Source organism: Chelon labrosus (assembly GCF_963514085.1).
Source record: "Chelon labrosus genome assembly, chromosome: 17".
Classification (NCBI taxonomy): Eukaryota; Metazoa; Chordata; class Actinopteri; order Mugiliformes; family Mugilidae; genus Chelon; species Chelon labrosus.
Genome location: NC_140350.1, coordinates 3,198,326 through 3,267,208, shown reverse-complemented (window position 1 = coordinate 3,267,208; position 68,883 = coordinate 3,198,326). Strand labels below are relative to the sequence as shown.

At 40.7% G+C, this 68,883-nt stretch overlaps 9 protein-coding genes across 16 annotated transcripts in view; 5 read left to right on the top strand and 4 right to left on the bottom strand.

Annotated features, from left to right (window-relative positions):
- The window catches only part of slc12a9 (solute carrier family 12 member 9), an 11,311-nt gene extending 5,885 nt beyond the window's left edge, over positions 1-5,426 (top strand). For all 6 annotated transcript variants that reach the window (XM_084564852.1, XM_084564850.1, XM_084564851.1 and 3 more), the window contains 8 exons: positions 271-382; positions 467-624; positions 704-786; positions 872-996; positions 1,514-1,706; positions 1,795-1,969; positions 2,894-3,040; positions 3,137-5,426. In XM_084564852.1, the coding sequence (XP_084420978.1) occupies positions 271-382; positions 467-624; positions 704-786; positions 872-996; positions 1,514-1,706; positions 1,795-1,969; positions 2,894-3,040; positions 3,137-3,969 (1,826 nt within the window). In that variant the 3' untranslated portion in view covers positions 3,970-5,426. The remainder of the gene's footprint in view (positions 1-270; positions 383-466; positions 625-703; positions 787-871; positions 997-1,513; positions 1,707-1,794; positions 1,970-2,893; positions 3,041-3,136) is intronic.
- A 1,103-nt stretch (positions 5,427-6,529) lies between these two features.
- hsd20b2 (hydroxysteroid (20-beta) dehydrogenase 2) lies at positions 6,530-13,131 on the bottom strand. The gene is made up of 11 exons (XM_084565538.1): positions 11,013-13,131; positions 9,654-9,700; positions 9,459-9,534; positions 9,248-9,358; positions 8,632-8,699; positions 8,486-8,530; positions 8,317-8,351; positions 8,140-8,221; positions 7,965-8,030; positions 7,058-7,207; positions 6,530-6,974 (listed from the first exon to the last, which is right to left on the bottom strand). Exons 1-11 carry the CDS (start codon positions 11,161-11,163, stop codon positions 6,840-6,842), a joined length of 966 nt encoding a protein of 321 aa, XP_084421664.1. The 5' UTR covers positions 11,164-13,131; the 3' UTR covers positions 6,530-6,839.
- A 4,342-nt stretch (positions 13,132-17,473) lies between these two features.
- On the top strand, positions 17,474-25,544 carry gucy2d (guanylate cyclase 2D, retinal). Its single transcript, XM_084565372.1, has 18 exons — positions 17,474-18,506; positions 18,620-18,921; positions 19,041-19,413; positions 19,525-19,609; positions 19,705-19,822; positions 19,945-20,064; positions 20,177-20,257; positions 20,438-20,614; positions 20,699-20,855; positions 20,949-21,098; positions 21,309-21,457; positions 21,536-21,699; positions 22,574-22,766; positions 23,183-23,357; positions 23,869-23,967; positions 24,992-25,086; positions 25,189-25,271; positions 25,440-25,544. Exons 1-18 carry the CDS (start codon positions 17,642-17,644, stop codon positions 25,522-25,524), a joined length of 3,471 nt encoding a protein of 1,156 aa, XP_084421498.1. The 5' UTR covers positions 17,474-17,641; the 3' UTR covers positions 25,525-25,544.
- Positions 25,545-29,390: 3,846 nt separating this feature from the next.
- On the top strand, positions 29,391-35,127 carry LOC311502125 (insulin receptor substrate 1-B; the record flags this gene model as incomplete). Its single annotated transcript, XM_084564259.1, has 2 exons — positions 29,391-30,531; positions 31,943-35,127. The coding sequence occupies exons 1-2, from the start codon at positions 30,183-30,185 to the stop codon at positions 35,125-35,127; spliced, it is 3,534 nt and encodes a 1,177-aa protein (XP_084420385.1). The 5' UTR covers positions 29,391-30,182.
- Positions 35,128-43,188: 8,061 nt separating this feature from the next.
- Positions 43,189-48,743, top strand: slc25a15b (solute carrier family 25 member 15b). 2 transcript variants are annotated; one of them, XM_084565137.1, is made up of 7 exons: positions 43,189-43,642; positions 44,553-44,642; positions 45,399-45,657; positions 45,759-45,896; positions 46,743-46,918; positions 47,249-47,407; positions 47,494-48,743. In XM_084565137.1, the coding sequence occupies exons 2-7, from the start codon at positions 44,588-44,590 to the stop codon at positions 47,613-47,615; spliced, it is 909 nt and encodes a 302-aa protein (XP_084421263.1). In that variant the 5' UTR covers positions 43,189-43,642; positions 44,553-44,587; the 3' UTR covers positions 47,616-48,743. The 2 variants fall into 2 exon arrangements, with proteins under 2 accessions (XP_084421263.1, XP_084421264.1); XM_084565138.1 differs by lacking the exon at positions 43,189-43,642 and having other exon boundaries at positions 44,384-44,642.
- Positions 48,744-48,852: 109 nt separating this feature from the next.
- On the bottom strand, positions 48,853-51,202 carry tm4sf21a (transmembrane 4 L six family member 21a). The gene is made up of 4 exons (XM_084565142.1): positions 51,000-51,202; positions 50,222-50,287; positions 49,472-49,605; positions 48,853-49,398 (listed from the first exon to the last, which is right to left on the bottom strand). Exons 1-4 carry the CDS (start codon positions 51,174-51,176, stop codon positions 49,170-49,172), a joined length of 606 nt encoding a protein of 201 aa, XP_084421268.1. The 5' UTR covers positions 51,177-51,202; the 3' UTR covers positions 48,853-49,169.
- A 986-nt stretch (positions 51,203-52,188) lies between these two features.
- LOC311502769 (transmembrane 4 L6 family member 4-like) lies at positions 52,189-56,322 on the bottom strand. 2 transcript variants are annotated; one of them, XM_084565140.1, is made up of 6 exons: positions 55,722-56,322; positions 54,038-54,285; positions 53,712-53,777; positions 52,859-52,992; positions 52,590-52,776; positions 52,189-52,496 (listed from the first exon to the last, which is right to left on the bottom strand). In XM_084565140.1, exons 2-6 carry the CDS (start codon positions 54,212-54,214, stop codon positions 52,488-52,490), a joined length of 573 nt encoding a protein of 190 aa, XP_084421266.1. In that variant the 5' UTR covers positions 54,215-54,285; positions 55,722-56,322; the 3' UTR covers positions 52,189-52,487. The 2 variants fall into 2 exon arrangements, with proteins under 2 accessions (XP_084421266.1, XP_084421267.1); XM_084565141.1 differs by lacking the exon at positions 55,722-56,322 and having other exon boundaries at positions 54,038-54,840.
- Positions 55,312-58,643, top strand: LOC311502768 (mannose-P-dolichol utilization defect 1 protein-like; the record flags this gene model as incomplete). Its single annotated transcript, XM_084565139.1, has 7 exons — positions 55,312-55,448; positions 55,638-55,703; positions 56,482-56,614; positions 56,970-57,055; positions 58,122-58,237; positions 58,313-58,423; positions 58,521-58,643. The coding sequence occupies exons 1-7, from the start codon at positions 55,358-55,360 to the stop codon at positions 58,641-58,643; spliced, it is 726 nt and encodes a 241-aa protein (XP_084421265.1). The 5' UTR covers positions 55,312-55,357.
- A 1,452-nt stretch (positions 58,644-60,095) lies between these two features.
- slc25a35 (solute carrier family 25 member 35) lies at positions 60,096-65,985 on the bottom strand (the record flags this gene model as incomplete). Its single annotated transcript, XM_084565578.1, has 5 exons — positions 60,096-63,264; positions 63,773-63,907; positions 65,183-65,335; positions 65,412-65,477; positions 65,614-65,985. The coding sequence occupies 5 exons, from the start codon at positions 65,983-65,985 to the stop codon at positions 63,094-63,096; spliced, it is 897 nt and encodes a 298-aa protein (XP_084421704.1). The 3' UTR covers positions 60,096-63,093.
- Positions 65,986-68,883: the final 2,898 nt, after the last annotated feature.

The following is a 68,883-nucleotide window of genomic DNA, read 5'->3' as shown; positions in this document are numbered from 1 at the left end:
CCCCTAATGTTTAAGTTCCAATCATTTAGCTATCCTACTTCTCTACTTTTATTCTGGTAAGATTTAAAAAGCAGAACTTTCATTTACAGTGAGCGTTTTTTCCACTGTGGAATTTTACTTTTAACTTGTGTGTCAAAAGAGCTAAAAGATCTTTACGACCGTAGATGCCATAGTTCAGTTTAGAGCACATCCGAACCTTTACATGCTGTAGTAATCTATGCACAAACATGCACACTCTAATGTTTGCTCTTCCTCCACACGTCCCTGAAGGCGAGCTGAAGACTCCCAGTGTTTCCATCCCTAAAGGCACCATCGTAGCCGTCTGTTACACTTTCACCATCTACGTCCTTCTCTTCCTCCTGGCCAGCGCCACCTGTGACCGGTCTGGAAATGGCTTTATTCATATATTAATGAGAGTTTGACATTAAAATAGTACATGTATAGTGATTTACCTGTTTTTCCATAGGACCCTGTTGATTCAGGATTATGGCTTCTTCCAGAGGATCAACATCTGGCCCCCTTTTGTTACTGTCGGGATATTCTGCGCCTCTCTGTCAGCTGCAATGTGCGCTATGATCGGAGCTTCCCGCATCCTCCACGCTCTTGCGCTGGATCACCTCTTTGGTGAGGTTTGATGCTTTCACTCTGCCTTCATTGTGTATTGAGTCATTTTCTAAGAGGCCTTTTTTTTTTTTCCTCACAGGTTTGCCGTTAGCCCCAGCTGCCATCACATCAAGCTCTGGGAATCCGTGGGTGGCAGTACTGTACACCTGGGGCCTGGCACAGGTGACTTCCTGCAATGCACAGTTATGTATTTTTAAAAATACGCCTGCCTTCCTAACCTGTTGTTTGTGGTGTGCTTGTGTTTCAGTGTGTAGTTTTCGCAGGGCAGCTCAATGCTGTAGCAGGTGTGGTGACTGTGTTCTACCTGCTTGCCTACGCTGCAGTCGACTTGGCCTGTTTGGCTCTTGAGTGGGCGTCAGCACCAAATTTCAGGTAATACAATAGCATTCAAAATAAGGAAACTGTGCGAAACTGGCTTTATGTCGGTGGTGAGTAGACATTGGAATTATAGTTTTCTACAGCTTGTAACAGGATCCAACAGTGCAGCCAAGTTAACAGAATAGAGAACTGAAGATGGCTTTTCTTAGCTTCACATGATCATGAGTTGATTTGAAGAGTTTATCTTTGGAAATCTTACAGACTTCACCATCTTGGACATATTATGGATCAAATGGGTTCAGTTAAAGATTCTGTTGTTGGTTGCAAGACTCTAGATATCACATTTCAAATAAGCTTTTAAACTTTCAGGCCCTAAATCTAAGGAAAGGATGGTGCCGTTAAAAAAAAATCTACTATTGCTCACTGACATTTGACATTTTTTTTAGTACAGGCTATAATAGTGACATGTATTACTGGCACAGCATCTTATAGTTAAGCTTGGATTTTTATTGCCTCTCTCTGCTTCTGTTTTTCATGTGGCCTCATTTTCTCGTCTCTGTGTGTTTAACAGACCGACCTTTCAGCTCTTCTCCTGGCACACCTGCCTGCTGGGGATTCTGAGCTGTGTGGTCATGATGTTCGTCATTAACCCCGTATACTCCTCGGGCAGCATAGTCCTCCTGCTGCTGCTGCTACTTTTCCTCCACTACAGATCACCCACCAGCAGCTGGGGCTACATAAGCCAGGCTCTCATTTTCCACCAGGTATCTGGACACCCTGAGACAAAAATAAAAATGAACATGCCTTACAGTTTGTCAACGGTAACATTTTTCTTTGTGCGCGCTGGTTTAGGTGCGAAAGTATCTTCTGATGCTGGACGTGAGGAAAGAGCATGTGAAGTTCTGGAGGCCGCAGGTGTTGTTAATGGTGGCCAACCCTCGCTCCTGCTGCCAGTTAATCCTGTTTGTAAACCAGCTGAAGAAGGGAGGACTATATGTGTTGGGTCACGTGCAGCTGGGAGATCTGGGTAATGCTCAGTGGGTGGTCTGTTATGGCCATCTGCTGCTACAGTATTGAATTATTCTTATCTTTGAATCATTTTCCTTTGTGGTTTCACCCATTACTGAAATGGAACTCTCAACATAGTCAGCTTTCATCCACTGCGGAAAACGTTCAATCACTGTCATGTTGTGATTCTTCTTTACTCTAAAATAACACACTCTATATCAGTTTTGCATTGAAAATATACCAAATTTGGTCTAATAAATATTGTAAGCAGGGAATAAAAGTATACTGTGCATGGCTGAACTTATATACCAGTTCTGACGGGCCACTGGTACCATCATACCATTGTGGGCTTCACTTTCCATCTGCTGCTGCTGCTTCTGTATTATTAATAGGTTTTGTCCTTACCATGGTAGCACCAGATCTGAAAATGTTGACCAGGTATCATTTTTGTAATTGATGAATATCTAACTCCTTGTTTACTTGCCTAAAACTGATCACTTGTCATTTCCAAAATGAGAATACATGTCGTGGTGTGTTGCACTTGAAAGACCCAAAAAGAAACTTTCTTAAATATTCATTTACAAATTCATAGTCTGCCAGTCTTCCACCTAGTGGTCATTAGGATGCATTGCAACGTTTTAAAATAATGAAACTCCATTATTTACTTCTAGTGGTGGAACATAACTAAATGCATTTCCTTTAAGTACTGTACTTAAATACAACTTTACTAGAGAGGGATTTCATTTATACAGCTTTATTCTTATATAGTTACTGATTGCATTTCACAATAGAATGAATTAAAATAAAAAAACACACATAAAATCCATAGTTTTACCCAGGACTTTGCAACATCTAGTCCTCTTCCAGTCCAAAAAATGTTTTGTATGTTTTTTGTATTATTCAAGTCTGAAAAAAGTTTATCTGTGTCTTTCCTGTGTTTTAGACACCCTTCCGTCAGACCCAGTCCAGCAGCAGTACAACTTCTGGCTGAGTCTCGTTGATAAACTGGGAGTGAAGGCCTTTGTAGACCTGACTCTCTCTCACTCTGTCAGACAGGGAACACAGCACCTGCTGCGCATCACAGGCCTAGGTAAACCGTATTCCTCTTCGCCTTACCATGTCCACATTAAGTGCATCTGTACTTGGTGAATCTTGAGGGTTCTGATTTTCAGTATATCTCTTCAAGGTGGCATGAAGCCCAACACACTGATTTTAGGATTCTATGACAGCTGCACTCCCGAGGATTTCTTCCTGCAAGATTCTGCCTTCTGTGACTCATCAGTGGGACGAAGCAGTGAAGGTGAATATAATTTTGGAGTTGACCTGCCTTCATTGCAGGCCCATTTCCCCCCTGTCCGACATGTTGAGAGCCCCCGTTGGCTGTCGCCAGAAGAGTACGTTGGGATAATTTCAGACGCCATTAAAATGAACAAGAACGTGTGCCTTGGCCGATATTTCTTCCAGTTAGAGGGAGAAGGTAAAGATAGTAAGATTGACGGCTCAGAACGGACCATAGACGTGTGGCCTCTCAACCTCCTCCAGCCGGGCAGCCGTGATTACGAGGACGTTTGCAGCCTCTTTCTGCTTCAGATGGCGTGTGTGCTCAATATGTCCAGCAAATGGCGCCACGCGAGAATGAGGATCTTCCTGAACGTGGAGACCGAGTCCAGCGACCAGGGCTGGGTGGTAAATGAGGAGACCTTTCGAGAGTTGCTGAGGAAGCTGAGGATCAGGGCGTCGATAAAGATTGTGCCGTGGGACTCTGTGGTGCAGCACCACACTGCGTCGGACTCCCCAGAGCCGTCAGGAGTACTGTCCGAGGACTTCTTGTCCGCAGTGAACTGCATGTTGATGGAACACAGCTCACAATCTGCTGTCCGCTTCCTGTATTTACCTCGCCCCCCTGCTCATCACAGCCACTCGCAGCGGTATGTGGCTCAGCTGGAAGCAGTTACCAATGGTTTAGGGCCAACGCTCCTGATTCATGGTGTCACCCCAGTCACATACACTGATCTGTGAGCATGTGTAGTCATTAGGTTCATTCATGTTGCAGCGTTTTGTGTCTTATCCGTTGACTTGAATGTAAGTATCAACTAATTAACACATAATTCCATGAAAAGTGAATGCTAGTTTGTACTATTCATTATACTTTCACCCACTGCAGCTTCATTGAAGCTTAGAAAAGAACTACATTCGAGTTTGTTTTACCAGCTGCAGCTTTACACTTTCCTCTGTACTGCAGATTGCTGTGCTCCGAAAGGCGTCGAGTTGTCGATGAAAGTGATTTTTGCATCTAAATAGGATATTTTCCTATTTTTATATACTTGAACTGGCTTTGTAATTGAGCCAAGAAATAAGGGAGTATTAACGTTATGTCAAGGCAACCTCCATGCCTGACTTGTCTGATTTTCACAGACGTAAAACCAGTACAGGTTGTCAAGGTCACTGAATATCAAAATGTCTACATATCATGTCAGGGATCAGATTTTGATGTGGAATCAATTCTCCTGTTCCTAAATGGTATCGTGTCACTGCATAATAATTGTTGGTAATTTAACTCGTTTGTATTTTTTTGCTTTTTGCTTTTTCTTTGTCTGCTTTCTTTTCTGCTGTTTGGTGGACCGAGTGATCCAAAGGCTTCTGACTACAACTAATTCCTAATTTTTTTTCCCGTGCACTTATGCGAACATGTTGCCTTTTCTGCTGTTAAAATTGTATCTTCATTCTACACAAAGGGAACTGTGTATTTGACCTTAGACTGAGGAGCAGCATTTGTTTGTTGCTGTTGTTTTTTTGTGGATTTTTGTGCTTTACAGGTCAACATACACCAAAGAGAGTTATAGTCATAGTTACTGTGGAGGTGCTAAACAAAGCATCATAAGCCAGTCTCAGTCAGGATGACGATATGGACGAGGTTAAGACACTTGGGCAAGTCGTCACATTGTTTATATGCTATTTAACTGACCAAATTTACCAACCATGTAACGTATCGTCACTGGCCTCCCACCATGTTTTGTTTGCTGTCACTGAATGAGAGTCTTGCACAACTTGGCTGGGTCAGTGCTTGATGAGAATGCTTTAAAGGACCAATGTACACTAATGGACGGTACTGTACACAAAAATGCCACATGCACTGGGTTTTGCTATCTTACAACTGTTACATTGTAAATTCGTTCTGAAAGATGTATTTAAACTATTGAATAAATGAATAAAAACAGATTGTAGAGTTAATTATATTCTTTTGTAGAGTTAACTGTCAGAATTGAGTGTTTGTGAATGAACTCTGTAAGTGTCAGTGCAACACATTTAACTCTTCTTTTCTAAGATGAGTTCTGAACCGGGATATGACACCTGAGGTGTTCATTTATTAGCTCTGCCCATTTATTACACCCGCACCTAGACAGTCATTCGGAGAACTAGCGACTGATCTTCATTGATGAGAAAACATTTTTTGGTAAGTAAATGTGATTCACTTGATGTATAATGTTATGTTTGATGCAGCTAATGCTAACATTTGATTTCTTCAGCGATGCTAAAGTCAGTAAATGCTAATTCATGTACATTTTTAACATAAGTAGGCTATTGCACGTTTTTTTTTTCTAGATAAAGAAAAACAGCCAAAACACAGGACAAAACATAGAAGGTGCTAAGTGTGTGTGCTGTTTTGTGTGGGTGAGTGTTCATTCTGAAGGGGAGTATATGTATGAGAGACTCAATAAAAAATGAGTAAAAACAAAAATAAAATGCAGTACAGGTAAACAAAGAGGGGAGGAGATGACAAGAAGTCATTGCTACCTTATTGGGATCTTATTTGGGATCTTTTCATCTTCCCCAGTAAAATATTCATAAAACTGATAGAGACCATGAAGACAGCGAGTGGTACCACTCTCTGCCCAACTTAGACCCGTCAGTAAAGTTAGCTTTACAACCTTTGCAACTTTACTACACCGCTGCAGGCTGCTGTATCGTGGTACTGCTGTGTCTCATACACCCTGTCATTAATTTGCAATATTTCCCACCTGTTTGAGCTGTGTGTACAGACCACAAACATATCTACACATGTCTACATATCTTAATGTAATATTATATTTGTATTACCAATATCTCTTCTACGACATGAATAACTAACACTGTTCTCTGTTTATCTTATCCAAAATTCCTCACAAAAACCTGCTCCTGGTATTTCTCTTAATAAATGGGTAAAAGTCCATGAAGTCCATAGTCATTTGACTATATTTCTCTTTCAATTCCACCTTTTTATCTGTGTTTGTATGTGTTGCTTTAAGTAGGAACTCTAATATGATAATATGTCAATCTTGCATGGAGACTGGAGGCAGTTGAACCCAACACAGGAGCTACAGGACCCATTCTGTCTAATTTTTCCTGATGTTTGGGAACGAAGTATCTGACAAGTTTGATGTGAAGTGGCCTTTAATGTCTTGTTCCTAACAGTTATATGATTTAAATGTATTTTAAAGTGAAAATAAATGCTTTAGGCTTAACATGGCTTCTTTATTTCATCATAGTTTATTTTACATATAATATATGACTGAAAACAATATTTTCACCATACAGTGTATACCTGTGATAGTTAAAAACTGACACTATGAGGAAGTTGATATCTAACACTACAAGTGTATGGTTAGTGTTGAGAAGTGTTAAATTTTAGCTATAAAAAGAGTCAACCATAACACGTTGGGAGTGTTAACATACCAACACTTCAAAAAGAGTAAAATGAACACTGTGGTGTTGATTTGGGTATACTGATTTAGCTGTGTACAGCAGTATGTCTGTATGGTGTAGCATTCTGTGATAATACACTTAAGTGAAGATAAAACCCTTTTAGAATAGTACATTTCAATATCTGTACACATGTAGGCAAAAGGCTACTACTTCTTTTCACTGAGCCTCTCTGTTTCATTTTCTGTGCTCCTTCCACTAATTTTTTGAAGGTTTCGTAGTTTGCTGATCAAGAATGTCGACATCCGAAGCCAGTCCGGCAAAAGTACAGCGAGAGCCACGTCCTGCAGGATGTTGAGAAAGAGAAATGTTTAGATATTTCGCAGATGATAACTCATGTGCGATTATACACAGTCATGCCTCTGACCTGGAGCGCGTGGGACAGACAGCCGCTGGTGTAGATAGAGTGACCCACGGTGTTCAAAGCCTCGCGGGCAAACGACGAAGCACTCTTCACAAAACAGTTGACCTTTAGGTTGTGCGTCATGTTGGTGGACACCATGAAGGGGGCCACGCACTGGGGAAACATTAACTGATGTTGGACAGGAGGAACTTCCATTTACACAATGAAACAGGTATGAAACAAAAACACCAGAGAGGCCGAGTAACTCTGGGGCTAGCGCAACAGTCCAAATTAAGAAGAAAAAGAAATGAGGACACTACCCTGAGTCAGAGGGTCCAACAGGGGGCAAAGGTTCATTTTATAAGCTGCTTGTTTGCTCAGCCAATAAAAAAGCAGAGTGACCTCAAATATAGGCATTTTGTTTGTTTGCAGATTGATATGTGGTATCACTTTGTACAAACTTCTCTTTTGTGCTGGATATTAACACCTATGTAAACTTTCCTCATGTAAATAGTCAGACTTCAATGGCCATGTTTCTCTTTATTTTTACCCTCTTAAAACTGTATCCTTCCAATCACCTCCACGGTGTACTTTCATTACAGTTAACCTCTCCTTCCTCTCCGTCACTCTGTACTAAGATCAGGTTAGTGTATGGCAGTGTCTATCTATGATATAAAGATCAAATATATTGCTTTATTTTGTGTAATCTGTAATCTTTATTTCTAAAGGTAGTCAGCTTCAGTGTTTTCATTTACAGTTATTTTCATGCCAACATGTTGACCTGAATTAACATATTTTTGTTCAAAAGCTCCACACATACTCAGACGAAATATTTCAAAAAAGTAAAGTTGGCTTGACTCATGAGAATCACTTGGCTTCCACAATTTTAGCCATAAATGAACATCAGCTTCTGAACTGTTGCATACTTTACCTGCACGGTAACTCCCTTTGACTTGTACTCCGCATGCAGACACTGAGAGAAATATGTTACAAAAATCTGAAATAAAGAGGGAAACAAGAAGATGGGGAAGTGAGCAAGTGAATGTGAGAGACTGATCTGCTCAGGGCGCGTTCGAGCGAATGTATATGACAGAATGAATAAGTACCTTGGTGGAAGAATAAAGAGCCAACAAAGGCTGTGGACGGACGCCCACTTCAGATGATATATTGATGATCAACCCTATCCCTCTGGGGAAAGGAGGATTTGGACAAACATCTATAAATCATCCCATACTCTCATTTTCTCATAACCAGTGTAAACATTTGAATTTATGCTCCATTACCTTTCAACCATGTGTGGAAGAACCAGTCTGGTCATCTGAGTTAAGATGATATATATATAAAAAAACATGAACAATCTGTGTTTTATGTACAACAATAGCCTGTAAAAACTGCAGCAGATGTGAATGCATCATTACAAACACAGTCATATGGTTAAAGTAGATGTCTTACCTGAGGGACAGACAGCACGTTGCAGTTGATCACCTGAGTGATTTTCTGGTCAGAAAAAAAACACATGATAAATCAGACCAACTCTAACAGCCTGAATCTGCCAGAATGGTTTGTAATCAGAAAAACATTTAATACGCCAAACCTACTTGTTCAGCATCTGGTGTTTCCAGGAAATAGGAAAAATGATCAGTATAGTTCATTCCCACATTGTTAACTGTAGGTTGCAAAGACACAAGGAAGAAGCACTGTTAAAGAGCACCCTCACTCTCAGATCTTAAACTGACAAATCTGGTCTGCTGTCCTTCCACTATGCAGCCATTCAATGTCAACATTTTACAGTACACTTTACTTTGGGAAACACATTTCCTGGAGGAGCCGTGGATTTTGAAGAAGAGTTTAATATTTTGGGAAATACACATTTTATAGTTTCTTGCCAGGAGCAAGAAAGATAAGAAGACTGTTAGGTCAGTAAGCTTAGCTAAGCATAAAGACCTGAAATAATGGGAAAAGCTAGCCTGGCTAAAACTTGAAGGCGACTGGAGACCTGGTCATAAGTACACTCTCTTTCTATGCTCATTCAGTGCTAAATTAAGATTAATTCCTGGTAGCAGCTTTATGTTGTACTGTAGACAGATTGGTCTTTAACTATTTTAAAAAATAGGCTCTCTACTCTGATTATATCCCATATTTTTCTGATTTCATAAAGCATCTAAATAATTTCCCATTGCTTTTTCTCTGCTCTAAAAAGTGCGGTCCCATTACCCAGAATTCCAATTTCGAGGCCTCGCAGATCCTCAGCTATACCAGGGTAGATGGTGTAGCCGTCTGTGAAGTCCACTTGGACGGTGCGAGTCTTTCGCCCATACTCGTCCTCTAAAGTAGACAAAGAATATTTTGGGATTATTTCTTATCTATAGTTGTACAAATGTGAACACAAATTCAGATCACCAGCATTATATTTAATTTCACTCACCAATCTGTCTGGCTACCATCTGAAGCTTGTCCTTAGACCTGCTAATCAAAACTATATCCAGGCCTCTTCGTGCCAGCTAGAAGGTGAAATGCAGACAGACAGGTGTAATTACTGTCTTAACCTCACAATCTGACTCTGAACTTGGACACTGAATTTGGACCAAGAATTTGTTGTAGAAGGAAACTGGAGACTCACCTCCATGGCATAAGCTTTACCGATACCAGACGTGGCACCAGTGACCACTGCACAAAGATCACGCACAGAAATCAATATTACACTCATTTTAGTACTACTTAAACATGCATACTGTGTATATACTGTATATACAGATGTATAGATATACACCAATCAGGCATAACATTATGACCACCTTCCTAATATTGTATGGGTCTCCTTGTACCTCCAAAACAGCTGTGACTCATCAGAAAATGGACACGGTCCTTCTGAGGGTGTCCTGTGGTGTCTGGCAACAGAATATTGTTAGTGGGGGCCTTTGGGTCCTATGGGTGGAGGGGAGGGGCCTCTGTGGATCATCCCACAGACACTTGATCAGTTTGGGATCTAGTGAATTTGGAGGCCAGGTCAACACCTTGTGCTGTTCTTCATGTTTTTTGAGTTGTTCCTAAAGCACAACTTGTGCGTTTTTGTGTGTGTGTCTGTGCCAGGCTGCATCCTGCTGGGGATGGCTGCTGCCATCAAGGAGTGTCATTGCTATGTGGTGGGGGTGCCTGGTCTGGTCTAGGTGGGTGCTACATGTCTAAGTAACAGCCACATGAATGCCAGCATTGTTACAAGATGGTCAATGTTATTCACTTCACCTGTCAGTGGTTTTAATGTTATGGCTGATTGGTGTATATTTGTATATTTTTTATAATATATTAAAATCATGATGTGAATTCATAATGTGGATGTTGTGGTCCAAAACACTGTGCTCTCCTGATGGGGAAAACATCTAAAACATCTACATATAAGAATGACATAAGCTAATTAAACTACATAATTAAAATATGAGTCCAGCTATATCTAGTATCAAATTGACTGTCTTTATCACCAGTATATCTTTTTTCTTAAAACATTAGTTAAACCTCTGATAGACTGCACATTTGCATTCACATACCACAATCTTAATTTCAAACTAACTGTATTGCCAAAACCCTCCAGTATTAAACTAAAGCCAACTGTTGGCTAAGAAGGCTGGATTCAGGTCCAGAAGTAAAGTGCTCATTTGTCAAGGTGTAAAGTTTAGCTTTATGGTTTGGGAGAAAAGATGCAGATTGGAGATGAAAGGATGACTGAGATGTTTACAGACAATGAGGCGGAAAAGCCCTATCAAGGCGGAATGTGAACACCATATCATGTTCATCAAGCTGGCTGCAGCGTGCAGCTACTGTTGGACGTTAATATCAAAGGAAACTGAAAATATATAACCTGTGGAGGATCTAGACAAATGAACACATATTCGCAAACACTGCTACAAACTCTGTTAGCGTTTTGTCTTGCTATAAAGATAACCTGTGCAACAACATGAACTGTACTGTATGTAGTTTTTTTTACCTGCCCATTGTCCATATTTCCTTAAATCCACGTGCCAGAGCTCTGATAAAAAGTACTCTCTGAATCCACACCAGCATCCCCATGTGAATTTCAGCAGGAAGAAAATGACAATAAATCCTCCAACAATGGTCAGTGCATCAGTGAATGACATTGTGCAGCAGAGTTCCTCAGCACAAATGTCTAGAAGCTGGTTTATCCTAATTTTATAGTAGAGGAAATGAAATCATTTTATGTACTGTGCTCCTCCCACATTGCTCCACCCCTCACTGTGTGTTGTTGTCATGAGAATGAACTGGCAGACGATAAACACCCCCGGACCCCCATGATGCCACTTATCCTTTAAAAGGTCTCTGCAGACTGAATTGTGAGCCCAGGGTAGTTTCCTGTTTGAAGATTGCCCCTAGTTTTGAAGCCTATGCTTTAATACACCCTGGGAGTATCGAAATACGTGTGCGGCTGTGGTGCTTTCATCCCAAAAGCTGCTGACAGAAAAGAAACATGCTCAGTAGCTTGCATAATGGATGCATAGATTAATTAAAACAAGTTCACCTTAAATGGAATCTGGGAGACTCACAAGAGACTGGATTAAAAAAAAAAAAAGGAATAGTGGCAATTAAAGCAGCAGATGCAGACAGATCTGTACACATAATATAATGTCATTCAAATTATACCACTTGATAGTGACTGTCATTAAATCCTCTAACTTCATGCTCCCTTTGTAAAGAGTTTTAATTTGTAGCCTCTAAGCCCAAGTTGACAATCTACAATTAAACAGCTGTTTATACAAGTTGTATAGTGCTCTCCAAGATGAGCGACTTGGTGTGTAAAATTGGTAACGTGCTCCTTTAGTACGTTGTCGGAGCGAGCATTCAGAAAAATATCCTGTCCCCACTGTGCATGTGGTGCATGCATCTAATCACAAAAGCCCAAAACAAAACAATGACTCATGAGCTGGCTGCAGTACAGTACAGTACTGTATTGCTGATGGATGATAATTCTCTGCTGCAGTTACAGTCCAACACTTTTTCATGTGAGCAGAGACAGTCCTACCCATTCATGTAAAACTAACGTATGTACGTTGCTAAACTGATAACGCCCTTGATTAAATGAGATATCGTTCTTCATAGATGTCATACATACCAGTACAGTCATGTGATCCAAGTCATGGGAAACAGCTGCTTATCAAAAGATAAACTGCATTTCTGATAAACTATCCAGGCATTGTGGTTGAGAGGAAATGTTGTCAAAGCTGAGGTAAGACAAACTATGTCTTAAAGTTAAACCTTTATGGTCTTTGTTGTAGGATTACCCATGAATAAATGTTAATTGTGTGTTTATAGTTGTAGTGTGCTTACAGAGTGTTTTGTAGCATAGCATCTCCTTTTTCTAACAGACAAATATGATCACAGGGGGCCATGTCAAGCTGGGGTGAAGAGATAACTTGTTTTAAAGTGAGTGCTCTATCACTTTATTAGATGCCACAATACTGACTGTTATATACAGGATGTCATATACTCCTGTTTGAAGGCCTTGTTTTGGAGTACGGATTGTGCACAAGTGTCAGTCCATCATCTATAACCACTGATCTCATAGAGAGCAAGACAGAGCTGAAACAGACTGTTCCACTTACAGCCAGTTTAACATGAATGTCTTTACACTGCGGGAGGAAGTTAGAGAACCTGGAGAAAACCCACACAGAACATGTCCCCAGGTGACCAGCAGGTTCAAACCGAGGACCTTCTCGCTGTTAAAGTGCTACCCACCTCACCACCGTGCTGCCCTAAACATGTGACAATACATTTAATTCTAGTTTAATTCTAGTTTCTAGTGATTATTGGACATAAACATTTAGATGTTTTGCTAGATGTCTTTTGTCAACTTGGGAAAACATCTACCACCACTAGAGGGGGCTGTAGTAAGCTGCCAGGCCACAGCTGGATCTGGACTTGTCAACATGTCAGTAGAACAATGAATGACATTTCTTATACATACTCATCCTTAATCCGTATTTAAATGTGATTAGGTTGAAGCAAAACATCATCAACAGCAAACATAGCAGAAGTGTTTTAGTTAGTGTTATTTCTTTACTCAGGCAGTATATGCATGATATCTCAGTGTCCTGTATTAATATTTGCTGATTTAAGTGTACATTTTAGATTTTGAATTAGTTTTATAAGTGAATCTTTTATTGTTTCTTATCATTACTTATGAGATCATTGTGGGTGCAAACGTCTTCGTCACTTCCTGCCTGCATTTCTCTGACCCTAACACTAGTGTTAGCTGGCGTTTCCAGACAGTCACAGCATGATTTATTTTTAATCAGCCAACACCCATTTTAAGTACAGTCACGCTCAAAAATACTTTTCAGAAAGGTTTCCCTGCTTCCTTATGACGCTCAGGTCCTGGAAAACCAAGTTATGTCACTGTGGAGGGCTGCCAAATTAGTTGTCCTGATCAATCAAGGGAGGAGGCAAACGTCTTAGCTTCTCTACCGCTCCTCCCACAGGATTTTCTCAGCATCTGATTATTTAACTTTGACAAATAGTTTCACTGGAGAAAGTAAATAGTTGTGGTGAGAGATTTCACATATAAATTGCAGTTCCTCAATCACACTGCAGTTTTGCTAGTCATGTGACCTAGCATGTGCCACTATTGTACTATCTGATAAAGAAAGACAAGCTGTGTTTTAAAGAACAAACAAATCCAAAAGTACTTTTGTAGTCCTTTATGCACTTTAAATGGCCTGGATTATATTTAATACATCTGAACAGTCAATCTAATTCAATAGATATATAACCTTGGTAGTCATGTAAGTTAAAAATATATAACTTGAAGAGCTAAAAATAATAAACAAATTACAGGTCAGAAGAGCTGGTGCACTCCTGTCAGTCCTGTGCAATATTGCTGCCTCTGCAGTAGGCCAATCTTGTTCTTGGCCAAGTGTCTGACCTTGCTGCGGAGTGATCTCTGTCAGTACTGTTAGCCATGCCACTAAGAGGCTTGCAAACAGCAGATCAAAGGCACAGCCTCACCTGACTAATCTGATTACTTCGGCATGGCTCCTATCAATGTGCAAGGCAGGGCAAATAAGAACAAACATAGCCTCACACTTACATATGTAAGAGAACACCTTGATACTTGTTAATCTGATAAGAGGTCACTGGAGCTATGCGTGTTAGCATAGTTTGTGAGCATCTTTTTTTTGAAACGCCGTTTCGTAAAGGAGGAGTTTCCCTTATTCTCAAGGCTTAGCAGCTGTAGTGCTACAGTGAACTGTGCAGGCTGCCAGGTCAAAGGAGCAACAGCAGACCCTCGATGGCTTACCACAGATAATATAGAAGATATTTTTACCCCCCTGCTGCAGCTCATACAGTTTGTCTTTCTTATAATTGCTCCCACATGCATATACATTATTGCTAACATGTCCAGATTATGTATGGACAAATGATGTGAGGAAACTGAACCTGTTAAGGACAGATAGTCAAAGGATTAACAAATATTTACCATAATTATCTTCTGTTTTTAACAGGTTATTGAAGGAATAACTGCTGCTGTACACCAAACTGTACATGGATAAATGATAACTCAAAAGACCCATTTTACTGGCATATGTGCTACATTTGCCAGAGGACTAAGGAAAAGAACATGAGTAAAGGTCTCAGAAGGATTTGCAGCAGCAAGGTTGGATAAGGATACAGCAGGCTCCACTGTTGCACCATAGGCTCCAGGTGCTTCCGTGCACTTCTGTTATTTAAAACAGCACGAGGCAGCGAAGATTGTGGGCTGGAAGAGAAATTGTACGATTTAATGCAAAGTTCAAAATTTGTGAAATGTCCCTAATGTTTCACAAAACGCCTCATACACTTCAACCCTTCAAAATCAATAATGAGTTCCTCACATAATCATATAGTTTATACTATCTTATTTATAAGACCGGTATGTAAATCTGAGGAAGTTTCATGTTTACAGTTCTGTGACTTGTCATCTTGATTTCAAACAGAGAGGCAGGAGGTGGGACAGTGAATCACTCCTGTTCTTCTGAGCGCTGACTATTAAAATGACCTTTGAATTCATCAGCCCATACAAACTTCAAGGTTCAGTTGAAATTCTTCCTGCATATAACTCCGAGGCTACATCAGAACCTGCGTATACGTCTGAGCATACTCTTCAGAGGATACAGTGTTCATGAGCTCCTACTTTCACCTTCTTTCTCTTCTCCTCAACCCTCCCCCCACCCACAATCTTCCCACACTGGTATGGATTAAAAGCTAAAGTAAAAGCTAAAGAAGGTTGAGAAGTCAAAGCTTGCCAGTCCTCCCTACTCCAACCTTGTTAGCTCTACCCAGTTCTCTGCCAATCTATTTTTTACCAATCCAGACTCTGGATCAGGCTTCTTCTCACGCATTGTCCCGTTGCTCTGTGTTTTGGGGTGGGTCCCAGTCCAAGATAGGGACAACAAAATCAAGACTGACCGTCCAGAAATGTGGAGATTTTTTATTTTCAGGATTGTCTTTCATGAGCTTGAATGCAAGAGGAGATAATACAATTTTTCATTTGGATTTTTGGACCCTTGGATTACCCATGGTATATTTTCACAATAAAAGACCAAAGATAGCCACTCCTGCTGTGTACTTCAGCATTCTTAATCCACCAGGAGGTTGCAGGGTGCCATTCAGCAACAGACTCCAATACCAGCTGGGATATGTAGAAAAACTGCTCCAGGTCAGAACGGTCTTCTCTTCTGTGGGTAATACTGATGTTGTTTTCTTGACATGAATATTCGTAAAAGTAGCATTGTTCAGATCTGTTTGTAGGACAGCTTCTCCTCTAAAGGTGAGGGTTTGGAACATCAAGCGTTGTCTAATCCCTCATAGATTTAGTATGGACCAAAATAAAGTATAGTTTTGGCAATTAACATAATTTGACCCATTTTTTTTTTTTTATTATTATTTTAAGTAGCTTGCTCTAACGAGGCTAGTACATTCTAGTCAGTGCTTCTCTTAACCTTTTAGCGACTGATAAGCCAACGTCAGTATTAGCCACTTGAGAGGACTTGCTGGCTTACTTGTTACGTTTCAGTTGGCCTTTTTTTGTTGTTGTTAAAAGATAATTTTGAGACTCTACAGTCACATAGGTGTAACCGGCCTAATTTAATTTCATACATGTAACAACCTTTCAAAAATCATTCCTCGAAAAGCAACATTTTAGAACAGAACCAAAGTGTTAATTTTGTTGTATTTAAGGTCATCATTTTCAACTTTTATAACAGACTAAAGGTTTGATATTCCCTTTATTGACCTCGTATGCCTTCGACTATTCAGTCAGTAACATCCGTACTGAGCTCTATGGATAGGAGACAGAATTTTGAAATATGGTATCTTCCTACCCTTATCTCAGAGTCAGAGTGAGATTTTAAGGGAAATGACTGAACATTGATGTTACTTCTAAAATGCATAACTCAAACTCAAATTTGATTCAACAGAAATGAAGCACACCCATGCTGTGTCTATTTTAGTCAAAGCAGTAACTGGCCTCTTCAGTGAATCTGTCTTTATAAACCAATTTAGTACTGGAAGCTCAACTTCTATATACTATTCTATATATCTTTCCTTCCTGCTGCTGTTCGGCTCCATGGCGAGCACTCCTAATATGTGCAATATGTCTATTATCTGTTCTATCTCTGTCATTTCTGTATGCTGTTGCAAACTGCAATTTCCCCATTGTGGGACTATTAAAGGTTTTCTTATTCTTATTCTTATTATGACACGATTAATAGTATTAGCCGCAGTTAAAACTTTTCTAACCACTGGCATGTTCTAAGGCCTTGTGCTGGGTTGTCAGTGTTAATACCAACTGGGCACCCATTTTAAAAAGAGTATATCTGCATAAAGGGAACTGTGTTTGTGTGCTCGTTACAAACACTACTGTGAATTGCAAGGTTTAGATCACAGAAATCAACATCAGACAAAAAAAATCTTAATCTTGAGATACGTTTCGCTGCTGATACAAATTCCAATGTAGGAGGGCGATTGGAGTTAAAGAAGTGAAATAATCCATAAACTGACGGCAGAGATTGAAAGAGAACGATTGAAAAGAGAACCCAAGACCAAATAAAGACATCAAGGCCAGATATAGCTCCACGTTACTTGGCATTGGAATTAAACGCCATGACTCCTTGAGAGCTAATCAGCTTGTTACCCACATAACATTAATTCTCAAAGGAACAGCACAGGGACTCTGGGCACTGTGTCCTCAGCGAGACAGATGGATGCTGATAAGATTCAAGATCACATTCTGTCAAACATAACAGCTCAGAACGGTGTGAGTTAGGGTCAGTGATCATGTCTGTACCCAGGTGATTGAATAAGTCCTTTCTTGGCTGTGTCACTTATGGACAAACACCCACCACATTAAATGTCATGCTACAAATGTTCTAATTCTTTCTACCTTTTTTTTCTTGTTTCTCAGGGGCAGTGATGGCTTGGGCTCGTCTTGTCGCCTGTCCAGCTTTGGACTAAAGGCCTGCAAGGTGCCGAGGTAGACAGTCTCATTAACAAAGACAGTGTCACAGTATTTACCATAAACTCTAGACTTCTGTGTCTGAAGCATTTAAATAGCTGTCTAAGAAAATGACAAGTCACAGTGACTCTCGCTGTCTGCACAACCTCTCCTACCACCCACGATGGCAACACAACTCTATAAAAGTCAAGAGAAAAAGACATTTACGGACAGTAGTTACAAACAGTTTTAATGGATGCAGTCAGTTTGACTCATTATCAATATCACCATTGTCGTCGAAATCATCTAAACCACAGTTGCCGCTATCCCCCATGAAGTGCACCAGGAGCATGTGGGGGAACTGGTTTCTTTTGTCCTTACTTCTATTCTCATTTCTACCCTGTCAAACCTGGGCAACCACTTTCAAGGTGGCTCTGGTTGGTCCCTGGACGTGTGACCTCTTATACTCCAAAGCCCTCCCTGACTTGGCAGCCCGCCTCGCCACCTCCCGCATAAACAAGGACCCCTACCTAAACAAAGGCTACTGGTATGACTACACGCTAATCAATGAAGACTGCAAGTCATCTCGTGCCCTTGCTCGCTTTGGTGAGCTGGAGGGTTATGGTTCTGCTTTCCTGGGCCCAGCCAACCCAGGCTACTGCTCCGCAGCTGCTTTGTACACAAAAGAGTGGGATGTTGGAATGCTCTCCTGGAGTTGCCTCAAGCCCAACATGAAAAAAGGAAGGATGTATCCTACCTTCCTTAGGCCGCTGCCACTGTCCTCCCATGTACTTTTTACTGTGTTGCGGTACTTTCGTTGGGCCCATGTGGCCATAATCTCTGAGGACACAGACATTTGGGAAGCAACAGGGAAGGAGCTGGCCTCTTCACTGAGAGCCCTTGGCCTGCCTGTCACCCCTGTAGTGACCATGGAGAGCATCAAGGATGGACCTCGCAAGGCCCTGATGAGAATACGGGAAACAGATCGGGTCAGAGGTGAGCTGCACTTGAATAAGACCAAAAGACTTTTAATTTTGAACACATTAAAGAAACATTCACATGCTTTATTCCAAATGTAAATGAACTTTTTCCTTTTTCTTTTTCCGCAGTGGTCATCATGTGCATGCCCTCTGTCCTGATTGGTGGCCAAGCCCAGTACCAACTTCTGACTACAGCCTTGACCATGCGTATGATTGACCGTGGCTACGTGTTCATTCCCTATGACACTCTTCTGTACTCACTACCCTACAAAGATGCATCCTACTATTTGCTCGGTAATGACACCAAACTGCGGAAAGCCTATGATGGGGTTCTGACCATAACTATGGATTCTGGAGAACGAAATTTCTATGAGGCCTTTAAAGATGCTCAGGACAGCTATGAAATACGTAGCAGCACTCCACCAGAGCAGGTGAGGTCCCCTAATAAATATGTCATTCAGAGATTTAAAAACAAAGATGAAAAACTTTGAAGTAGACAAAAAACTAAGATTTTTAAACAAAAGTGTCACATTCTTGTCTCCTCTGTTAGGTTTCTCCATTCTTTGGCACCATCTATAACATGTTATACTATACAGCAATGGCTGTTGAGCAGGCCCGCGTCAGTGGAGGCCGCTGGGTAACCGGAGAGATCCTGGGCGAAAGTGAGGGTGGCTTTGAATTTGAAGGCTTCAATCAGCACTTGGGGGCTGGCAAGAATGATGAAGGCATGCAGGCTAGCTACGTAGTCCTGGACTATAGCGGCATGGGCAACTCGCTCTACTCAACTCATTCTCTTCAGGCTGCACATACAGATGGCAAGACTGGAGGCCTGAAATATCTTGGCCGTTCGATCCATTTTGCAGGCAGCACTCCCTACAAAGACTCAAGTTGCTGGTTTAGCCCGTATTTTGCCTGTACTGGAGGTGAGTGCACTGGTAGAATCTCCATATGAAAAACAACTAAGCTCATAGGATTTCTGAATGCAGTGCTTTCAAACTGTTCAAACCTTGTGTTTTTGTTTTCTCTTCCCAAAGGAATAGATTCAGTCACTTTATTCTTTCTTCTCCTTGTGTTCACTACAATGTGTGGAAGTGGACTGGGCATCTTCATTCAATTCAAGTATGGACAGCAGTTTATGAAAAGAATAAAGTCTCATCCACTTCAGTTGTGTGTGTTTTCTTCAGTATAATATGATTGTTCCTTTGCCTGTGCAGGAAAAGTGGGAGAGTTGGCTTCAGCTTTGGAGGTGGTGGTGGTGGTAATGGTGGATCATCAAAGGTAGTTCTGACCCTCGACGATCTGGTCTTCATCAATACTCAAGTCAGCAAACGGGTCAGTTCTGTCCGGAATACATACTGAGAGTATTTTGCTGTGGTTTGCAAGTATGTAATGTGTGGAAGTTGTTATCTGCTCTGATCTGACCAGTCCTCTTTGAACTGTGTGTGTGCAAGCAGAAGCTAAATGATGACAGTGTCACAAAAAGCCAGCTGGATATGAAGACGCCTCACCACTCGGTGTCGGGTCGCAGCTACTTAGCTTCCACACCAGACAGCTCGAATGTTGCTGTGTTTGAGGTGAGGGAAGACTGAAACGACACAATCAATAAACTCCTGTTCAACCTCGTGTATTTTGGATGGTATTGGCACAAAGACATACAAAGACCGTATTGTTTTGTTTACACCCCAGGGTGACTGGGTTTGGCTGAAGAAGTGTCCAAATGGATTAGTATCAAATGTCAATAGCGGAACTGAGGATTTCTTTGTCAAGGTAAATGAATGCAAGATAAACTTGTTTTACTGTCATTTGAACAACTAAATATCCACTAGAGTCAAACACAATTTATCATCTGAGAATAAAGCAAAAGCTTTGAATGCTTTTTGATCACGACAAGCACAGCACAGTGATTTTCTCAATGAAGCTTTGATGGTTTCATTGTCTTCTTCACAGCTCAGAGACATGAGGCATGAAAACCTCAACCTGTTCCTGGGGCTGTTCCTAGACTCTGGGATCTTTGGTGTGGTGACCGAACACTGTTCCAGGGGCAGTTTGGAGGATTTGCTCGGCAACGAAGAAGTGCGTCTTGACTGGATGTTCAAGTCGTCCTTGTTAATGGATTTGATCCGGGTATGAGAGGCTATATGACCTGCTGAAATTTCATTGCTTAGTATATTTTTCATTGCTGACATATTCTTTACAAACTGTCATCAGGGAATGAAGTACCTGCACAATCGTGACCTCACCCACGGGCGACTCAAGTCCCGGAACTGTGTGGTAGATGGGCGCTTTGTGCTGAAGTTGACAGATTATGCTTTCAATGACATTTTGATTGCTCAGAACGTTGACATGGGCGAGGAAAAGCCAGAGGGTGAGTACATGTGCATCCTCAGACTGATCATTTTTTGAGTTTGTTCATGAAGATTATTTTTATTAACGGCCCTGCAACTGTTTCAACAAAAAGATTTGTTCTGGACGGCTCCTGAGCTGCTGCGGAGTTCCAGTCTGAGGAGGAAGGGCACTTTCTCTGGGGATGTCTACAGTTTTGCAGTCATCGTGCAAGAGGTCATCTCTCGCTCACCACCTTACTGCATGATGGACATGCCTGCAAAGGGTTAGTGACATGCTACTAATGACCACAGACCACGTAACATGAAACTGCTCAGAGCAACTCATTGAGGAAAATCAAATTGGAGCTGAAGATGCTTTACCACAACTGCCATTTTATCAGCCATGCCATTCCCCTTTTTCAGTGGCTGCACAAAATCAGTTTGTTCTTGTATTTCCGTGTGTGTCTAACATGTCTGTGCTGGTGTGTTGACAGAGATCATCAGCAAGATCAGAGACCCTCCTCCTTTGTGTCGGCCTGTCGTGTCAGTGGACGAGGCCCCACTGGACGTGATACAGGTTATGAAACAGGCCTGGAGTGAAGAACCAGATAAGAGGCCAACCTTTGAGGAGATCTTTAAACAGGTAAAAAACTCCAACAACGCTTATTCACATGTTCTGTAACAATCTGGACACTCTTGACCCCTCTTTTTCATGTGACAGTTCAAGAGCATCACCAAGGGAAAGAAGACCAACATCATCGACTCCATGCTGCGGATGTTGGAACAGTACTCCTCCAACTTGGAGGATCTGATCAGAGAGAGGACAGAGGAGTTGGAGGTGGAGAGGCAGAAGACTGACAAGCTGGTGGCTCAGATGTTGCCCAAGTGAGTCAATTTCATTGATATTGGACAGTCAGGGTGGTGTTATGGTCCAAGCCACAGCTATAGATCATCAACACAACTATGTAATAGTACAACCAGGCTCTTTTTAAGTCCTCATGGAGGTCAAAGTTCAGAGTGTGCGTCCCGAAACTGTTAATGGTTCAGTGCTCAGATTATCTGATTGCTGCTCTCTGTCATACTGCAGTGATTTGAGGGTTTCTACAGGGATTAAACAATACTTGTCTGTGGAGGTCAAGGTGCAGCTCCACAAAAACCACAGAGAAAGTGTTAAGAGATTGTTATAAAAATCTATCCTTGAAAAAAAGAGTCATGTCTAAAACTTTTCTAGAACATTCTTGTGAAATAACTGTGAGAATCTCTGGAGTAAAAAAAAAACAATGTTTATACCAGATATTCTGTGCATTTTCCATGCATATCTAGCCAGACAGAAATATTTAACCATAAATGCAACACCCAAATGAAGCACCATATAAACTTTGCTAACAGTGTCCTTTTTATATCATTGTAATTTGTCAAGGCTTCCTTTTAAAAGGAATCAGTAATTACTTAATGTATGTCATAAACAAATTTACAGTGCTAAATGACATGTGTCAGTATGTTTAACGGGTTAGCCACAGTCCAAATAGTCATCAGAAATGTTTCCAATATGGATGATATCATCAGATTAGCATTAGATTTTAGATTAGAACAAATATGCCTCAATAAACTTAGATGTGTTCTTCATGTCACTGAAATTGACTCATCTGCCTGGTTCTTTCCTGAAAACTGAATGTGTAGCTTCTCAAGCTCCTGTGAGAAAAGCTGTTTCTGTGTCAGCACCTCAGAGCATCCTCCACTCATCATGTTCCTCCTTTAGGTCCGTGGCCCAGGCACTGAAGACGGGCAAGCCTGTCAAACCGGAGCATTTCAGCGAGGTCACGCTGTACTTCAGCGACATTGTGGGCTTCACCACCATTTCGGCTCTCAGCGAGCCTATCGAGGTGGTCGACTTACTCAATGACCTGTACACGTGCTTTGACGCTATCATTGGTCTGCATGATGTCTACAAGGTGAGTGTTGAGGGATCCAGTGTCCATCTGCAAACATAAAATGAATAGTTTTACTGGAATTCATTTTCTACATTTTTGGATTGTTTTTGATATTCATGGCGGCTTTACATAAAGCTTGACTGAGCTTTCATCCTGACAATAACAAGTGGATTTTGTTCTTTTTTTAACAATTATTTTTACATGTTGTGAAATTAGGTTAAGAGAATTATAGAAACAAACAGAACATTTAATTCCTCAAACTGGTCTAAATTGATTGATTGGTCTGGTTTCACTGTGTGTTATGTACTGTTTTTATCAGAGAATTCATGTATCATCCCTTCCTTTGAGGTGTGTAGCATGCTGAACTGCTGAGATAATGCCATCAAATTGTACATGCAGTGTACATGAGCTCAACTCTTCATTTCTGTGTCGTACAGGTGGAAACTATTGGAGACGCCTACATGGTAGCCTCAGGAGTCCCCAACAGGAACGGCAATCGCCACGCAGCTGAAATGTCCAACATGTCCCTTGACATCCTTCACTGCATTGGGACCTTCAAAATGAGGCACATGCCTGATTTAAAAGTCAGGATCCGTATCGGCCTGCATTCTGGTGAGTAACATGTTTCTCCTCTATGTGTCGTGATAAACCCTAATCATGATATAACAATTCCTTAAATTCAGTTTAGAAGACATTATGTCAAGCACATGAGTAATGGCAAGTAATTGAACACAAGCTGCTAAGGCAGGGAGGTATTTTTACTTCCTTTATCCGCGTCTAGAACTTATTCCTGGAACATGGGAAACACTATCCACTTAGTGCTGTCATCCAATTAACACACTGCATACCCTGGCTGTCTCACTGTCTTCTAAGAATTTCTTTATGTACCCACAAGTGGTGATGCACAGCTTGAATGTACTGTTTGGGCAAAATAATTGTGAGCTTTTATTCAAATTCCAAGAGACTGAATTTTCTAGAAAGGATAGGAACAAAACCTGCAATAAAACTCCACAATGTAAATGGTTAATGATCTAAGATAATACTCGGAAAGAAGTGGGTTCTTATTCAAAGCACCTGTAACCCCTCTGTGGTTTGTTTCTGTGTGTGCATGCTATGTTTGCAGGCCCAGTGGTAGCAGGAGTAGTCGGCCTTACGATGCCTCGGTACTGCCTGTTTGGAGACACTGTCAACACAGCATCTCGAATGGAGTCCACGGGGTTGCGTGAGTGTGTCATTATTTAAACAACACAATATGTCCTTTTATTGTGATTTTGAAATTGGCACAGAGGGACGGAGGACAGGTGTGTGACAGTTAGTGCGCACGCTGCCTGGGGCTAAACAGGGCTTTAAGAGAGCAGTCCTCACTAATCCTTTAAGACTATCAGCGGAATTAGAGGACACTTTGAAGTTTCAGAAGACATGTCGTCAATGACCAAGTTTGCCTGGGTTACCCTCTGCATGCTGTACAAATTAAGAATACACGTAAGCATTAACCATTAAGTATTTGTTGAAGGCTGTCAGAATGTAACTCTCATGTTTGACAGACTTCCCTGAAGGGGAACTGTAGAAAATAAAACTACCCACGTTTAAACTGGCAGTTTGGGTATCATTTACTATTTGAAATAGGAAGATTCTCAGTTATTGAGGTCATAGTATATTTAAAAACAAAGCTAAAAGAATGGCAACAGTTGGCTTGTCTACAAGACTACTCAACCAAGTACAGTTTGTCTTAACTTAACTTGTGTTAACTTTAGTTATGCACTTATGCATGTTTGGTTTGTATTTCTACCATCAGGGGAGAAACAATAAATGCGTAATCTACTGCCACCAAGTGGTTTAAACAAGTTAAAATTCCCCAAGCTTTATTACATGAATCCTATTAATATTATTATTATTGCTACTATTATTATTACAAATGTGGGAATTAGGTATTTTCTGGTTAAATATGCATATATCTACAGAAAAGATTTTTATTTTTCCAAACAGATACTGTCAGTTTATGGGCAGGCACAAATTTATAGATTGGAAATTTTTCTTTGTCTAATGAAATGTCTTGAGACATTTTAATTTTAAATGTGCATTATCTAAAAAAACAAGCTCTAATTTGCATACATTACCAACAGGCAAAATGTAGTAAAAACCCTACTGTATTTACTGCACTTACTGCCCAAACCCCAAACTTCACGGGTGCATGAAAACTATATTTGTGTGTAGTGTCTCACTTTAATTTTCCTGTATTTGCACAGCTTACAGAATCCATGTCAACCAAAGCACGGTTGATATTCTGAATAGCCTAAAGCTGGGATACAAAATCGATGTCCGAGGCATGACAGAGTTAAAGGTAAATAAAAAAAACTGACACTCTTTCATAATATACACAGAAGACATGCGATCTCTCAGATCTTTTGACAAGAGCCAATGAATGCAAAATTATTTTTCCCAGGGAAAAGGTGTTGAGAACACTTATTGGTTGGTGGGGAGGGAGGATTTCAACAAGCCTCTGCCTATTCCTCCAGACATTCAAGGGTAAGAGAATGTTTCTGTCACTCCTCCACTTACAAAAACTGTTTATAAGCAGCATAATTTTAGATTTCTGCAGAACAACTTGATGTAAATGACCTCTTTGTAGGAAAGCATGATGAGTTCTACCCTTTCCTCGTTATGGTGCATACAAGGCTGAATTTTCTGTTACAGGGGAAGCAATCATGGAATCAGTTTAGAGGAGGTACCTCCAGACAGACGGCAAAAGTTCCTGGATCGACAGAAAAAGATGAACTAGCCTGTGGTTTGTCACTGACATCCAAGATTTGTAAAGCGATATTATAACAGACAAATATAGACACGTGTGAATGAAAAGAGGAATATGCAATACAATGTCATTTGTGCTACACACAGGATGGAATGTAGAAACTGTAACTTGGGAATTCACACTTTTTTGGATTGACAGAAATCATTTCTAGACTCAAATATTTGTCATATTATCATTTACTTCGTAGGTTTAGCACATCGGTGCCACAACAAACCCAGGGCTCCAAGATAAAAAAAATTAGCCAGGCAACTGTCCCTATTGTGTCCGTGCATCAGTTGTTTTTATACCAAAACTGGATGAATACAGCGTAACATGCATACTAAGGTTGAATTACAGCTCAAAAATGTATTGGTTTAGAGAACAACAATCATTTGAGAGGGGATTATGCTGCGATGGACTGGCAACCTGTGTACCCCGCCTCTCGCCCAATGCCAGCTGGGATAGGCTCCGGCTCCAGCCCACCCCCCTACAACCCTTCACAGGACAAGCGGTTACAGAAGATGAATGAATGAATGAGGGGATTATGATGGACGTGTCTATAAAAAATATCACAGTGTCACATGTAATGAAAGGGTGCTGCATGTACTCCACGTATTTGTTCTGTACTTTGTGCTTTCTAAAGACGCTGGCACCCCAATGGTGGGAGCTAGTACTGCTGTTCATAAATTTCTAAAGTGTATCTCTGCCAGATTCACTTTAGAAGCATTAACAACAACACGTAATTAACAGATATATACATGTATAGTCAATTTTCAACTGGAAAGCCCCAGACAGGTCAGTCAGGCTTTAGAGCTCAAGTCAGGGATAGCTTTTGTGGCAGAATCCATGTTATCCATATTATCCAAAAACTATCAATATGTTGAACAAAGCATGAGGTCTGTTTATTTAATATTTCATTCATTAGTTAATAGTGGTGGTGTGTCTGACTACTGGGTCTTTTAACATGTTATTCCATGATAAGTCAGTTGATTTTACTGCTGTTTTCTAACTTACTCTTTCAGTTATCTACACACAAGAATCTGCTCTAAAATATAGTTGTTAATCCTGTTTTAATGATGAAAATACAGACTGAAAACTCACTCTGGGCCAAAGATTCTCAGAAAATTCTCTGACATCATATTGTTAATTGTCATATCCATGCGTCTCTCTCTAATGGTGATACTGCATACCGCATGCATGTGCACGTGGCTTGTTTGCGAAGCATGCTGCATGCACGTCTGAATATGCTGTGTTCAACATGATCGTAACAGGAAAGCCCCTCCTTAATACAGTAGGCCTGTTCTGCACTGATGCACAAAATGTTGGAGCTAACTGACTGAGATGATCGTCTCCAATAATGTGCTTCAGCAGAATGAACCTTTTCATGTGTATCTCCATCGTCTGCCAGCCATTAACTTCTGTTTGGGCTCCAAACGGCGGCTTAATCTGAGGGCCCACTGAGAATAAGTGTTCACCTCCCTTCCTAATTCTACGGATCATAAGGGGAAAGCATACAAATCAAAAAGGGGAGGTCTTCTAAGTCACTCCTATTTGGCTTGGTGATGTGTATATAGTGTAAATTTGTACATATTAATTAGTTTGTACCTTGCAGGGTTAGGGAGTTGTTTTTTTTCCTGCTTGGTTGCTAAACCCCCCTGACACAAAATGAGATATCAACAAAACACGAGGATTTAATCACAGTACATTCAAAAAGCAAGCAGCCACATTGTTCCCTCACTTAGCTGGCTAATTGTCTGCCACAGCACCGATACCGAAGATACAATAAGAAGACAATGCCAGGACGCGATTCTCCTCTGAAAACTGTTCCAGGCGCATTTCCTTTGCAGCTTGCTGCTGACCGCTTTGGAACGTAAACTCACGGTAGCTCAATGTATAAAGCAATAAAAATGAAGACATCTGACGACTTGATTTTCAGGTTGCTCGAGGTGTAGTTTTTAGCAGCAGTCCTGTTTATTCAAGTGTAATTAATCCCCTGAAATAAGAAGAAATGCAGCGCTCTGAATCAAGGTCTTTGATCGATATCTAAAGAACAAAAGGAGTAATTCAGTTGTATAGATAAGACCTGCTTTTCTAGATTTTTAATCTATTTGCCAAATAGATAAATATCCTCAAAGCTGACCAAATTGTTCATTTTTGAAAGTGGTCTCAATGTGTTTCTGTAAATAAATTATGGTTTTAGTGAAGCCGTGTGTCTTCTTTTGTTTTACAGCCCTGAGTGTGTTGAGTCTTAAAGTGGACAAATAAATCAAAATAGACAGCTCTGTATTTGAAGGGTAGTGTGCTCTATATACATATATAGACACATCTATAAATTGTATTGATACTTGATACTGGAAAAAATGTACGTGGAGTATCAGCTACATTAAAACAACTCTTAATCTGTGAAGAAGAAGCAGTACCTCAGTGGCTGTTACACCTCACCTCTTCAGCACAAGTCTCGGAGCCAGCGACGCTAACAAGCTTTGGGCTGGCATAACTTGCTTGGGCTGGTGTGACTCCGCTTTAGTCAGAAGTGGAACAATCCAATGAAAATTTCAGGGTGGCTTTACATAACGCAACTTCTGTGCAATACCCCACACATCGTAATCAAATTCAAGCATTTATTTGCTACTTAAGCATTTACGTTACACTGTTGAACGCAAGAAAATCCTATTTTAAAGGTGACTTTGTGAAATGTTTTCATCTTAATCTGAACAGATTCTGCACTGCTCTGCTGGCAAGAACTGTCCCTCAGGACAGAGTCAGCTAAGAAGCAAGTCTTATTCCTGCCACTAACAGGGGTTGCCATGAGGACAATTTGATCACTTTGACAGGCTGCTATGCCAGACCCTTTTTGGCACTTTGGTGGTGCAATCACACCCTTTACATTCAACCGCAGCCTGTCTTAGCTACAGTATGAGGGACTTTGTTTTGTTTTTCTCTTCTGTAAGATGGAAGACCATTGAAGCTGCGGTACATTCTGTCTCTGGGTGTGCATCATAATATAAATCAGCCCACATTAAAAACGGTTAAACATGATCATATTGCGTGCTCTGGGGAATGCTGATTTGGACATCCTGCCTCCTATAGTTTGTTACTCCAAACTGGTAAACGCATTAAACTACAACATCAGAGCAATTAACTCAACATGTTGCAGGACATGGCCTGTTTGTGAGTATATTCCACTTGTGTTCATCATCATGAATTAAATTGGATTTACTGCACTTGATTGAACCTGGGATTTCTGCAACTGATGATTCAACCAATTAGAAGCAGTGGTCGTTGAAACAATTTTATTTAGATTTAAACTGAACTAATTAAACACTAATAAACCTCTGTTTCCTACCAATGTATTTCCTATGTATATTCTTGAATATCTCAAACGGTAAAATACCCACGTATGGATTTAATGGCTGCATGACATTCGACGGCACTGCCCCCCAAAATATATTAGGCCTATAGCGGCAAAAGCCCCGACCTCTCAAACTGCACGTTCTGCAGTTGTTTTCCTCCTCTCTGTGTATACGGTCAGAGGGGTAAAAATCCGTCTGAAATGCTGAATTATTAGGCACAAACTGTCCGATCTTCCACACGACCGTGGACGAAGTGTTCCTCGGCTGAACACCGTGTTCCTCCGTGCACCTCATCAGCCCCGAAGCCCCCCTGGCATTTGACTGGCACCTCTAAGCCGGTGCCAGCCTAGCAGAAGCCGAGACAAGTCAGCAGCAGGAAGGCAGGAGGAGACCGGAAACTCACCACGTCGTCTTTCACAACAAAAGCATGTTAGAGTGTTCGCGGTACGATGACTTAAACCGTGATTTTGGTAGGTAGAAACTATTAGAGTTTATAATAGGTTATACAATTTTCTTATACTCAGATCAGTTTGTGAAAGCTGCAGGAATGGATCAACAGAATAGATTTGTCAGCTGGGCTATCTGCTGCAGTAATTTGTTTAAAATAGTTGTAAATAGAGAGTTGATTGTAACTCTGTGTCTTTTCTCTCCTTTTGATCAATGGTGATTATAAAGGCGTTTAAAATGGTTACTGATCTAAAAAACTATGGCATAGAAAGAAAGTCATTTGAGATAGTTTAGATTGGCTCCTCCTCTAATGCCCAAATATTGGAGACACTGGACGAAGCCAGGACGCATTAAACTGCTTTCTCTCCTGTTGCTCTGCCATATCAGCCCCTGGCCAGGATACGCGCTTCAAATACATAATTTGATAGGTTTTATTTTGAAAGTCTGAAGTGGAAGTTCAGTTTTTACTCCGATTGCCTGACGGTGGTGGGTATAGACTGGCTGTGGGCAACCTCAGACAGGTGGAGGAGACGTCCTCAGGCAGCAGAACTGCACCGTGGTTGGGACTTGAGGACTGGGCTGGGCTGCAGGACGAGCAGCGGTGGACGCTGTGCGCGCTCGGTGCGCGGACCCCCCTGCAGCTTCTGGATTCATACAGTATGATACCAGATCCAAAACATGGTCTGTCTGATTTTCCCATCCTGAGCCTTCGCACACATGCTGGACACTTAAATGTGGACGCGGGGAGGACCAGGGATGTAGTTGCAGTGGACAAATGAGGAGAACACATGGACTTCATTTTTTCCACTGAGATATTTGGTTTATAATATTCCTCTCCCTGCCTTGGACATGGAGAACCAAGCAGCCGAGCCGCAGAACTATGAAGATGTACAGAAAAGCGGCTATCTCCGCAAGCATAAATCAATGCACCGGCGATTCTTCGTGCTGAGGGCGGCCTCGGAGCATGGTCCTGCTCGACTTGAGTATTATGAGAACGAGAAGAAATTCCGCAGTAAATCACCTGTGCCCAAAAAAGTCCTGAACCTGGAGACTTGCTTCAACATCAACAAGCGGGCAGATTCCAAGAACAAGCACATGATAGTCCTTTATACCCGCAGCGAGAGCTTTGCCATAGCTGCAGACAGCGAGGAGGTCCAAAATGAGTGGTACCAAGCGATGCTGGACCTTCAGTGCAACTGTAAGATATGAAAAGTGTGATGTGATTTCCACTGTCTGTTTCTGCATCAGGCCTATCCTGCCGTAGGCTGTTTGTTCTCCATACACTGTTTGGCCCGGCCATTCTTGATTGTTCACTGCATATCACTGGCTCGGATTGTTTGAATATTTTTGCTGCAGGTTTTGTTTCGAGATTTAATTTCAATACACTAGTCTAAGTAACGCAATTTGGATGGTGTTTTTTTTTTTTTTTTTTAACCAAAAGGCAGGTGGATCCGACTGAACGCTATGGGCGGCATGTGCTGGGTGTTTGTGCAGCAGAGTCTCAACACGCGTTCATTTAATACACTTCTAAACTGCTGATCATTTTCTATCACCGAGATGTAATTCGATGCATTTAAATGCATTCATGTGAATTAATAATTATAGACGATCGCCTCTTCTGACTAAAATGCCGCCCGTTTCATACGACGGTGTATTTTTGCATGGCGCAGTGGGCATATAGCAACCATCCAAGGGATGCATCATACAGTAGTAGCCTATCGTGGTGCACTCCGCTGGAGCCTGTGTTTTTGTTTTTCTGCACAGCTCTGACTGCCGTTCGCCTAACCTACATTTCAGTTTCACGGTGCTGCTGGTAGGGAGGAGATGGATTCGTCAGTGCGCTCTCACTGGAAATTGCGTTTCTGTTGGTTATCCTCGTGTTTACGTTGTTATCCTTATGCTGAAGCTGAGCACCACCACCCCCCACCCACCCTCCCTGTTATCATTTGCATTTCAGTTAGTTGGGATTGACGGGCTTGCCCAGCTCTAATATGTTGATGTGGAACCTTAAACAGATGCACGTGAAAGTACAGACCCCCATTTTGTTGAGGAAGGACAGCCATAATAAAACACTGTCTTAAATCTAATTTCATGTTAGAGTGTAGCTACCTAGTAATATAGAGCTTGGAAGCCATTGATATATTAATAATGATTTCTGTGGGGTCATCTCTTATAGCCTTCCATAGATTTGTCTCATGGATGGAAGCAAATCAGTATTAATTGTTTATTGAAAATTATTGATTGTGAAGCATGAAAAAAAAAATGTATTTTAGTGTTTTACAGTTGAGCATGCTGCTTTTCTGTGGATGCATTCCATATCTCCCATGACTTAATTAATCCTGAGCTGTAGCTTAAAGGTGATGCTGATGAATTGGCTGCATCACCTGTCTGTCAGACAGATTCTTGCATGTGGCAAATCAGTTATAACAGAGAAACAACATGGTACTTATTAGTGACACCTACACTAGTTTGTTGTTTTGGCTTTGATCATTATTTGTGCAGGGTATAAAAGAAACCCATGGTTTTCACAATATTTAATCATTTAATGTTTTAATATGCATTCAATGCATTAATTGTCTTTATTTATTTATTCTTTATTGTTTTCCTAGGTAAAAGCCCTGAAGACTATGGCAGTAGTGGAGAGTGTAGCTCTCCGTCTCCTGTTCCAACCTTCAAGGAAGTCTGGCAGGTTAAGGTTTGGCCTAAAGGTCTTGGACATGCCAGGAACTTAGTTGGCATCTACCGGCTGTGCCTTACCGACAAAACAGTTAACTTTGTCAAACTCAACTCTGATGTGGCCGCCGTGGTGTTGCAGCTGATGAATGTTCGCAGGTGTGGTCATTCAGAGAATTTTTTTTTCATCGAGGTGGGACGCTCGGCAATTACTGGACCTGGAGAGTTCTGGATGCAGGTGGACGACTCCGTGGTGGCTCAGAACATGCACGAGACCCTGCTGGAGGCAATGAAGGCCCTAAGCGAGGAGTTCCGTCAGCGCAGTAAATCTCAGTCTGTGGGAACATCGTGTGGAGGTGGTACTGCTTCAAATCCTATAAGTGTTCCAAGCCGTCGTCATCACCCAAATCTGCCACCCAGCCAGGTGGGCTTCTCCAGGCGAGCACGCACAGAGACCCCCGGAACAGGGGGCAGCAGCACAAGTACTTCACCTACATCACGCCACGGATTTCCAAGGGCGCGGACAGCCAGCATTGGAGCCAGGTCTGAGGAGGGTGGAGCTAGCGCTAGAGGGACGTGGGCCAGCTCCAGTCCTAGTCTCAATGGATCCTGCTCAACAACGCCGACACTGAGGCCCAAGCCCACCCGGGCCCCAACCCCCGCTAAGATTACCCTGAGCCTTGCACGTTACACACCAAATCCTGCTCCCTCTCCTGCACCGAGTCTTTCGTCCAGCTCTGGTCATGGCTCAGAGTGTGGCCTTGTGGGGGCAGCAGTGGGAGGCATGACTATATGCTCCTACCCTCGTGTTTCTCAAAGAGTCTCTGTTTCAGGTTCTCCAAGCGACTATGGGTCCTCAGATGAGTATGGTTCCAGTCCTGGTGAACACTCGCTGCTCATACCCAGTCTGTCTGGACATCATGTACATGGAGAGGGCCCCTCCAGCTATATAGTCATGGGACAGCGTGAGGGTCTACTTGGCTCCCATCATCGCTCCAAAGGCAGGCGTATTCTGCGGCGTTCGTCCAGTCGGGAATCTGAGGCAGAACGCAGGCTACTGAGTAAGAGGGCTTCCCTGCCTTTGGCGTCCCATGAAAGACTGACTCCACACAGAAAAGATGAAGATGATGAGGATGATGAAGAATATGCCATCATGTCCCAAAGTGCAAACAGAGGGAGAGCTGATTTGCACCATGGCTCAGGGAGTCTGGCAGTCGGGGGTGGGCAGCTTGATGCAGTAGGTGAGAATAGGAAGAGGGCTGAAAAAAGCAGGGGAGAAGTGGACACTGGGGCAGCAGTGGATAGTGGCTATATGTCAATGTTGCCTGGAGTGACGTCTCCTCCTGTTTCACTCTCTCTTTCAATAGGTATGTCCGAGGCCAGTGCTAAACCTGGGGCAGATGACGAGTATATGGCCATGACTCCCAACAACAGTGTGTCCCCCCCTCAGCACATCCGTCAGCCCAGCTCTGAAGGCTACATGGTCATGTCACCTAATAGCAACAGCTCCACTGACCTGCATGGACTGGGCATGTGGGATGTGGGCAGGGCCAGCATGGAGAGCCGGGCTGCCAGTGACTACATGAACATCTCACCTGTCAGCAGCCGCTCTGCTTGCAGCACACCACCTTCCCACCCTGAGCAGCATCAACTCCAACCAAAAATGTTCAACTCCTACTTCTCCCTGCCACGAGCTTATCAGCACACTCTCTACACTCGCTTTGAGGAAGACTTAAACAAAGGAGAAGGAAAAAAAGACAGTAGTGGGCATGATAGTGCTGGAAGGGGAGGGGGAGTGGGATACAGCAAGAGAAACAAAATTGCAGTGGGCCCTGCAGGAGGCTGCCAACTCTCCATGTCTTCCTCTTCTTTCTCCTCTAGCTCAGCCAGCAGTGAAAGCCTTGAAGACAAGTCTATATCAGCAGGGAGAGGGTTAAGTTTATTAAGAACAGGAGCAGATTACAAGAGTACGGGAACATGCACAAAAGATGGGCGTCACCACCAAAAACGTGCATCAAGTAGTAAGAGTCCAAAGCAACAAAGGAGGGGTCGTCCCCTCAGCGTGTCTTCAGACATTGCTAAAGCAAACACGCTGCCCAGAGTTAAGGAAAATATGCCCCCATCGTTGTCTCAGAATGTCGGTGAGTATGTCAGCATCGTCTTCAAGGAAGACAATAAATATGATGGACGAGGACGTGCAGGGTCTGAACAACCTTTGATCCATGGCACACTCCGGCCCTTAAATCAACCACTTCTCTGCCACGATAATCCTGCTAACCTTCCCCGCAGCTTCTCTGCACCATTGTCCACCTCTGCTGAGTACGTCACCATGGATTTAGGAAAATCCTCAACACCCCTGACTCATGTTAGATCCACATTCAGCACCCCACAGGGCCCACCAGCTGTTGCCCCCAAGGCCCGACATGAGCACGGCACGTCTTCTCCTCTAGCAGCAGAGGGCAACTTGGGGTACAGAACAAAAGTGAAGATGGCAGCAATGCCAGCAGACGTCCCTACTCCATTTTTGGACAACAAAGGTTCAGAACCCAGCATTTCAGCAAGACCTGCCATCCACTCTGGTCAGCCCTTATCACTGGATCAAGAGAGAGGTTTGGGTTTTTCTCCAGTCAAGTCCTTCCAGTCTCCAGAGCAGAGCCACAGACTGGTCCGAGGTGACCAGCCGGGACGCCCAAGCCACCGTTCAGAGACATTTAACTCACCCCCCTCTCTACCACGCCACGCATCCTCTTCTACCTCCCTCTTCCCAGAGGGCAGCCAGGCAGCGAGCCATCGGCATGGTTTGGACTGCTCACTGTGGGAGAACGGACAGGCAGCTAGTTTGTCTGCCACACCTCCACCACAAGCCTCCACCTCATCTGCTGAACAAGGCCTTAACTATATTGACCTGGACTTGGCCATTAAGGAGAACCCTCAAGCTGGAGTGGAGCGCCCATCTCCCGCCTACAACATTGGAGGAAGCGCTATGGGAAGCAGTGTTGGCCCTAGCCTCAACACTTATGCCAGTATTGATTTCTATAAGTCAGAAGAATTGAGAGCACACCAGAACAGTAGAAAGGACGGTCAAGGTAAGGTCTACCTCAACTTACTGAGTGCTAAATAGAATGAAGTTGGTTACCTCTGACTATAGATTTTGATAAATAATCCGTCCTTTAGTTTTAGCAATAGGTCAAAAAAAAATCTCATGAGTTTGGTTTTCAAATGAAAAAATGTATTGCTTTTGTCCTCCTCTATTTGGCATTTTCACAATTTGTTAAATAATTGACTAATTTGTGAAAATAATCATTAGTTGCCACCCTAATTGCTTAAAAAACTTGCATACTTTTGATGTGATGTGCATTATTCACTGACAAACCTCATGTCTGGGTCTTAGTCACTCTTTTCATCTTTTACTGATGTGTACCTTGGCTTCAAGCTGGTGGGCAGCACCAAGTTTCCAGTCTGTGGGCTGTCTGTAGAGTCTCTTATTATCACAAGTGGGTGTTCAGAGAGCAGAGCCAATTGATTTGTCTGCTGGTAATGAGCCATTTCACATAAATGGAGGTTGGTAGAGAGGACAGAGCACGGGCCAGGTGTTTATGTTTAAGCGTGGGTGTGCTGCTGGCTGCAAGATTTCACATGGCGGCTTTGAGGCTTCCCTCACATTGCACAGACCACAATTATGAAATGGTTAATCTTCATTTTTACCGAATGTGCAATGAAGTTGTGCATGACAAGAAGTAAAAGCTGTAATAGGCTGTATGTCAAAATGAAAATATGCAGTGCTACATAAATATTAGTCAGTGGACTTAATGGAATAAACAACATGTCCATCGTATTTATTTAAAGAAGCTGCAACATTTTCATGATTGATTTGTCCGACGCTGGTCAGTCTCTGGTTTTACATAATTAATCCTAGTAATTGCCTCCTTATTTGAACACGATACTTTATTAATGCCTTTAACGTGCATATCAAGGAACATAAAGGCTCCGTAAATGTCTCATTCTTGTAATTTTTCACACAGAGATTCATGATTGAATGTGCATCTATTATAAGCAAAGCCACTTGTCCTGCTTTCATTAACTGCTGCCATATTCTCAACATATGAAGCGTGGATAGCAAGGGTGGTGGCTGCACTGCAGTATCTCAAACAAACAGTCCTTCTTCTCAAATGTCCAATCAACACGGACTAATAATAATATCTCAATACTCCACCTGTTTTAATTCATTTTTAATTAGACGCTGAAAGTAATTGTTTACAGCCATCTTAATAAAAAATGGAAGATGCTTATTTGTGTCCATACTTTCATTGCAGTATTACCACAGCTGCGTAGGGAGCAAAGTGTAGGGTTTCATGTGGACATGGCTGAAGACATTTCAGCTCCAGTGGTACTCATTCTTATTAGTTTACTTCCCAATCTTTGTAAATCATTAATCATTTTTTTTGTTTGTTTTTTTGATTCACTTAAAGGATTATGAGTCTTTATTAGTGAACAACATCAAAGCCTAGGCTGTTGCTAGGCTAGCACCAAAGACCTGGCTGCGGTGGTCATCATTTCACTCTTTAAAACTGTTGTAATAACCAATATCTCTATATTAATGGGTCCACTTAGGTAAAACTAATGTAGCCATCCTGCAATAATTTTCATGAAGTTAATATTTGTTAAAGTGTATGGAGTATAGTGTGTTCACCAAAAGAACACAAAGTAAAACATAAATTGTCTTAACCTGCTGGATGGTAAAACAAGAAAATTGGAAAGCACAATCTTGAAAACATACAAATTACTTTTTTAGCATGGCAGTGTACACCACACTTTGAACTACCCTTGTTTTGTCAGCACTCTTGCGTGAGCTTCCACCAAAGAGCTAACTGCGGTTGCCCGGGAAGATAATTCTTAAATGAGAAGATAATTCCCTTTTTCTGTAGATAACAAGAGAAAAAAAACACACTTTATTTTGCTGACAGGCTCAGAACACTGAGTACTTTGTGTTGTTTTAGTGGCTCACAAATAGAAGAAACTGTTCAAAATCCCAGGAACTGATAAAGGTGATGCAAAGACACAAAATATTGACATCTACAACAGTGAGCATGAGACCAATCAGAAAATCCTTTTAGAAAGATATCAAGCATCATGTGATATTTACCCAAGCGCCCTGCACGAGCTCTAGATTAAACAAAAGCAATATGCTTTAGTGAATATATAATCTCGTCCGAGCTGGTTTACCCTCTGTTACGTTTTGTGTGGGGAGACTCAAAATAGATTTGCTGGGAGTTATCACGTAAACTAAATATACACCTTTAAAAGCCCAAATTATTGTGTGAGGAAAACCTTTGTGCCAAGAGTGTGGGATTTTATTTAAATTCCTGCCTGCTTTTAATTCTCTCCTTCCAGACTGCTGATGTCCATCTTGGATCTGAGAGGGACGCCGGTTTGACAGTGACACACTCGGCCTGTGAGGGACGGATGGCTGGTACGCCGGGTCTGTTTCCACAACAGAACTGTACACTGAAACCCCTGAACAACTCTTCCCCATCCCGTCTGCTGTTTTCTGTCAACCAAATGTGTGCCAAACACACACACACACATACACACACACAAACAGACAGCGTAAGGAAAAGGTTTTGCTATTTGAATTGCCTTGTTTTGAACATAAATGACATTTGATCATCATTTAAGTCAATATAGATGAAGGATAATGATTTGAAATGTGAGTGGGATTTGACAGGTGGCCATTATGTTGGACAGCCTGTTCTTTTTATTTAACTTGAACCACATTATCGCAGCTCTTCAATAAGACTTTCAGGGAATAGCACAAATGAAAAAATAAATAAAATTCCATTAGTGTATCTTAACATATTTGCATGTGATTGAGCCAGTCTGTTGACGCCTTGTAAATCAAGGCTCAAAATGGCAGCTGCTATGTTAACGAAGTCTCAGCTGAATTTGTTGATTACTAAATCCTGTTTTTGTATCGCCATTTACGCGACATCACCCTTTGTCCATTAAATGATCATCAGGTGTCATTTGGACTCAAACTAAAAGGACACACGCAGCTCGGCAGAAGTTTCATACACGTGCACACCCTGCCTCTGTAAACATATTTGATTCATTATATACAGTTGCCAAAAAAACTTTTAGACTTGTTGATGACTGCTCTTGTGCTACAGACGGACTTAAAAATGTGCATTAGGTTCTTACAGAGTCAAGTGCAGTTTATTTAATTCTAATGGGAAAATGGTTTCAGGCTTTCCACGGGAGTGTAAATTCAGTGTTTTCTGTATTTCTTATTCAGCTTGCCACTCACACGAGATAAACAAAGGCGTTCAAATAAAAGATGGCAGCGTTTTATGAAAGTGATTGATGTGACATAGAACCTGCAGAGAAGCATTCTTTTAATAATCACCGGATGCAGCTTTGGGTGTGACGGCCAAATTAACATAACATTCTCCTGCTACGCATGTAAACAGCCTAATCAAATTGGTGTCACACATGCAGAAGTGATAATAATTAGATTGAATGTATGTAAACCTTCTCCCGAAGATGTGCTGAAGGTAGCTGATAGCAGAAATGTTAGCGAAGGGAATTTGAATATTATTGTTCTAAAAACATCTTTAAACAGCTTGGGGACTGTATGTAAATTGCTGGGGTGAGTAGGGGGACAGAATCTTATAAATAAATGTTAATAAAAAAAAAAGGATTCTTTGGAAAACATAGCAAAACGCTGAATATTCCATTTAGTTGTTCTTTATGTTTGAACAAAGCCAAGTAAAGGGTTGTTGCACTTGCAGCAGCTCACTGGCTTCTAATGGACTCGAGCACGGCAATTTTCCCCCCACCCCCAGACTCCACTTAATAACAATTTATCAGTCGAGGCTGAAACATGACTGTCAAATCAATTACATGACGCCTGCGTCACACAGCCAAGCGTGTTGGACATCTGTCCCGAAGAGCGCATCATTAAATATCCAAATGAAAGTAACAGTTTTATTAAAGAAAGACGCAATGAATCTGACCGGAGGCGAATGATGATTCTGGTTCTCCCGTCCTTTAAAAAAAGGCCTCAAACAGCCCCTGTATATTTTCTCACGAGGCCATAGAATATAAAAGAGTACAGTCTCATTTTTTCTTAGCATTTTTATTTGATAACAACCAAACATGGTCTCACTTTAATGCATTTTGATCCGATCTGTAGCAGAAAATCATGAAAATGAAAAGTGTAAATACTTTTTTGGCAACTGATCTTTTCTACTCTAACTGTACATTATACTATAGTATATACTATAGTATACAAGTAGAATGACAGAAACTATAGTACATACTGTAGTTAGTTTTAACCATTTGCATAACAGTTAACACAATTCTACTATAAAGTGACACATTACAATGGTATATGAAATATACATATAATGATAATATAGCCTAGATATCTATATACTCTTTTATAAAGTGCCTAATTTTTGATTGTAGCTGTTTTTACACAGGTAATCTGAAAATGGGTTGTGAAAATGAAGGGGGGTGGGAGGGGGGAGTAGGGTGAAGAAAAAATTGTGGTTTTGTCCTGAGTCTAAATTAACGCTGATCAGGAGAGGGACTGAAAACGTATCATTCAACCATAAATCAAATTGCCTTACCGTGTTTACCATGAATACAATCTCATGCTCATTTTTGTTGCAGTGCCTAACACTTTAGCCACAAATGTAAGCACACACACCCTCACTCCTTTAGTTTGGCTTTGCCAAAAAAAAAAAAAAAAAATTTAAAAAAAAAATCTAAAAATATATATATATACAATAGACCTTTGTCTCTCTTATTATTTTCACACCCTGGGACTCGTCCACTTGTGGCCCCACTGTTCAGTAGATTTTAACGTTGAATCATATTATATTTTCCTACTGTAATTTAACTTAGTGTGTTTCAACAAGAAATGAATACATTTCAGTGTTCTGTATACACCAATATATTTGGACCACTGAAAAAGGATAAGCAAGTACTGGAATTAATTTACTTTGGTTTTCAGAGCCACAAAACTATGAAAGGAACAGGAGAAGCCAATGTTGTAACAGTATTAACATACTTGTGTATTGCTCTTATTATTTGGACGTGGACTCAGTTCCCAGAAGGTGTGAATAGCACTACTTCTCTCCCTTTTTCTCTCTACACTCGGTCTGAACTATGAGACAGTGCCACTCCTGCTCATTTATTCCATTTATAACTTCCTGCTGCTGTCAAACAAATTGCCAAAAAAAAAAAATACATAAGAAAAAAAAAAATTCAAAGATCAAAATCAGTCCTAGATCTGATTTACTTTTTCACTCGACAGCCCTTGGGCCAAAAAAAAAAAAAAAAAAGTTGTTAAAGCTAAAACAAACGTCAACTTTTTCTAAAGAAGCAGTGTTGTTTTGTTTTTTGGGATTTTCTTTTCTTACGGTAGTGTGACTTATAGTTCATGACTGGTTGCGTACTGTATCCAGAGCCGCTGATGGCGAGTTTGGCCATGTTGTGACATTAGTGATACTGTACTTTGAATCAGGACGTTGTTGGTAGCAAATGTGTCTGCTGTATGTGGTGTTGCGATGCCGAACACTCGAGGTGACCAAACTCTCTAAGTCCAGGGCTCTGTCTGTGTGTATACAGGGTACAAACAAAGAAGGCTTTCTTGATGTATTTTTGACACCAGTAGCTTTTCCCACATTTAGACTGAATTTTTATTTTTCTCGGGACTCAAGCTCACTAAATAATTGTGACCCAGCCTCTTATTTTGTTTAAACGTGAAAAAAACAAATGTGTGTGTTTTATTCCTATTTGAATTTTGCTCTGCTCAGCCCAGAGGTTCCTCACTGACTGGCCCAGCTCTTGAAAGGACACAAGTGCCTGGTTGTGATCACTGGTGTCTGGTATTCAATTCAATTCAATTCAAGTCTTCCACATATTTCTTTAGTGTTTCATTGGAGATGTGCGCAGGCCGTGGCCAACATATCCCCTGCAAAGGACCAGTGCCAAAGGTTTATGTGTGAACGGTGATCTTTGAGGTTAGGTCCCTCTGTCACCAAGCTAACACTAAATTTAACTTTAAAAAACATTTTGTACAAATTTGTCAGACTATTATCTTTCTGTTTTTAATCCTGTGAGGTAAAAAAAAAAAGCTATTGATTGAGGTCAGCATAACAGTTTGTGCTCAATACTGAGAACTTTAACAAAATCCGTACAAATACGTGGTCGAGTTCCTCTTTTTTGTCACTCTTTTGTCAAAGCAATCTTTTATAATCTCTTTGTTATTCCTTTAATGGAACTCTTCTGATTGGGGATTACAGAGATTCTCTTGACTGTACCTCATAATCTCAAGTCCGGGCAGACGCAACAGTTGGCAGTAAAGCCCCTCAGAGAGTCTGAGAATGGTTCAGGAGGAACACGTGATATGAACAAAATCTGTGGATTGGGACAAATAAAATTTAATTTATTGCACATTCAAACCTTTTCAAAGTGTTTCCACTCTCATGACATACAGTGGTTGGTCATCAGAACTGATGTGGTCGGGTGAAACACAGAGGCTTGTGTCGTCTCCTCGGAATATTTTGTAACAAACGAGGCACACGAATCGACTCTAAGTGTGGGAAATGATACTGTACGTACAATCAGGATAGCAGTTATAATTACAATGGAAAGAGCATTGTATGTATTTTAAAGCTATTGATACTACTTTGATAATGATGTAAAATATAAAAAGGCTGAACAGGAACTATAGGTATGTAAAGTTATACTGTGTATAGAGGAGTTAGTTCCATGGGAGGGACGGGCATGGGGTTCATTCTGTTCATGGCGAAATTGTTTAAAACAGAATATTGATGATTCTTGTCTGTGATGTAGACAACGTCAATGTTTCTTTTTTTATATATATAAATGCAAAGTGATATGAAAAAGAAGGGGAAACGTGTGGTTTATTGACTGTGTGTGTGTTAGAATGAGTCTAGACTGCTATAAGCCATCGCTGGTCTAAGTTTTAGAGGATAAGCCTTGTGGACAGAGGGCACATTTATTTAATCCCAGGCTACTCAAACAGATGGTATTATGGTAGCATTTAAGTTCAGGTGAAGAACAACAGAGTGCTGATTCCTAGTCAATTCATAGTCAGAATCTGAAGAGGAGGATTCGTGGCAGCACAGTGGTGGTTAGCACTGATGCCTCACAGCACGAAGGTTCCGGGTTCAAAGGTTGGTGCACCAGTTTATATAAAAAAAATAAAAAAAAATGCCACAAAAGAGGAAAAAAATCTAAACTAACAGTGGTCATGTGGACTAATGGCAAACAAACTAAACTTTTCAAACTTCCTGTCCAAAAATATTTGTTGTTTCCATTACAATTTCATCAGGACTCTGTGATGTCAATAATGTTTAAGAGTTAAACAGCCACAGTGGAGGTGGTAATAAACGGACGAGGACAAGGAATTTAATTGATTAACTGTTTTGACCTTTTGTCTGCCACGCCACACGCATTAGTTCAGCCGTGCCCCTGTTGCTCCATTCAGAATAATGTGATCAGCACATTGTATCTCTCGGGTAGGTTCAGACGCCTTGATCAACACATCTATTAGAAGAGTTTTAAGCACCAGACTGTGACTAATAAACACATACAGGCCAGTGTTTGATGGAGATTTCATGCTGTTCTGCTTTGGGAAGGAAATGTACTCTCAGACACCTCTAATGACACAAGGTAATAAGGCACAAAGCCGTTTATGGAGTTGTGAGTACAGAATTCCCCTGGCAACTCTGATTGAGAACAGTACATTCTGAGAGATCCTTCTATTTATACACATGCCATGTTTGGACTAGGTGTCCAAACAATATATATATATATATATATATATATATATATATATATTCATTTTTCGTATGAAATATAAGAGCGACTTAGAGCTCCTGGTTGGAATAACCCGGGAATGACCACCAGGGGGTGTTGTGTCACACGTAGAGACGAGAGTCTATTTTGAAAAAAAAGAACGTGAACCGGAAGTTTTACCGCTGGGTTCTTGCCATGCCGCTCGTGAAGCCGTTTCACGTCATAGATCTTAAATTGAGAACATCTCTCAGTGCCTGTTTCTGAGCACGATTGTAGTTCAACATTTGTCCGTAACAGGCGCTGCATTGTTATCTGATTAAGTTACCTTAAAATATCGAATTCTTCTTTAAGTATTTTTATTAATTCAGATTTCTTAAATGTGCTCAACAGCAATATTATTACTAGACAGCACTATTTAGTACACAGTGATAAAATTGTAGCAAAAGCAGGCTGAGAGGATTGGTAAGGTACCAGGAATTCCGAGCAGAGTGGGTGCTCTTGTCCTTTTCTTCTCTCCGGTGTCATGAAACAACATCTAGGTTCTCCTCCTCCGCTCTTTTATCACTGATGGACGATCCATTCATTGACTGAAGTCAGTGAGCAGATGTTGCAAATGAGATAGCATTAACCCTTAAATAAACCTGGGATGACCGGTCGGGTGGTGTAGGCTAGCATGCAGTCTGCGGTGGTCGACGTTCGCTCCGGTCAGCAGCTCACAGGGTCAGCGTCGTTAACGGGTGTTTGACTCAACCTCGACTGAGTCACTTTGAGACACCGGGGTCAACTCTTCGCTGTCCTGCAAGGTTCGTATTTATAAAGTATCACTGTGTGTTTATTTGTCTGGCTTACAGAATAAACTTTCTGACTGTTGTTTTATCTGCTGGATGTTGTGCAAGTTACCTTTAAAATGAAAAGCTGTTCAGCACTTGCCTTTCTCGGCGAAAGCTCACGAGATTAAAATAGATTTTTTTTAATTACTGCATATAATGATAGCGGTTTGTCCCCCCCTGCTGGTAACATTTAAACAGTCATCATGAGCGATGGGTTAAGGGTCACTCCTTAAAGTTAAAAAGCAGCTAGCTACTGATAGTTTAGATCAATACACCTATCAGCCACAACATTAAAACCATTGACAGGAGAAGTCAATAACATTGACCATCTTGTCACAATCCACTGTTCTGCTGGGAAACTTTTGGACCTGGCATTCATGTGGATGTTACTTTGACATGTAGCACCCACCTAGACCAGACCAGACCAGACCACCCCACCTCGTGTTGACCAGGCCTCCAAATTCACCAGATCCCAAACTGATCAAGTATCTGTGGGATGATCCACAGAGGCCCCTCGCCTCAATCCATAGGACCCAAAGGCCTCCACTAACAACTAACATTCTGTTACCAGACACCACAGGACACCCTTGGAAGGTCCATGTCCTTTCTCTGATGAGTCACAACTGTTTTGGAGGCACAAGGGAGACCTACACAATACTAGGAAGGTGGTCATAATGTTATGCCTCGTTGTACTTGAGTGACATTGAGATGAATTTTAATACATTACAGGAAAACCTCTGATTTGTATTGTCAGTCATTTGTACTCATTTGCATCTTAACAAACATGATACAACCATTCACATCTTCCTGTACATAATGAAGGCAGGTTTCTAAAATGAATACATTGTTGTGTATTTATTTACTTATGTATTTATTTGACCAGGTAGCTGGTAGAAGGAGGAACCTCTTCTGAGAACCATGGCTCCGCACCCAGTAGTCCAGGCCATCATTGATCTCTCTGCAGGAGCTATAGGTAATTTTGATGCCTTCTCTCCCAAAATATGCAAACAAACATTGTGAAAGCACATTCACCATCCAAAACATTAGGAACACTAGTGAAAACAAATGCATTCTAATATAACAGCCCAACATTAAATCCTCCTCCTTGACTGCACCATGGAGTTTTTAGTGCTGTTAAACTGTTTTGAATCAAACACAAGTTATTTAGCCTAGTCCATTGACTTTAAAGCAGTTGTCAAAATAATAGAAACATGTGTTGGTACAATACAATACACTTCAATAGCTCTACAAACTACAGTTTCCCAGATGAAAACACAGTGGAATCAACATTTTCTTTGACTTATTTTAAACACATGTTGAATACCATAACCTTTAAGAATATAAGATTTAGTGCAGGACTGTTATATTAGAATGCATTTGTTTCTAAACGTGTTCCTAATGAAATGGCAAGTCAGTGTATGTGCAATGTGTAGTTTCTATGAAGTAGTGACGCTGATTTTCTACTGCTCACCAGCTAAGTCTGACGTTGCAGAACATTTTGATGACACTGCTCTTTTTCCGGCTCGATTGTCCCTGTGTTTCCATTGACTGTTTAATTTGCTCAGTGGAGTGTAACTGTCTGCAAAATCCTTATGATTCTTATCTTTCTCCACAGCACATACGTTTTGTGCAAACTTTTAACATTTGTGTAGTTTATATTATAATCTCTTTGTATTTGTGTTGGATCAGTTGAGTCGCTGACAGTTCTGTCGCTGTTGTCCTCATTAAGGGGGAGCTGCATGTGTTTTCAGCGGACAGCCTCTGGACACAGCAAAGGTCAAGATGCAGACCTTTCCTACGATGTACCGGGGCTTCATTCACTGCGTCACGTCCACCTACAAACAAGTGGGTCTACGTGGCCTCTACCAGGGCACCACGCCGGCACTGATGGCCAACATAGCAGAGAACTCTGTTCTCTTCATGAGCTACGGCTTCTGCCAGCAGGTCATCCGCTTCACAGCCGGACTGCACAGCGAGGCTGTGCTGAGGTAGGAGGATGCTAACCAGGCTGTCCTTCATGTTAGCACAGCCCTGACAGTACGTGTCTGATCTCTAACTGCCTGTCTGATTATCCTTCCCTCTTTGTTAGTGACGTGCAGAAAGCCTGTGCTGGCTCAGTAGCATCCATCTTCTCCTCCCTAGTACTCTGCCCCACTGAGCTTGTCAAGTGCCGACTGCAAGCCATGTACGAAATGGAGGCTTCGGGCAAGATCGCTAAGAGCCAGAAGTAAGTGGGGTTTAAACTGTTACTCATTTTTAATCTTTGTATTGGTAATTTACTCTGACATTGCTCTGCTTTTATGGTTGCATATTGCTCAGTATCTAATCACTGAAGTCAGGCTGAAAACAGAACAACAATTAAATAATACAGTTATCAATGAATTTTTAAAATTTAGTTTTACCAACCTCAAATCCAATCTAAATATATTTAATGACACCATGGTCTGAATGCGTACTAAATTCTGATCAGCTATGGGGTCTCCATGAATTCCTGATGTTCTAAATGAAACACACTGGCTCAACTTGGACCTAAAGTGGTGTAACCACAGTAACGTCGACACAGTCAAAGTCTGTTGTCATTGATAGTTTTCTTTCTCCAAAGTGAGGCAACATTTTCTTTGAGCTGAGGTGATATGAAAAATTGCCAAGTCCCATCTAAGGTTGGTCCTATTTACTGGAGAAGTGAACAACTTTCCCATTGCATTAGAACATCTTGAGATGGTAATGTCCGTGTATTAGACAGTCCCACATGTGTCAAAAAGAAAGTTGAGATTTGACTTGTCGAAAGATTTTGATTCCATGAAAATATAAATGGTTTCAGGAGTTGATGCACTTCACTGCGCGTCTTATTTCTATAATAATTAACACCTCGTCCGACCTTATCCCTCCAGCATTTCAGTGTAATTTGCTTTTGAGTATTTTTCTTTACTACGATTTTAACAGTCACTGCCTACAATGCATTTTTAAATAGTTTTTAATGAATGCGATCAGTTGCAATAACCTCAGGATGTTTCCATCTGAAATGCAGTTGTGTTGTGTCTGTGTACTGACCAACCAACCATTCTGTCTGAAGCACTGTGTGGTCGGTGGTGAAATCCATCATGAGGAACGAGGGAGCGCAGGGCTTCTTCCAGGGCCTGACCACCACCATAGCCCGAGAGGTCCCCGGCTACTTCTGCTTCTTCGGTGCCTATGAGCTCAGCCGCACTGCCTTTGCTGACTACAAGAAATGTGACAAGGACGACATAGGTACTGGCAAAATATTCTCCATAGAGAGAGTCGTAGAGAATTGAATATTTCTTCCTGATCAAAACTCAAGCGTCACTTTTTGACATCAGCCCTGCAGAATATACAGAGTAACATTCACACAATAAGAAATGCATCCTCCACGCATTTGTCCATGTGCTGTTGAAAGTCATTCTGGGAAATGTTTCTGACAGAACTAGATGAGCTGATCTGAGTGGAAAAGGTCCTATTTAAATCTACTGTTGTCACAGTTGTTGGGCTATGTTTGCTTTTACTTTCACACATTTGAAGTACAGCGTCTACATATAATGGGCTACTGTGTGTGTGTTGAAGGTGTGGCTCCGATCGTGTTCAGCGGCGGCTTAGGAGGGGCCTGTCTGTGGCTGGTGGTCTATCCTATGGACTGTGTCAAATCTCGAATCCAGGTCATGTCCATGACGGGCAAACAGGCGGGGTTTTTCAAGACATTCATGACCATTGCTCGTGCTGAAGGTACATTATAGCGAGAGTATTTTGCTGTTTTGGAAATATTGCTCTTGATCCAGCCACTGATAATTGTTGCCGTTTCTCGTCTTTAGGTGTGAGGGCGCTCTACTCCGGTCTCACCCCCACTATGGTCCGCACCTTCCCCGCGAACGGAGCTCTGTTCCTGGGTTATGAGGCCAGTCGGAAGCTCATGATGAAGCAGTTTGACAGCTAGATGATTCCATACTTTCAGCACAAATGAAGAAGCAGCGAACTGGATGTGAAGTATTATAGCCATATAACCTCATGTGCAGGATCTGGTGTTACCACTTTCTGCTTTGGTTAACTGCCACACTCCATCTTTTTTCAAACTACAAAGAACCTTTTAATATAGTATTTACATCTTAGTCCTATTTTATTTTTCTGGATCTGAATATTGTTTGTTATTATCACTCCAGAACTTCTTTTGCCATCGTACAGTGACTGAGATAAACGTGAGCAACGAGCATCTGTATGCGGCACTGCAAACGATACCTCAACCGTATTAACGCACATGCTTATCTTTGTCTGCCAGTTGCGCAGGTACATGAAGAAGAGAAACACTCCATTAGGTTACTGATGCACAAACTCCTAAACCCTTATTTTAGCTCATTATGTTAAGGTTTAATGTAAAGTTCTGTCGTATAGTATCTGATTTAAGTTTACTAAAACGCGTTGTGATGACTAGGACGTTTTCAATTATAGAACAATTCACAGTTCACATCACATCTCGGTTTTGTTCACGAAATGTGCAATTCTGCCAAGAAAAGTGCTAAAACATTCACTAACTGCAAGTGCGAAAACATTGGCTTACTTTGTCTGGGGAGATTCTCGTTCTTTGCTTCCTTTCGAACAGCTTCAGTTCTTGTCTGAAGAAGAAGTTTCAGAAGAAACGCCAAACACAGCCAGCAGGTGTTTTAAACTAGGGCTTGATTTTTCATCATACTGACGGTTTTTATATCGTCAGGTTGTATTTCACTCCTTTTGTGATTCTCCGCCTTCTTGCCAAACGGCCTTTGCCTTTTAAATCACCACATTTCCTTAATTTTGTTCTTATAACTTTTATTTTCAGGTAGTAGTAAATGACAAAATATCATTTGCCTCACCACGTGTCATATGCAATCCAAGTGCAGTGCTTTTCAGTGCTTAGTAGTTTGCAAATCATAGTTCTCACTCATTTCCCATAGGTTTTTTATATAGAAATGTAGGTATTTTATTCAGAAAACACTAACAATTTGTGACAATGCTGAAGTATTTGTATAAATCCTGATATTCATTGTATTAATAAATCCTACATTAAAGTTGCCAGTGAAGAACAACTTTGTCCTGGGTTTTATTTTACTACTAAAATTCATTAAATTAAAATGTTAATTTATATTTGAAATTAAAGTATAAAACAAGCTGCTGAACTTTTAAACCAGCATATTCAAAACTGACCACCTAATTACCTTTTTCCTAAACATACCACGATGCATTACATTTAAGATTCATGTGTTGGTTCATATAATAAAGCGTGAAATACACAAAAAAATAAGCAAATCTGTTGTCATATGGAGAGAAAGGTTATTTATAAGTGAATGTTTTAGGCAGATGCAGCCTGGAAGAGTTGTCCTCGGTCGTCCAGCAGGGGGCGACGGTGAATTATCAGCAACTCACAGAGGCTGAAAGTAAAAAAAAAAAAAAAAGAGGAGCTGATGTCAGTACTCTGTGTGTCTGGATATCCTCACTATATGGAACAGTGTATTTATTTCTATCCATTAGTTCTAAGACGTGAGCTGAGCTTCACTCTCACCCCTTTCTCGTTGCAGGTTCCACATATACAGCCAACGAGCCCGTTGATCATCTGAACTGCACAGAGAATCAACTGCAGGCAGCTTGTGGCCAGCAGAGTGCCGAACAATCCAATGTTGAACTGCACGATGTTCTTAGGCTCTGTGCATCTCCACCAAATTGAATTATCAGACAGGTAATTTGCGTCACTGTGCAAAAGAGAAGCTGTGGTTACCTAGAGTTTAGAAACTCAATCACGACAGAATTAGTTCTAAGAATCACCTGTTTTTAAAAGGTGTGGCCCAGACCAGAAGAACTTTGCAGAGCGGCCCATTCTGCAAACCGAGTATTGCCACAATAAAACTGTACAGGGCGCCAGCCACACCCACTGCAGCAAAAGCAATTGATAGGAACATCTGCCAAAGAGAAATAATAAAGGAGGGTCAGAGCAGCAGTTAATTTGCAAAGACTTGACATTTCAAACCGTCCTCACATTTTTTTTTCTATGAATCTGTTTAGTTTTGTTTACCCACACCAAGGTACACTACAAACACTAAACAAGTTGGTTGGTATTTTTTTTTTTTGTTTGTTTTTTTTGAGCAGATTTTTCTAATTCAGAATCAGGTGCATACCTCACAGTGTCATCAAGAATGAATAACACATTTCAATAAGCTTTTAATGTGTCACTATTATGTGTCCTTTTTGGATAAAGAAAGGACCCCTTAAAAACAAGATGAAGCATATGTTTGTCCTCTAATTAAAACTGGAACAAATAATGAGGCATTCATATTCTAATGACTTTGTAATTTAATGTAATGTTATCTATGTGTGTATGCTTCAGTACTGTCCATTTCCCTTTTCCAGGGACTCGTGTCATACTTCCAGAATATTTCAGTTTCAGTTCAGTTATTTCAGTTCAAATGTTCCTTATTGTGCACGTCTACAATTTAGGGTGTGTATTATATTGTTAAGACAGCTCTAATCATTAACCAAGCTACAGTAAATATTGTACTATGTACATGAGTGACTCACCCCGCAGCGATTTCCACAGCAGCCCTGTTGTCCGGTCAAATGAATGTATAGTGCTGGTATCAATACCTGTAACAGGACAGATGAATTCACTTTACTTGGAATTTAATTAATATTACCATAACTACTAACTCTTGATAAGTCAAGAATAAGAACTTTTATTAATATTACAGAAGTTAGTCTTCATTAAGATTTAAAGAAACAGCACCACATACATATTAAGTTTGCTTCAGTTGAACTTAGGAGTGTCTTATCAGACTATCCTTTTGCGCAAAATGGATATTAAAACACAAAGCTGGAATCCTGCAGTTATCCACTCCTACCTGAATGAACAATTCTCCAACCTGCCTATGATTCCTCTTACATTTTCAAACTGTCATGTAACATCATCATTTTGTATCATAAGATTCCACATGTACGCTTTAGTCAGATATGTGTATCTATGACAGATGTATGTTTATCTTGCTGTTCTCTTCTCTCTTTCTTCTGTCTGTACCCGGCTGGCCTTAGGCAGATGGGTCCCTCCATATGAGCTGGGTTCTGCTCGAGGTTTCTTCCTATTAAAAGGGAGTTTTTCCTTGCCACCTTTGCCTTCAGGCTTGCTCTGGGGGTTTCAGGCCGGGTTTTTGTAAAGCGTCTTGAGACGATTTGTATTGTTATTGACGCTATATAAATAAAATTGAATTGAATTGAATTGAACTCCAGAAAGGTGAGATCTTCACTACACACCCGTTCAAATCAAAACTTCAGGACAAAACTCAAACAGCAAGAGAATACTCACCAAAATACCCCCTCCGACGAGTCCCCCCATGTACTTCACCTCCTCGGTAATATGTCCATCTTTGGCGTACGTGACGTCCCCGTCAGGAAAGAACAGCACGATGTTACAGATAATTGATATTACCGCTAATGGATACAGAGTGACTGCAATGCAACGAGAGCATCTTCCAGTGCACATGTTGTCTAGCTGTGGAAAGTCCTTACTTCAGTTACTTTCAGCTCGGATACTCCTTGCTCTCAGAGGGAAGTCCTGAGTTATACTGACCCAGAGAGGACCATGGAATCTCATAGGAGATTGTGTTAGGGTGTGGGAGGTTTAAAGACGAGCTGATAACGTAAACAAACAGGGACTGGGTTGGGATGGGGATGTGAATGCTGCACATACCATTGTAACTTAGGAAACAAGACTTGTTTTGTTGCATTCTTGGAGATGACATGGTTATGCTTAGTGTGTTAGTTAATGGTCATCTGAGTCAGACATGTTGTTGCTGATCATATCACGACCACATACTTAGGCTTGGTGGCCTAAGTAGTCAGGCCTCCGAGATAGCAGTCAAATATTAGTTTCTGTCAGGTAGCCGCGTTCATTATATGCTGCTAAATCCCACTAATGTTTGCAGTATTCTGGTGATATGTTGACACTGTGACAGCCGGATCATGGCACGGCTGGACTTTAGACCTGTGGCAGCAAGCTAAGTGGAGCAGGAACAATGTGTCATTGACATCTATACGGCAACATGCCCTAAATGGTCACGCTGTGGTTGTTTGAACACTGACTGCACATGTCACTTTTTTTCACTTCTCTTTTTTTTTGCCCCATTGGGCAATAGATTACAACTGTCAACATATCTGATCAGAAAACCAAAAAGAGGCCAGGCTTTCCAAAACAGGCGCAGTCCCCCGAGCTCGCCTGATAATGAGTATTACATAGTGATACTCATTATCTTTACAGTTGTAATTATGAATAGTGTTAACCGTAGCTCCCTTCCCCACCCGCTGAATGGTACTGCATCTTGAAGGTCATGGGAGCGCGAAGATAATTTATTTTTAGTCTTTTCTGACATTTTAAATCCGTCAAAGAAGAGGTGAAATATTTAGCAGTCTTTGTTTTTATTCTAAAAATGCAGAAACGGGCCTGAATGATCACTGATGATGTTAGAAATGACACAACCTGTAACTGGATCGGCAGTTAATACAACAGTTTTATTTCAAACCAATTTATTTCAAATTCAGTTCATGATCAGCATGAATTATTTTGAATGCTTTTCTTTTTTTGCAGCAAGCCCTAGTATATTGTAACAGCGTGAAGCATCATCAAGACATCGAGCGTTAATGTCTCAAGCATCAGCGTGAGACATTAACAGTTACAAAATGCAAAGTGGTGCAGGTTTTGCCATGCTGGAACAGGCTTCTCAGCATTCTAGCAGGTTTGAACGGGTCATCTCTTCAAACGTGAATCCAAATGATCAAATTCTTCCTGACCTGGAGCTTATACTTCCTACAAGTTACAGAAAACAAAAAAATATATAAATGAATTAAACTGAAAATCAAATTGCTTAACTTATTTGTAATATACAGCACGTCATCTCACCTCCTTGTTGTAGCACATTCCACACAAGCAGCCAATGAGGCCATTGATCATCTGACTGGCGCAGAGCACCCCCTGCAGAGTGCTGGCTATCATCAGAGTGACGAACAATCCTATGTTGAACTGCACCACGTTGGGAGGTTGTTTGCATTTGTACCACTCAGTGTGGTCAGTCAGGTAAGTCTTGGGACTGTGTATAAGAAGGGGCTTATAAATGAGCACAACTTCACAATAATAACAAGTGTCATCTGAGAATTCCTTCTGCCTGTCACCTGTTTCTAAAAGGTGCTGTCCACTTGCCGCTGTTGTAACAGAGGGGTCCGTTAGTCAAGCCAAGCAGCGCCACACAGAAACTGTACGCTGCGCCAGCCACACCCACTGCAGCGAATATAATTGATAAGAACATCTGCCAAAGAGAAATAACAACCAAAGATCAGAAAGGCAGTGGCACTTGACAACACTTTAAGCCGTCCTGTCACATTTCTATGTCCTATCACTTTCCTCACATTCTATTAGCACTGTATTCTATTATCATGACAAACTGCAGCTGGACATTAAAAACAGTGATAGTTTCTACTCTAGATCTAGTTATTGACAGCAAATAGTTTAAGCAGAGAACAACTGAACTTTAAGATGATTTTACCAAACTGTGACACAATAAATACATACACAAATAGAAAATGGATATTCCTTTGGTTTATTTTACAGTACATACTATGAATCTGCACTGCCTCTTTACATTTTAAGAGTAGTATTACCAACAACCAATGTAAAGGCTAATAATTAATGAAGATAAATCTATATTTTCTTTTAAGTTATAAACAGTATTTATTACTTTTTACATTTTAAACCTATTCTAACAAGTATTTTTGCACTGGTCTGAAATGTGCTAGTCTGTGGTCTGCATGGTATTATGTTATCTTTCTCAAAAGCACCTAAATGTTGTGCAACAATGACAGAGCACAACACAGCACATTTCTGAATATTTTTTTTTTAGAAATGTGCTCAGTGCTGAGTACTCAGCTTTGCAGGCCACCAGCAAACCCCTGAATTCGGTTAATACAATAGTTTAACCGTCTGCTTCACCTTTTACTGAGGAAATTAAATGACTTCTTAAGCACTGACCCCAAAGCGGTTTCCACAGCATCCCTGTTGTCCCGTCAAGTGAATGTAAAGAGCTGGGATCAGCATCTGTGTTGGGTCACATTGGTTGACAGGGGATTAGGTGCAGCATCAGTGTGAAACATGTTCAAAACAGTCAGGCGACAACTGGGAAACTTTGCAGGAGTTTCTTTTCACACTGCTGCAAACTTTGAACTGTTTCTTACATTAAAGAATTTCAGAGCTTTACCTAAGCACAACAAATGAGACTGCTAAATCTGAAAAAGGATACAAACAGTGCAGTATCTCTCAGTTGTTCATTACATTAATCAGAGTTTAAGCCGACTCACCAAAAAGCCACCTCCAATGAGTCCCCCCATGTACTTCACCTCCTCAGTAATGTGTCCGTCTTTGACATACTGCACGTCCCAACCAGGAAACAACAGGATGATGTTACAGAGGATGGACAGAAGCACTAGTGGGTAAAGCGAGACCGCAATGAAGCGGGAGCATTTTCCTGTACACATGTTGTCTGAGTGAAAACCAAGCAACTGCTGCAACTGCCCTCAGCTTCAGAAAGGTTGAAGTCAAATCCTTCCTGTTTTCAGAGAAGAGAAGTCCCACTCAAACCAAACTAAGTGTGACAATTGTACTTGCAAATCATGATGGTGAACTGGTGGAGGAGGTGCAATTGAAAAGATGCATTTACTTTGTGGCACACTGTTTTGTGCAAATTGCACAGCATATTTCTACTTGACTAGAGACAAAAATGGATACTTTGTTAAACACCAGATTTTTAAATGTAGCCTGTAACAAACTTGCCCTTCCATTAATTCCATTTCACGAATAACTCAGTTTATTTAGGTGGTGTTCACAGATGACAAACCTGGGATATAACCCTATGAAAACATGTAAATTGTCTTTAATTTAAATGTACAGGCTTTGTTAAATATATTTCACCTCTGTAAATGTATCTATGTGTCTGTTTGTACTCCTTTGTGAGTATTCCAGCTTATCTACAGTATTAAATACCAGAAATACTTTAAGAGGGGTCAGTTTAACTTCATGCATGGCCAAGAGAGAGGAGTGTTCAAATTGTTTTGATAAATCTCCCGAGATGCGTGGGAGCTGGATGAAACTTTTCCGCACTGCCACGATTCAGCTACAGCGAGTCTCTTTTATTTATTTATTTATTTTTTACAGTAAGTTTGAACTATTACTAAAAAAAGTCTTGATATTTTTAAAATGGGCAAACAACATATAAATTTACCATAATAGAAAGAGATCACTGGTATATAATAATTGAATGTCTTATAAAGATTGTCCCAGTTTCATTCTCTGGTTTCCCTTGTGTTTACGGCATGAAAACGATCAATAGTGACTTTATAGTGGCCGACTTCCAAAAGAAAGCCAGTCACATTTCCAGGGACCACACCAGAGCTGCTAAACTGTATTTTGTTTTTGTTTTTACCAGACAATGGCAATAAACTTGTTTTTTTTATGTTTTTTTTTTCTTCTTCTTCTTCTTTTTTAGTATCAGCACTGTAAATTTCCACCGTTTAATCAAACAGGCCATTGTTGCATTTTTTGGCCACCATGGGGGTCAGTGGGGATCAAGGGTCAACCACTCCTCGTCTACTATGATCATTCCTATCCTCAGCTGACCCACTATGGCCACGTCTCCCCTCAAAGACTTCCTTGTTACCTATTTAATGCCGGAAAAATGCTATACGGAGTTTTTCGTCAACTTTCATCTGCACGGTGAGGCTTGCGTTTGTGAAATCTGTGTGCGTCACGTTGCGTAAATCTTTCCAGATGTGCGGGTTATTGGAGCAGGGATGGAACGCTGTCGCCTATTCCGTTATTCGTACAAAAACATGTTTAAGGCGAACAAATGTAATCTATGTAATCTAGGCGAGATTTATTGATTTGTTTTGTTTTTTATTCCAGTGCCGTGCCTAAAGTTTGTACTCAACAGGATTGTCGGATTTTCAATCATACTGGACACTTTTCTAGGTAAGACTCAAAACTTACCTCATTTGATCACGTGACAGGACATAACTGTGCAAAGACATGTTCAAACAACGTCTTTACAGCATCGTTTTTGCATGTCTACGTTTGGTCCCCTTGGCGCAGACTCCGGACGACGTCTTTTTTTCCGACGTCGGGTGAACGTCTATCTCTTTGCATACTGATTGCATAACATACGGATATCCTCAAAATCCCTGAGCTGCTCTGATGAACTACCACGCAAAACTGTAGCTAGGCATCCAGTGTCACACCATAATCTGGGATCCATCAGATCCTGAACTTGGTATATCAGTCTAACTTTATGCATTTATTGTGCAGAATTTGCAGCCCGTCAGACTCTGTGCCATTTAAAATTTTCCTCAGGAGAGCTGTTTGTTCTCTACACTCAGACCTCTACATTAAAGTAAATCATGAGTATGAGTCAAACATGCAGTGGCAACAGACTTCACATTCCTTAGTATTTGGAATTTGGTCACAGGGCGTGGTGCAACATCGGCCTAGTGATGAAGCCACTGCATGTCACCTGTATGCAGAAGCAAGTGTTCATGGGAAACTGAATCATGCTGCAGAACAATGCAATGTAAGGTTTGGGTTTTTAAAGGAATTATTATTCTCTGCAAGCTACAAAGCAGATTAAATTATATGGCAACTAACTGCTTCTTTGTATGAGTAACTACAGTGGTTTGTTCCTTTTGATTCAAATATTGATTACTAATTTTCTCTTTCGACACCAACTAAATCTCACCTCACTGTCTGCCTGCAGCACAGCTGCTCCAGCTACTGAAGATACTATGGAGACAAAGTGCAGAAGGCTTGAGTCTCTCCTCTGTCCTTTTGCAACTTTATGCTATCTCATGTCCTGTTGTGTACGCCGTGGCCAACAACTTCCCGCTCTTGTAAGTAAAAAAAAAAAAAAACAACCAGGTGATAAATAAGTCTGCACTGTTACTAGTTATTCTGTGATGCTGGAAACTACACCGACATACATTACATCTTCAAATGTAAATAATATGTACCTGTTGACTCATAATTTAGGAATGCATGAGTCACTTTCTGTGGAAGTGAGCTGTTTGCACAAGCCTCTGGGTGGACATCCATTTAGTAAATATATGAAATGTTATCAACACAAGTTCTCTTAAACACAAAGACGACAGAGATTTCAGTCTTTCTGAGTAGAGCTCTGTTTTGCAGCTCGCAGCGTGTAGTTATGATCACGCTTGTGTGACTTATTTCTCTTGAACTGCTCTCCAGTGCTTGGGCTGAGAGGCTCTTCACATTGGCCCAGACAGCAGCAATAGCCTTCCTCATCCTGCATTATCATGGAGAAACCCTTACAGGTGAGCACACACATCTACAAATTTGGCACATCCTGAATAACGTACACAACGGGCGATTGAGGTTTATGGCCAGAGGTAGGAGTCAGTTAAAAGAAAAAAACTAGCACATTTACATTTTCAACATAGTCCCTTCACACACTTCGGTCTGTGGTAATTTACATAGAGCTTGTAAAAGGTGCGGTCATTGTGACCGGAGTTTCAGGACACTGGGGGATTTATTCAGGCTCTCATATTTAAATTCAATACAAGTTTTGCCTTTCTCACATCAGACATTTTCTCAGACAGAGGTGACTTGCAGTTTTCACCAGCCTTAAACAGAAATACCACAAATGTTATTAACATACATTTTTCTGCATAATCACTCACACATATAAGAGTCATTTTACATCAGCAGTACAGTGACTGTGGGACTGACTCTTATCTATTGTCATCATCTTTTCTGTGTATTTATTAAACCGTATGTGTCATCTCTGTTTGTCTTTGTGTTCAACTTTAAAAAAAGACATGCTTTTAGGATTTAGGATGATGTACAAAGATCTTGTAGTTGTGTACTGTAATCAAGTTTAGGAATAGTGAAGTATTGAGTAAGTAAATTATGATTTACAGATATAAACCTAAACCGGTTTTATCTTGTTGCTATACTTCTTCATTGAAGCAAATTCTTGTGAGACATTTTAAGGAATTACCCAGCTGGATCAAACATTACTGAAGATTTAAACTATTGTATTGTAATTAAGCACCTCTGTGTAGTTTCAACATTTATCTCTGAGTAGTAATGGCCCAGAATGTCGTAAGTGAAAACAAAATTAAATGTGTGGGAGAAAAAAAAAAGTTTATTTGCTGAAAAAACAGTGTTCCAGTTGATTAAAACCTCTCGCACATGCTTCCTGTTTGACTTTTTGTCAGTGCTTTCATGCAGCACCATCTTGTGGTTTTATCACTTTACCTAACAACTTGCCACAGAGTACTTTGCATTTACACCACACCTCTTAAAATACATTTTTTTGTTTTTTTAAATATCTGTATGAACATTCTTACATCATGCTGTTTTGTGTTTATGTGGCAGGAATCCTGCTCCTCTTGGGTGTCGGTGGGATAATATACCTCCTGGGCTCCTATGCAGCTGCGTCAGTCATCTCACTGATGCAAGCCTCCAGTTTGGGAGCTTTAATTGCAAGCAAGGTAGCTTTCCTTGCATGTACAATTCAATTTCATGCACTTAAATCAGATGAGAGTGAAATGATTTGTCTTTTCTAGGTACTCCAGAGCTTAACTAACCACCACAATGGCCATGCAGGTCAGCTGTCCACTATGTCAGTGTTCCTGTCATGGGCAGGGTCTCTAGGTGTTCTCTATGTTTCTCTACAGGTATGCACACAAACACTGCAGCACAACTGCGTGATTTACACTTTTCCGTGTGTGTTATCTTTGCTAACTGGGATTGCTGGTGAACCTTATTTTGCAGGACACAGGGAGCTTCCTTTCTAGTCTGGCACACATACTGTCAGCCTGTCTCAGCTGTGTCCTCCTGGCCCAGGTCCTCCGCTCCAGGAGAAGCACTGACACTACTGCAAAGAAGAGGGCATAGGGTGGAGGACAGTGACAAATGAACACTTACGTCACATGCATGTCCTTTCTGTTACATAAATGTTTTTATGATTAAATGCCACATGTTGTTTCTTGCCAAGTGCAGAAGTAGCCAAAATCTCAGGAAATGTTTACAGGGTCTTTTGTACTACTATGACTGATGTGATCTGTAAAGATTTGCTTTACAACATGTCATGTGCTGTCTATCTGGGTAAAGGGATAAGGGAATAAAAGGTCTTTTGTTGCCCTCTAGTGATTTAGATAAGAATGACTTGACTTTACACTTGGTCTGTATTTAAAATCTCTCGGTTGCTCTGTTACTGTTTGTCCATCTTTACCTTTGGTCTTCCCATTTGGCATCACATATCTTCATTTATAATTGTCAGTACTTCTTTCAAATATGGAAGTTCTTCAACTTCTTTCACCTTCATTAACTCGGTCACTCAGATTGCTTTCTAAAAATCATTGACTCAGATTTACAGAGCATGACTGTGGCTTTTAAAGCCACGCCTCATTTCTCACAAACATTTACACCAAGGAGCTGCCAGCCACTGGCACAGCATTGTGGTATCAGATATTGAAGCTTAACAGGTATATTTTAGCAGGGGGTATGGCTCGTGGCCTTCATCAGGATCATCAAGAAACACACTTTATTCAACTTATTAAGGTTTCTTTATTTTGACATGGCTTAAAATTAAGTATGCTATACTTGAGTAGATCAAATACGGCAATTAGAAGATTAAGTTTTATCTGTAACAGCAGCATTGTCATAGAGAAACAGTCACACTCAAAAGAATATAAAAACGCTAGAGATCCATCACAAATTCATTATCTATTACTGCTTATACTCAGAGGGTCACAGAGAGGCTGGAACCTCTCCCAGCTACCATCAACTAACCACTGTACCGATGCACTGCCTATGTATTAGTTATTTACTTGATATAAACCATTTCTTTGTGGGTGCTTCTATGGATTCTCTTGTACCAGTTAAACAGTACTGCAGTCTGAATCCAATAATACTGTCAGATATATCGTTCACAGTGCCTATATACACTAAAATGCCAGTTAATTAGGAACACTCGAGAAAAAAACAGTCCTGCACTAGATGATTTGTTTTAAATAACTCAGAGAGCTGTTGATTCAACTGTGTAATAACATGTGTCACTTCAGTTTTTTTTTTTTTTTTATGTAATCATGTTCATAAGTGAAATTCCAGAGCACTGCACTTTCTGTTCTTCATCAGCTGATGGGAAAATCCATTATTTAGATGTATCACTCAGTTTAGTGTAAATCTGAGGAAGTGAACTTCAGGTCACCCACTGCTCAAGATGACTAGAACAGTAAAAGGCATTAGTAGTTAAGGTTGAGCAAAATGTTACTGATGATGAAATGAACGTATTCTATTGAGTCTAATTTAGCTCACAGGAAACAAAGAGTAACGCCACAATGTCAATGGAAATAAAAAGAAAGTTTGATAATTTATTTGCTCCTGATGTCCATAATACATAAACACGGGAAGCCCTTCCATGACATGTATTTGTAACACATGAAATACATTATCACCAAGCTGCAGCATGTCACATTCATTAACACACCCAACTCCTTGAACTGTCACAAGGATGTGACACATAAATGTACGTCATTAGAGACTTTACAATGGAAAAGAGCAAATGAGTTGAGCCAAGCAAAATTCCTTTTTGTATTATTATCCCTCCTTCATTTACCACTCTCTATAGATACTTCTATGTCTTAGACTCCTTACTTATATGAACTAACCACTAACTTTTCCACTTAGGACCATCCTTTTAAAACAGCATTATTGCTGTTAATGTATGTAGCAACACATCTTATTCATAACTGCATAATAACACCTCACCTCAGAAAAAGAATTGACCTTTTAATGTATAACTTTTGAGGCTTAAGGTTTTGAATTAAATGTAATGGCAAACATAACATGGCAAGAATAATTTGTTCAATTGTTAATTGTTCCCTTTATGGCACAATTTTGGCACACTGACCTTTCTGGTCAGCTAGGCTTCAACTTTAACCCACAGTAACCTTGTCCAATTAGATGCATTTTTATTTCCTAAAAAGAAAATCTAAAAATATCTTCACTAACTTACATAATAAATTCCATGAGGAACCATATGCAGTGTTTACAGTACAAATGAGCATAATTACAATTACATACTTGGCAATCCTTGATGTATTCTGTCTATAAGACCAAAACTTCATAATTTAAATAAGTGCAAGTAAAATGAGTCACCGTCCTTCAGTTATGTTACAGCTTACAGCTAAAGATTTATCACATGACAAACATTGTGCTGTCACGTTAAAAGACAGCAAATCTGGCTGGTGGTTGGGGTTTGGAGTCCAGAATCTTACCAACATTTCATGGTAATGGGACTGTTGAGCTAAACTGTGCAGGCTTTATAGAACCATAAGTGGACTACACACCGGTGCGGTCGCTGTTCTGATGCTGTAATGATGTTTTTGCTTTTCAAACTGTATCTACATTTGTCTTAAATTGAACAATTTTTTGGCAACACGTTGAAAAATGATTCAAATGGGGTGGAGTGTGTGTCAGATATACCTAATAACGTGTAATAATTTATGTTGTTATGGCTATGATATATTAATATTGATTGGTAACAAGTGAGAGAAGAAAAACAACCCAGAAATATCAATTATAAAATCTGTGTGCAGCCAAATTGCATCTGATATTACAAAATCTACTTGAGTCACAAAGTAAAAATGACAGCGTCTTATTCTGGATGGAGTTCTAAGGCACCTCATTTAGTGACGGTTCAAGTTTTTCACGTCATAATGTGATCATAGCAGAACAAATATTTGGTTAATCTTGAAAGTGGCTCTATATGGAAAAAAATTGGGGATTATGAAATTTGTTACTACATATGAATCAGTTAAATTAAATGATGGCTGCTGTAGCTGAGAAAACTCAGAGGCATGTTAATATATTTAAGCAGTTTGGACCAAGTTTGGTATTATAACAAAGTCGTGTAGCACACGACTTAGAAAATGATGCTCAAACTTAAGTGTGATTTTTTTAATTGGTAAAAAGCCACTGGCTACAAAAAGTAAATCTAGGACATCACTTTTAAACTTACCTATTAATGAGTAACTACGGTCCTAGGGAGGTGACGTGCTTTCAGTTTTATTACAGTTTCTGCCTGTACGCTCTCTGCTCAGAATGATGGATCATATTCACTCCTAAAATACACTGAAGGCAGTCGTTGAATTAAATTGTAATACATTAATGTAGCTCAAACATTAGTACCATTGTGCAACATATCATAAGGAATGCGATGGTGTTTACATTTGCCTTCACAGTACATTCGATTCATTGTTATGCTGCATTAATGTATCACTCATGGAGAAAGCGACTGGCCTGTGTAACACATATCGGCTCCTTTTATTGCTCTACGGATGAAACTAGGTTTGACCATAGCAAATACTTGTAAAAGCTTTATTTGTTCTCACATCCTGTTTCAGCAGTTTCACTGGATAAGTCTTAGGCTTCGTTTGCATATGGGCTCCATACTTTGTCCTAATTACAGGTTTTCCTTCTTCTGTTGTTAGCACTAAAAAGGAACATATCATTCATCATGAAAGAATGTACCTTTAAGTTCTTTACAAACTGTTTCCCATCTAAGGTTGGAACACTGGTCTATAGTGTCTTATATCTACATTTGAGATATTCAAACTCAAGAATTAGTTTATACACGCTTCGCCAAAATCCACCCGACATATTTGGTAACTAAGATTTAAGGATCTGAACTTAAACTTAGGGTTAGGATAAGGGTAAAGAACCAAGTGTGAATGCATTTTGTTTGTTTTGTTTGCAGCTCATTGACGTGTCGGCGTTCTCTTTGGCTTTGACAAGATTTGTTATCTTGAAGGCAAAGTTGCGCACAGAAAATCCCTCGTGATTACTTCTGTTGCTAGATTATACTCTCAGTCACCTCCTGCCAACACAAGGGTGACAGAGAACATTCGTGTGATGTTCATATTTTCATCAGCTGAGCCTGTCTACAGGCTCTATGTGTGCCCGACGAGTTGGTATCAGAATGAAGTGTCCGTAGCTAAATGGCAGTTCACTTCCACAAAGTGACGGCCACATTTGATACTTCCTCCTGACGCTACATGATGTAGGTTCCTTTATGTGATTTGGAATGGCATAATTGAAGAGTTTAAAAGCTACAAAAGAGCCATGATCTATTTATCTAATAGGATATACCGTTTTGACTGTAACAGGTTTTCTCATTGGAGTGTTAAGAGGTCACCTTTGCTCTTTTCCATAAAGAAAGGAGAGCATCCCCTGGTTTGTCTTTCACCTCATAATCGTAAACTCATTAAATGAAGAGTCAATTAACCTATGCACTCAGAACTTAATGAGTTACCCATTTTGCGGTTGTCCCTTGTCCCTGTAGTTATCTGAACTGCCGGTACAATTTGCGTAGTTCATCCCAGAAGAACAAAGACAAGATGGTGTGTGGACCGAGTCGAAAATATGAGGCTCCCAGGCCTTTGTAGAGTCCGGACAGGCCCTCCTTCTTCAGTGTCTTTGAAAAGCAGTCACTGAATCCTTTATAAAGCTGCCCCTACAAAATAAGAGAATGGCACCCATTTAGTCAGTTGAACAGATGTTCTCTCACTGTCCCAGCTAGATGGAATGTGGAAATGTTCCCATCATCAGTCACTACTACATTTTGGATCTCCCTCGTATGTGGATAAGGTCTTTTATATGTTTTTTAAACTCAGCCCAAATAAACAGATATCTGGATACGAATGAAGAATGCTAAATTTTCAACGGACTATAGCTAGTGAATGACACTTTTAAATAAGTATCTTAATCGATGCAACAGGACCAGAAATGGTGTCTTTTTATTGCACATATTCTTTCTTGTCAAAACCGGATGCTAACATTACCCATAATGCAAAACAACCGGCAACAATGGCTGAGCCTGCAACAAAAATACCATATTAATACAAAGAATACCAGTACTGTGGCTGAATAGCTAGTAGTAAAAACAAACCGGCCATTTATTGTATGAACATGTAGTTTCACAGTGAAAATCATAAATAGTATAACTTGTTTTTGCTTCTCACCTTGCCCAGATGATCCACAGGCTGGTTGTAGAGCCGTGTGCTCACCACATCAAAAGGCGTCATAGCCAGCACCACCACCACGCTGCTGATCATACCGGCACTCAGAGCCACCAACCAACTGTTCTTCGGGAACACCTGATGAGAGGGGGTTGTGGAAATAACTACAAGGAAACAGCCTAAATCAGGATGATAGAGAGCTTACAATGAAGGACGACTGAGGCTCAAGTAGCGGTATGACATTAGTGAGGAGTGACAGGCTGCGCAGTGACAGTAGACCTGTAAATCACCATCAAGGTGCCACCATGCTGGTAGCCAGTTCTAATTTTAACTGGTCATGACTGCACCCTCATGTGCACTGAAGCAGAAGAATGACTCTATTATTAGTGCTTATATGTTACACACACGCACACACTTTTACCCTTATGAAAGTATTAACCGTAGTAACTGTTAAATGTTAAACACAAAGCTGCACTCCCTGAAGTAATATAGCAGATTATGCATGAGGCCTCGCAGGTTGGGAGGTGTAGTGAAGCTGACCTCCACCCTCAGGCCTGACCAGCCAGTTAAAACAGCCTTAAGGAGCTCTGGAATCAAGGAAGTGGTGCAAGAAAACTACGCAACTATGTCAGGGTTCTTTTCTAAACATTTTTGAGGACCAGTAAAATAAAGACAGCTGTGTTCACTATGTCCCCGGCACTTGGGTCCCCGGCAGCTTACGTTGTGTAAGCTTCAGGTTTTCAGCCAGGGGGCCCATGAAAGGAGTCGAATTTCTGTTCGAGGGGAGTTCAATACAGAGTGCTCTGTCAGTGCCACAATGACAGCTTTTGTAATTCGCTTGCAACTACTGAATACAAATAACCTCTTTAACAGTCTGGAGTTTGGGGCTGTAACTAATGAATATTTACCGTGTCTTTGAATCAGTGTATCAGTTGGTCTTTAAATGGTTTGTTTTAAACAATAAAACAGCGCTTAAACCTCATGTATTCCGTTCACCATCATATGAAGAAAAAAGTTAATAATTTGAGAGCCATAAAAGTCTTTGAAGGTTCTCAGTCATCCAGATCATCTAGAAAACAAGGGAAGTATCTGGTCTCTGACCCTTGTCTGTTGTTGGATGAGTTGCAAAATGTCTTCAGCTTATGTTTTTAAGGAGCCATTTCAGCATTTTACTTAGATTATTAAAAATTATTTTTCATGATGTGTTTTCTGTGGCTCAACATACCATCGCAGCTCCACGTACACTCCACTCACAGTCACCACAAAACAGCAGTGCTTATTCTTGAACAGCGAGGTCATGTGGAAAACATGCCAAGCGTGGTGGAAGGCTGAGGAAACAGTCTGTATACTCCCACTGCTCAATTTAGCTGACTTTCACGTTAATGAGAGCAGTCCTAGCGTATAGGTTCCAACCTGCAGGTCAATGACAAGCTCCTTGGAGGAAGAGAAGGTGGAGAGCTGAGCAGCTGACCCCACGCTGACCCTCGGCACAGCAGCACTGGAGCCCCTCCACAGTCCCAGAATGCCATGCTGCCTGTAGATGGCTGTCAGAGCATGGATCATCCCCTGCCAGAAAGAGGAGGAGCAAATGAGGACAGTGCAACTCTCATATCTATACCATCAGCTCGGGTTATTATGTTACCTGGTGTTTATACTGATGCCCAACCGCAATAGAAGAGGTAGCCTGACTCTGCAGATGAGTCTTCACCTGTCAGTGGAGACAATCTGGGTTTAGTAGTAGTCTGCACTGTTACATGTGAAAGTTCACCTTCTGGTGGCCATTACTACAGTTCAAAGAAAGTGAAGTTAAGCCTGATCAGGTTAGAATAAAGCCAGCTACTGACCAGGTATACAGGACTGCCCATGACAGCTCCCACTACTCCAGCCACGGCCCCTGCCACAGTGGTTTTAGCCGCGCTGACCCTTCCGTTAGTGTGGATGTATCCAGAGGATTCAATGACGGCGTACGAGCCTAACCTGACTCCATTCATAAAAAACTGATACACTAGCCCGGGGACCAGTCCTTTCTGTAAGCCGGCTAGTCCGTCCACTTTGCCGATGGTGTAAAAAGCGTGGAACACGTTGCGATAATAAACCTGGTAGGAGCCCCGGCTCCGAAGCTCTCCTTGCAGCTGCATTCGAGTTTTGACAACCTCCAGCGGGTTGGTGAACAGACATGCTCCGCACGCCGCCACACCGCTCAGCACGAAATCCATCGCGGATGTGGAGTTCAGGCCTGCAGCCGGTCCGACCTGTCCTTCATATCAGCGGATTTCTGTTCAGCGACGTTTCCCCCTCCCTCGGACTACTATACAGCTTCACACGCCTCAGGTTAGATCATAAGAGCTAGATACATCAGCGCGCAGACATGAGAGCACTTCACGGGCTAGCCGTAAACTCGTAATTCCGACACACCTAGTGTAAACATGTTGATTTTGTTGATTTTGGTGTCAAAGCTGATTTATTTAACAACAAAAATATTAGTATTATTGGATAATAATACAGTATTATTATATTATTATCCAACAAGAAAATGTAATACGATATATTTTATGGCTCAAGGGTTTTGGTCGTACAGTATATGCGTCCCCTAAACATATCATCTTGGAGAATGGTACCAGAGCGTACGTACGTGCTTTTGACGTTCTCTTATCAGCCAATGAAAACAGCTCTTTAATATGAGCTATGGGATTTATGCAAATAAACGCTCAGACATATTACCACACCACCGGAACCGGTCCAACGATGTTTGTGAATGGAAGAGGAGAGTCTCTCTACAGAGAATGTTAAGTAACGTTGAATTCTGTTAATGGAATTACCTCAAAGGATAAAGATCAAATATCCGATTTATCTCAAGGTTCACAAAGTAAAACATTCATTCATTCATTCATTCATCTTCTGTAACCGCTTGTCCTGTGAAGGTTTCGTGGGGGGCCGGAGCCTATCCCAGCTGTCATCGGGCAAGCGGGGGGGGGGGGGGGGGGGACTAAGTAAAACAACTTTTGATAAAAACAAAAAAAAAGGTTAATTATTTCACATTCCAAATAAAACAATGCAAAAACATTTTTCACATACAACAGGTAATGTATAAAGTGAGCCAACCAAATTGCAATGAAATGCAAAGCAAATTCGGCATTCAGCAGTTAAAATTCGATGATTTAAAAAACGTAATTCAAATGTTATCATATGATTTCATTAGATATATTCAGTCATTTTCTTTTGTGGTTTAAGTTAAGGCTTATGACTTAGGATTAGAAACACTCAGTTTTATGCGCCATTGTAATAAGTAGTCAGATGAATTTGAGTTTTAAACTTTCACTTACTCAATTTATTTGATAGATTAAAAGGATTTCATGGGTTTCAGAGTTACTCAGCTTAGTTTAAGTTCTTTAAAAATTAAAAATCCAAAAAATGGCACTTGAACATGCATCAACATTATATTAACTACTTAAAATGACAGAAACCATCACTGAAAAAAATATTTGACGTGTATTTTAGTGCTTTTGTTCGGCCCAAGTTCTATCAGCTAACATGGAGGGGGTGGAGCTTATTACCTATACTGCAGCTAGCCACCAGGGGGAGCTCTAGTTGCCTTGGCTTCACTTTTGAGGAGCTGTTTCGACGTCCATCTTCATACGGTCATGACAGAAGAGCTTGTTACTCTGGTTACTCTGTGTGTTACTGAATCACAAAATGTATCTATTCATTCATTTGAGTAACTGGTTTTCAAGCAGTATATAAGTAATAACATTATAGAGAAGAGCTAAAAAAATCCTTTGACTTGTTTAAATTTTAGAATATAAATACTGAACATATATTTTTTCTTAACAGTAATAACTGTTAACTACGTCTGTGTCAGCGTAATTAGATGTTTAGGCTACTTCACACTGAATTGATTAATTACAATTACAATTACAGTAAAACTTGAACATGGTAAAGCCTTTAGAGTACGGTATTATAATGATGAAACAATGTGCATACAATGTGCATAAACAGATATTGTTTTATATTGATGTCTTTCCATATGATTAAAACAGTATTAGCACACTTTCTGTGGCCTCACCTTTGACCCGACAGATGAACAGTAAGATCCATGCAGGTATTGGTCTCTTTGAGGTACTTTGCCTAACCTCCTTGTCTGGGTGGGTGGGTTTGTTCGTCACTGAGCTGGATTAGACTTGAAAGTAAAATCTGTTTCACCTCTACCACCTTTCAAATAGGATTTATGCTCAGGATCTTTTGGACAGTCATAGCCTGACGTACAAAGACAGGAAATGGGCTTAAACAGTCTTAAGAAGGACTATATGTTTTGGTTAGGTTTCTTCTGTTGGGCCACTTATTTGTTGTACCACCTTATGTTCATTCAATCTATTTTTTTGTTCCATTAAAACGTGCCTCGTGCATTATACATTATTTCATACAATGCTCCTGTCTGTCCAAAAAGAACTTTCTTTGGTGGCACAACAGCAGCAATGAAGTTAAAAAAATGATTACCCTCATGATTAGTTTTGTAATATAATTAGTATTTACTAACTGTTTAAAAGGAAAAATAGAATGCAATTTTTGCAGTTTGATTACAGTCAAAGTTTTGCAATGTATTGTCTATTAGTAATGTATGTCACAGTTTTTGTGTTGTCCAGTTCAGCAACACGTTTACTGTATTTTATATGATTAAACTTAAGAATGATTGAAATAAAGGAGTTTGCATGTTCTCCCTGTGTCTGCGTGGGTTCTCTCCAGGTACTCCAGCTTCCTCCCACCATCCGAAGACATGCTGGTTAGGTTAACTGGTGATTCTAAATTGGCCATAGGTGTGAGTGTGAGTGTGAGTGTGAATGGTTGTCTGTCTCTCAGTGTTAGCCCTGCGATGGACTGGTGACCTGTCCAGGGTGTACCCTGCCTCTCGCCCGATGACAGCTGGGATAGGCTGCAGCAGACCCCGCGACCCTTAACAGGAACAAGCGGTTACAGAAGATGAATGAATGAATGAATGAATGAATGAAATACAGTTAGAATGTACAGTCACATGTAAAATTTACCATTTTAGATTCTGAAGTCAAAATGACCAAAATACAGTTTTCTTATGGAAATTCTAACTCTGTGTTTAAAGCAAT

Coding starts and splice junctions, on each gene's coding strand:
- LOC311502769 (XM_084565140.1), bottom strand. CDS start 54,214: ATGTGTACAGGAAAATGCTCCCGCTTCATTGCGGTCTCGCTTTACCCA. Junction 53,778..54,037: donor TCATTGGAGGTGGCTTTTTG/GTGAGTCGGCTT, acceptor GACCCAACACAG/ATGCTGATCCCAGCTCTTTA. Junction 52,993..53,711: donor GCTGTGGAAACCGCTTTGGG/GTCAGTGCTTAA, acceptor TCTCTTTGGCAG/ATGTTCTTATCAATTATATT.
- hsd20b2 (XM_084565538.1), bottom strand. CDS start 11,163: ATGTCATTCACTGATGCACTGACCATTGTTGGAGGATTTATTGTCATT. Junction 9,701..11,012: donor GAAATATGGACAATGGGCAG/GTAAAAAAAACT, acceptor ATCTTTGTGCAG/TGGTCACTGGTGCCACGTCT. Junction 8,700..9,247: donor CCTCGAAATTGGAATTCTGG/GTAATGGGACCG, acceptor TGCAACCTACAG/TTAACAATGTGGGAATGAAC.
- tm4sf21a (XM_084565142.1), bottom strand. CDS start 51,176: ATGTGCACTGGAAGATGCTCTCGTTGCATTGCAGTCACTCTGTATCCA. Junction 49,606..50,221: donor GCTGTGGAAATCGCTGCGGG/GTGAGTCACTCA, acceptor TCTCTTTGGCAG/ATGTTCCTATCAATTGCTTT. Junction 49,399..49,471: donor GCCACACCTTTTAAAAACAG/GTGATTCTTAGA, acceptor TCTTTTGCACAG/TGACGCAAATTACCTGTCTG.
- slc25a15b (XM_084565137.1), top strand. CDS start 44,588: ATGGCTCCGCACCCAGTAGTCCAGGCCATCATTGATCTCTCTGCAGGA. Junction 44,643..45,398: donor TCTCTCTGCAGGAGCTATAG/GTAATTTTGATG, acceptor GTCCTCATTAAG/GGGGAGCTGCATGTGTTTTC. Junction 47,408..47,493: donor GACCATTGCTCGTGCTGAAG/GTACATTATAGC, acceptor TCTCGTCTTTAG/GTGTGAGGGCGCTCTACTCC.
- gucy2d (XM_084565372.1), top strand. CDS start 17,642: ATGACAAGTCACAGTGACTCTCGCTGTCTGCACAACCTCTCCTACCAC. Junction 21,099..21,308: donor GATGGACATGCCTGCAAAGG/GTTAGTGACATG, acceptor GTGTGTTGACAG/AGATCATCAGCAAGATCAGA. Junction 23,968..24,991: donor AATGGAGTCCACGGGGTTGC/GTGAGTGTGTCA, acceptor GTATTTGCACAG/CTTACAGAATCCATGTCAAC.